This window comes from Acinonyx jubatus, chromosome A1 (assembly GCF_027475565.1).
Source record: "Acinonyx jubatus isolate Ajub_Pintada_27869175 chromosome A1, VMU_Ajub_asm_v1.0, whole genome shotgun sequence".
NCBI lineage: Eukaryota > Metazoa > Chordata > Mammalia > Carnivora > Felidae > Acinonyx > Acinonyx jubatus.
The window spans coordinates 88,803,474-88,867,368 of record NC_069380.1 but is presented as its reverse complement, the minus strand read 5'-3'; the positions used below and the strand labels follow the sequence as shown (position 1 = coordinate 88,867,368).

The 63,895-nt window shown below is 50.4% G+C and overlaps 1 protein-coding gene across 6 annotated transcripts; it reads right to left on the bottom strand.

Moving 5' to 3' along the window:
• Window positions 1–3,510: 3,510 nt before the first annotated feature.
• FLT4 (fms related receptor tyrosine kinase 4) lies at window positions 3,511–46,935 on the bottom strand. Of its 6 annotated transcripts, XM_053219265.1 has the most exons (31): window positions 46,704–46,935; window positions 31,806–31,902; window positions 30,967–31,211; window positions 30,658–30,770; window positions 30,377–30,539; window positions 30,021–30,160; window positions 29,543–29,711; window positions 29,147–29,264; window positions 26,393–26,547; window positions 26,065–26,227; window positions 24,529–24,655; window positions 23,348–23,456; window positions 22,002–22,364; window positions 21,574–21,720; window positions 21,340–21,471; window positions 21,071–21,177; window positions 20,640–20,775; window positions 20,083–20,187; window positions 19,612–19,725; window positions 19,347–19,435; window positions 19,067–19,214; window positions 18,466–18,560; window positions 17,761–17,883; window positions 16,531–16,642; window positions 14,606–14,705; window positions 14,192–14,297; window positions 13,538–13,683; window positions 12,165–12,285; window positions 10,967–11,052; window positions 6,921–6,978; window positions 5,312–5,435 (listed from the first exon to the last, which is right to left on the bottom strand). In XM_053219265.1, exons 1-30 carry the CDS (start codon window positions 46,918–46,920, stop codon window positions 6,966–6,968), a joined length of 4,059 nt encoding a protein of 1,352 aa, XP_053075240.1. In that variant the 5' UTR covers window positions 46,921–46,935; the 3' UTR covers window positions 5,312–5,435; window positions 6,921–6,965. The 6 variants fall into 6 exon arrangements, with proteins under 6 accessions (XP_026932758.2, XP_026932759.2, XP_053075222.1 ...); XM_027076957.2 differs by lacking the exon at window positions 6,921–6,978 and having other exon boundaries at window positions 3,511–5,435; XM_027076958.2 differs by lacking the exon at window positions 6,921–6,978 and having other exon boundaries at window positions 3,511–5,432.
• Between the last annotated feature and the right edge of the window lie 16,960 nt (window positions 46,936–63,895).

The following is a 63,895-nucleotide window of genomic DNA, read 5'->3' as shown; positions in this document are numbered from 1 at the left end:
AAACATGTTTCTTCTTCAAGGAGATTTATAAAAAGGACTTTGGGGACAAATACAGGTATTTGACATCTTTAAGATTAATACTAAAATGGGTAAGAATTTCCAGAACTAAAAAGTTGCATTCAAATTGAACAAGAATTAGGAACATGGGATTAAATGAACTGAGGAAGATTATAGTTTGTGATTCTGGTTGAAAATATTTCTGGTTCTCTAATGTTTGCTCTTCCAGATTAAGGAAACTTTCTCTTAAGATATCTATGATATACAGAAATGTCATAAAGTATTCATGTGTAAACTGAAGCATTTACCTTTTCTCTCTACGTAACTTACCTGAAATTCAAAAACCCTCGGTGAGTATTCTTTCTTTCATGGCAATTACAATTGTTTGTATAAGTTCAATAAGAATCTGTTCATCTTGTAACCGGTCACCATTGGAAATACTGGTTATTTTACCAAGGCTTTGAGTGGAATGTCATATTTGAGAGTGACATTCATAGACTCAGATATGACCAGACAGCTTTAAGGAACTAAGGTTGGCTTTGTAAAATATGGAGCCATAAAGCCCCTTGGAAATGTTGGCCTGATACCTTGCTTACAGAGTTCCCAGCAGCCTTACCAGGTGAGTAAAGAAGGTCACTTCCTGGCAGGTGCAGGAACCTCAGGATATCTTGGGGACCTCATGAAGAGGAATTCGCCCAATTCTGCAGGTATTGCAGGCCTGTCTGATGGCAAGTATTTAGCTTGGCTTCTGGCCTGGAGAGGCTACTAAATGTTCAACCCGGAGATTCCTTATAAAAGGTTCCAGCAAAGCAAACTTTAAAAGATCCTCATGATTAATCGCTATTCTTACTGAGCTTATGTAAATAATTAGACCAGATTTGTTAAGACTGGATTTGTTCTACAAATGCATTGGTCTCAATGTGGCTATCTCTGGAAAGGGGGGTTTTAGAGAGAAAAACTATATTTCAACAGTGCACTGTTATGGATGTTAAATTCTATTCTGATTGTCTTTAAATGTTTGTTGTTTGCCTAAACTAGATAACTTGAGGTAAACTCCAGAAAAATTGTCACAGTATTTCATGTATAGACAATCTTTGTGCTTGTTATTCTATGGGGATAATAATAAGACTCCATGGGCATAAGATTATTTAAACAACTGGAAAACAGGATGGATCTCTAAATATGCAAACCATATCTTCCCTAAATCTGATCTGACAGTTACCAGAAACCCGCCCCTTTTGAAGACTTGGAGGTAGACTTTACAGATATACAACCAAATAGAGGATTTAGTTTCAGGTATCACCCCAAGGGTCCATCGCTCCAGAGCTGAGAAGGCCAACTCAGATGAACCCTCAACCTGGTGAAGTGATCCAGATCCAGTCAACCCGCTTAAACTGACCCTCAAAAAGACACTGCCCCTGAGATCTCCAGCCCTGCTCCAGCCACACCCTGGAAGCTGGCTGGCCTGCTCACGGCAGAAGCTTGAGGAATCAACGTGTGGACCAAGCCCAGGGGTTCAGATGCAACTCTGCCAGCCCTTGCCCCTTACTGGTGTCATTGCCTTGATCTTGCTTATTGCTGTCAGGCTAATAGAGACTGACATGCCATCATGTTGACTGCCATCAACAAACTGGACATGGACTGGATGGCAGACTCCCTGGGAACCTGACAAAGCCAAATAAACTCCCTGGCAGCAGTGTCCCTCCAAAATAGGCCAGCTCTCTACCTCCTCACTTCAGAAAAAGGAGGGACTTGTATCTTTCTGGGGGAGGAATGCTGCTATTTTGTAAAACAATCAGGAATAGTCAGGACTAAGGTTAAGGACCTCAAGGAAAGAATTCAACGTAGACAATGGGAAAGTATCGGTCAATGGAGAGGATGGGATCTCACACACTGGGCATCCTGGCTCCCTGCCCTGGCAGGGCCCCTGCTTTCCATAATTTTACTTGTGACCATCGGTCCCTCTATACTAACTATCCTGGTACGTTTTATTGAAAACACTGTTGCTTGTCAAACTGCAGCACGTATCTTAGCCCTCTGAGGGTACCAACTCCTAAAAAGAGCTAAAAAGTGATGTCTAATAAAGATTTTAAAAAAGGCATCAAAGGGGGGAATGTTGGGGAAAATGAATAAACTTTTACACCATAAGATGGCCAATGGGACTAAAACAAGCTCTGGTCTCTAGCTTAGAGACCCCTCTTCTGGGTTCTTCTTGCCCTGTTTGCCACGCGGGTGAAAACCTGACACAGATATGGAAGTTGACAAATATAAATTACCCTTCCCCCCTTCATTCGGAGCTCAGATCTTTGGAGAAACGGTCTCCTCTGAGCCTGCCCGTGTTAAATAAATCTCTGATCCAAGATCTCCGAGTGTTGCTTGGTTTTTCTGCCAGCGTTCCAGCCTGGTTCCGTAACACAACCAATTACATTATAAAGTTAAAATGTCCAAACCCAATGGGGAAGGGGACAGTGTGGGTCTCTTCTGTAGTCACATTCAGATTAGATTTATTATAGAAGCAAAAACCACAACAAGCCCATCATTACCAACTGCCTTTGTGGGGAGGGGATCTTCCCACCAGAGTTGAAAATGAGGCCAGGACAGTGGGCATCACAGCCCAAGGAGGGGATTAGGGAACCAGAAGTCTCCCCAGCATGGGAGAGGCCTGGACAAGCAGGCATAGGACCTGGCCACAGGATAGCCTCCTCACCTTTGCTGGGCTCCTTCCTATCTGCTCCCCTGGGTGAGGTGTCCCCTGCCTGTCCCCCACATACCTGGCCCTAGCCCAAAACCAGGTTTAGGGGTCATCGCTTGCTCTCCCTCCCGAACCCCTGAGGCTAATGCTGGGCCACATTCATAAGGCCAGCGTTACACCTCAATCCACAGATACCTCTATGCCAGCTGCTCACCCGGGAAGGGAAATCACACAAACATGGCAGGGGAGGGCTGTGGAGGGCCCTGCCACACATCCCTGGCTGGAGCACATCTATCTGGGGGTGATTGAAGCTGGAGTCTCAGCTCAGACCTTCCTGATCTCAGAGTCCAGATACACACTTACACCAGGGAGGTGACCTAAGTGTGCACTGCACCCCTCTGGGCCTGCCCCACTGTGTGTGATGGGGGTGGTCAAAGGCACCTGCTAGTCCCAGTGAAACTAGGGGACTTGTGGCAGCCTGGGTCGGCCTGAAGCAGCGTTTGGCCGTAGTAGTCGGGGACAGAGAGTTGTGTCACTTTACCCATAAAGCAGATATTACCACGTGTTTATAGGACGCCAGGCTGGGTGCTTCCTGGATTGGGGAGAGCAGCCAGGCTTCCTGGTGGTTCCCAAGCGCCCTCTGCTGGTGGCTTTGGGGAACTGCACAGCTGGGGAGGGGATGGGGCACAGCTGCCTCTGGTGCCTGTTCCTCTGGGTGGCCTGTCCTGTGGTCTCATGGGGCTAATGACTCCATGAGAAGAAGGCTGGAGTCACATCTTCATAGACAGCTGGGACTTAGCTGAGAACCAATTCATTGTAACTCAAAGACTGGCATCAAATTTATTATTATCTTTTGTTAAATACTTTAGATCTTTTCAGGACACATGGTCTATAAGGGCATGGTAGGTTGTCTTCCCAGTTTTGCGTGTACAGTTATGTGACAGGAGGAGAGGTGACATAATCAGGTGATATGCACGTAGGGAGGGTACTGGGGGGCTGCCCCTGCACCTGCATCGTGAGCCTTGCCCCTCTGAGAATGGCCTCTGGACTTCCACCAGGTAAACCTGGGACTTACATCTCCTAGTCAGGTGACAGCTTAGGAGGAGGGCCGTTGGGGACAGTGAGGATTACAGTCATACGTGCATTCGATATATTTTAAAAGAACAATACACAATGGGCAGTGGGGGAGGTGTTCTGCCGGGCAAGCCCCTGCTCGCTGCACGGCCGCCTGTCCTGCAAGCGTCTCGTGGGGTGGGGGTGGGATGTCAATCTCCATGGTGCTAATTGAAGAAGGGTCTCTCTCCTGCCGGAGGTAGGGGTGACTGGGCAGTGGGTGCTGGAATGGGGAGCGGGGGCCCGGGCAGAGCAGCTCCAGCCTCCAGAGGGTCCTGGTCACTTCCCTGTGAAGGCTTGACCTGCCTGAGCACCGACATCGGGCACACACCAGGGGAAGAACACAGGATTGTCCCCGGGGCCACAAGAAAGTCTGTTGATAGCCTCCCGGCATAGCACAATGCTGCTGGGTCCTCTGGGCCAGCACCAAAGACCTTCCTCAGTGGGTCCCACGGTGTTGGCTTCTCATAAGGCCATTCACAGCTTGGAAGGTGCCTTGGGTGGCAGATGGAGGATCCAGAGGGAAGAACCAGGCATTTCTCAAGCTGGACAGCTCTGGACTATCACCTGGTTCTTCCACTTTTGGGCCAGGCAGGTGGGGCTGGAGCCCTCCTCCAGCAAAAGGTGGCCATGGTGGCCTGTGCTATGTTGGTGTGGCACCTGACTAGGGGTCAGAGACAAGAGTCGTCTAGATTCAGAAAGACCTTCCCTGGGCTCCCCTGGGACTAAAGATTTGAAAAGTAAATTCTTCACAGCAGCGCAAATAGTCTGAAGTTCTAACAAAAAAGTTCTGTTGGGTAGTTCTCAACACCCAGGGGAAGGTACCCTGTGACCCTGACACTTGGTGCTGCAGAGACCCCTGTCCCTGGAAGGGCGAGCTGTTCAGCCAGCTCAGGAGAGGACACCCCACCCCCCAATTCCTCATTTGTTGTTTGAGATGGAAGTACAAAGCTCTGTCTTCAGCCTTGGAGAGGCAAGAAAGCCATTCTCATGGGACTAGGTGCAGGGGACGGTGGGGCGGGACCTGGGAGACCACAGTACAAGTCTGGCTCCACCTCTGTCCCTGTGACTCTCAGACCTACGGAGTCCTTGTCAGAAATTGGGGACCATGCCACCACCCAGCATGGTGGGCAGGGCAATCAGGGCTGGCCCCATGGGTGTTGGGCTACATGGAATCTGAGTCTGAAGGGAAGAAGGCCCCGGGAGATCCAAAGGGTGGCCTAGGGCAGGCGTGGTGATGGAGTTTGGGGAGCCTTGGAGCCTGGGTTTTATTCTTCCTAACCAGGGAGGAGGAAATGCCTCCTGGCCCAAGCTGAAGAAGAGGAGTTCCCAGCCTGGGCCCCCTACCCTTTGCTCGCCATCCAGACATGTCCCTCCACCCGTGCCAAGGGTCAGAGCCCAGGGTCTTGGGGCCTTGCCTGGGGGCCTCCCTCAGTAACAGTCGTCTGCAAAGAAGGGTGCACGGGCAGACGGTGGGCAGTCCCCCACATTGTGTGGACCCACCAGCTCCCCATATTCGCTGTTGTAGAACACCTGGCCTCCCCGCGCCCCGCGGTCCGGCCTCCGCCGCCGCCCTTGGGTGTCAGGGTGCGCCCTGGTCGCGTCCACATTCCGGCCAGGTCCTTTACAGCTGCTGAGACAGGGAAGGTGATGGTCAGTAAGACAAGAAGACAAGAGGGACAGGACCCTAGTAGGGGGTCTGGTTGGAATCACCAGAGACATGACCAGAGCATCAAGCAAGTCCAGAGCCATCAGGAACACAGGCTTGACGCACACAGCAAAGCAGGCTGACGTGAGTGTTGGCAAACACTGGAGCTTTCTCTGTCCCAAGCCTGGGTGTGGGATGATGGAGAATGCCTGTTCCATGCCTCCAGACCTATTTCTCTCCTAGACCTGCCCATCTCTGTGAACGCACCAATGCTGACTCAGTGGTTCAAGCCCCTGGGTGACATCCTTTCCTGAGCCCCTCACATCCAATCCACCCAGACGCCTGTACGTTTTAACTGCAGAATGCATCCATGCCCCTCTCTGCATGCCCTGTCCTGCTCCAGAGTCAGTGGCCACCTCAGATGCTCTACACTAACCTGGCACACCTCTCCTCTCCCAACCCTGCCTCCCTAGGGCCTTGTCTTCAGGGATCCTTCCAGCTGGAGAATGTCCTTCTCCTGACAGACCCTCCAATGGCGTTTTGTCACTCTCAGGATGAACACCAAGCTCCTCTCTCCCTGGCCTGGGAGGCCTTGAAGGTGCCAGCCCCAACCCCTGCGTCCTCACTGATGGTCAGATGACACTCCCCACTAAGCTCTCACTTTCTTTGAGAGTTTGCAAATGTTGCTTCATTGCTTCTGATTTTAATTTTGCTTTGCATGGTGCTAAGCCTGATGGCAGCCTGACTTTTTTTTCCTTCATAAATGACTCTGCCTGGGGCACCTGGGTGGCTCAGTCAGTTGAGTGGCTGACTTCATGATCTCAAGGTTCATGAGTTTGAGCCCCACATCGGGCTCGCTGCTGTCAGCACAGATCCTCTGTCCTCCTCTCTCTGCCCCTCCCGGCTTGCATTCTCCGAAAAATAAATAAATATTAAAAATAAATAAATAAATGACTCAGCCTTTTTGCCTGAATTTCCAGAATGTTTACCTTGAAAGTCTAACAGTTCAACTAAGCTTTGCGTCCAAGCCTACTGTTCTGGGTCAGTTTTCCTAGTCCATCTTTGGAGATGTAGATTTAGTTATTCTTTTCTAAGAGGGTCATCTTGAATTCCTATTTTGTTAAATTTTTTTTTAACGTGTATTTATTTTTGAGACAGAGAGACACAGAGCATGAACGGGGGAGGGTCAGAGAGAGAGGGAGACACAGAATCTGAAACAGGTTCCAGGCTCTGAGCTGTCAGCACAAAGCCCGACGCGGGGCTCGAACTCACGGACCGCGAGATCATGACCTGAGCCGAAGTTGGACGCTTAACTGACTGAGCCACGCAGGCGCCCCTTGAATTCCAAGTTTAAAATACTAGGTCTGTTTTACTGTCAGCATAGGCTTCCTCGGAGACTCCAATTTTACATAGATTGGATCTTTTCTACTCAACTACTACACCACCAACTTTCTTTCTCATCTTTTTTACCTCTTTGTTTTGGTTTTATTTTCTTTTGTCTTTTCATGTCCATCTTCAGCGTCTTTCTCTGCAAGGAAGAATTGATCATATCTACTGATCCTTGGGCACCACCTCTCCAGTCTTCATTTTTGAGGGGATTTCTCTTTTATTTCAATTTCTTTCCTGAAATGTAGTCAACCACCATTTAATACTGTCACACTACCCATTTCCATCTGAGTGAGTTTCTGATTCCTGGTGTGGCTCCTTTGTTTAATTATGTTTTGAATACACTGGAGTATGTATCAGCTTTTCCTTGCTTCTTTTTTTCTTGTTTTGTTTTGAGTATTTACATCTACATTCTAATTGTTTTATTCTTGTAATAATTCTGTATGGATAGTGATTATTTTTTTCTGTTCATGATTATTCATGCTGGGATTTCCTCAGCTAGAAGTATCTGGTTATCCTATGGAATATCCTATGGAATAGGGGAATGCTTGGGATATGGGTGGCTTCTGATGTTGTTTAATTTAAGAGTGCTGCACTAGACCTGTGTCTGTGGTGTCACATTGAATTCCTTCAACTGCATCCTCTGCAAAGGCTCCATTCTTGTCCTGCATTGTATTGTCACCCGGAACCAACCAGTCACTTTGCTGGGAGTCCTGGGCCCCCTTGTGGTTGCTGCCACACAGCCATGCTGACCTACCACAAGCCCAGGGCTTCCATATCTTCCTCTTGCCTACACACTTGGATGAAATGCCACGCTTCAGGGGGTGGATCTGTCATCCTAAGTGGCCCCTCTAAAGGCCGGGTGAGTGACCTGGAAGTGAGGACGCTATGTGGTGTGATTGGTGGTTCACAGGAGACAGGAAAGGACCGGACAGGTAAGCTCCCTCTTTCTCCCTGCAGAGAGCCCTTCAAGGTGCATTCTATCTTTGCACCTGTTTGGAGAATGTTCCATGTACCAAGTGAATGCACCCACCAGGTGACCTGCTGTACCTCTCGGTGGCTGGTCATGCTGTGCTTCCCAGGGAACCCCATGAGAAGAATAGTGCTGTCACTTCTATTGTGAGGTGCAGTTCTGTAATAAATGGTTTCCTTGGGTGTGTATCTGTCTTCTGGATTCTTGCTTCTGGAGGACTCTTATCTTCTGCAACTTTCTTCCTCCTTCACTACGAAACACTCCCTTTCACAAGAAGCTCCTTCCCAAGACGGCTGCTCCTGGTGCTTCAGACTTGCCCTGGAGCCCTGCTCTCCTCCACCAGACCTCTGGCTCCTCCATTATCTCCCCAGTTTGTTTGTCTGGAGGACCTTATCACACTCCTCTCTCACGGGACAGTCCCTATTTACTCTCCCTCCACCAAGACTCAGGTTTGGCTCTGCTGGCCCTAGTGCTGAGTTCCCTACTCACAGGTAAACTTGAGTCTGTTTCTCTTGGTTACATCATAGGTATGGGCTCTGAGTGGCCTTATTTTGGGTGTTGTTTTTACGAAGATATGTGGAGATTAGAATTTAACAATCACCCTATGACTCACCCTCTTACTGAATTATCTTTTTTTGAGATAGAAAATACTGTTTGGTAAAGGGACATTAGCCAAAAACTATTTACAACAATGCAATTAGCATTAATTTTCCGAAACTAGGTTACCAATAGAGATCACCTGATGGAATCAAGAAAAACAAAAAAAGAGGCCAAGATGCATGGTATAGATGCAAGTAGTCATGGCTGGGTGTGTGATCCCACAACCACCAGCATTCAGAGTGCTGCAAACACACCCTTTGCAGGCTGCTGGGAAAATATCTAATAGTTGGTTGAGTTGTAGATGTCATAAATACACCTACCAGAAAGGTGAACAATAGCATCAACTACCCTAACGTCATACAAATAAATACTTGTGGTTTAGTGTAAAATATTCAGTGACAACCTCATTTAGTGATTAAAAAACAGCAGAGACAGAAGCCATGGTTTGTTCTGGAAAATTGTGTCAGATGACCTAAAAAGGGACTCCTGAGACAGACACAGACATCAAAGGTAGAAGTGAGTGGTCTGAAGAAAGTGGAAAAGGGCAATGTCTTACAGTATTGTAGTTCCTGTCATCTATTCATCCATTCATTCATTTGTTCATTCGTTCATTTCAATGTGGGGTTTGAACTTGCGACCCCAAGATCAAAAGTTGCACGCTCCAAAAAATGAACTATTGGGACCTCATTAAAATAAAAAGCTTTTGCACAGCGAAGGAAACAATCAGCAAAATGAAAAGGCAACCAACGGAATGGGAGAAGATATTTGCAACGACATATCAGATAAAGGGTTAGTATCCAAAATCTATAAATAACTTATCAAACTCAACACCCAAAAAACAAATAATCCAGTGAAGAGATGGGCAAAAGACATGAACAGACACTTCTCCAAAGAAGACACATGAAAAAAGGCTCCACATCACTCATCATCAGGGAAATACAAATCAAAACCACAATGAGATACCACCTTATACTTGTCAGAATGGCTAACATTAACAACTTAGGCAACAACAGATGTTGACGAGGATGTGGAGAGACAGGATCTCTTTTGCACTGCTAGTGGGAATGCAAACTGGTGCAGCCACTATGGAAAACAGTATGGAGGTTCCTCAAAAAACTAAAAATAGAACTACCCTATGACCCAGCAATAGCACTGCTAGGTATTTATCCAAAGGGTATGCTGTTTCGAAGGGGCACATGCACCCCAATGTTTCTAGCAGCACTATCAACAACAGCCGAAGTATGGAAAAAGCCAAAATGTTCATCGATGGATGAATGGATAAAGAAGATGTGGTATACATATACAATGGAGTATTACTTGGCAATCAAAAAGAATGAAATCTTGCCATTTGCAACTACATGGATGGAACTGGAGGGTATTATGCTAAGTGAAATTAGTCAGAGAAAGACAAATATCATATGACCTCACTCATATGAGGACTTTAAGATACGAAACTGTTGAACACAGGGGAAGGGAAGCAAAAATAATATAAAAACAAGGAGGGGGACAAAACATAAGAGACTTTTAAATATGGAGAACAACCAGAGGGTTACTGGAGGGGTTGTGGGAGGGGGGATGGGCTGAATGAGTAAGGGGCATTAAGGAATCTACTCCTGAAATCGCTGTTGCACTGTATGCTCACTAACTTGGATGCAAATTAAAAAAAAAAAAGAGTTGCACGCTCCACCAACTGAGCCAGGTAGGCACCCCCAAGTCCTGTCATTTAAACAGCTATGTACAGGGCACCTGGGTGGCTCAGTTGGTTAAGCATCTGACTCTTGGTTTCAGTTCAGGTCATAATCTCTCGATTTCATGAATTGGATCCCTGAGTCAGGCTCTGGGCTGGCATCGTGGAGCCTGCTTGGGATTCTCTCTCTCCCCCCCCCCCCACCCTGTGTCCCTCCCCTAGTTGTGCTGCCTCTGTCTCTCTCAAAATAAATAAATGAACTTAAATAAACCCAGTAATGTACAAGTCAACTAGGAGAATGAATAGGTAGACATGTAACTATTTCATCTATACTCTTAAAAGATTAAACATTCAAGTTTTTTTGGGGGGGTGGGTAGGGTGCTATCACCTTGGACAAAGGGAGGTCATCTATCTGGGTCACTTTCTGTGCAGGCACACAAGGATTTCTCTGTAATGGTATTCTTATCAAAATAGGACAGCAGCCAGCTCCAAGTCACATGATCTGTCTGTCTCCTGCTGCCACTGAGCTTAAATACTGGGGTCCTGGGATGGTGGTGGAGTCCCCTGGCTACGGGTGCGTATGTACAGTGGGCATGGTGGCTCATACTCGATTCAGCAAAAGCATCCGTCATATGGAAGGAAGGTGTAGGGGACCAGCACCAGGTATGCTGAACCAGGATGGTGATGGGGGTGGGGGCTATTTTGGGAGGACTGGTGGCCAAAGGCTTTGAGTTCCAGAGTAGTTTGCTTTGAACACACAAAAAGGCAATAAGCAACCATGAAAGGTTTCAGGTAAGACAGTGATGGGCATACCCAGGCCCAGCTTCCCTTCCTGGCCCTTTGCAGGGAAAGAGGTTCCAGAAGCCCTACCTGAGCCCGCTTTCTTGTCTGTACCTGCTCTCCAGCTGCTCAAACTCCTCAGAGGCTAGCACCATCCCACTGTCCGTTTGGTTATCCTGTGTGCAGAGAACAAGCCGAGGCTGTAGGCCCCCCTGAAGCCCATCTGCAGGCAGCTGCCCCCCCGGCCAGAACAGCGTGGCACAGACCTGCACTGCTGCAGACCTAACACCTGTCCTGTGAAAAGTGAGCAGAAAACAGGTGTCCGCCCCTCACTGGAGCATGCGGGGGAGGGTCATATGTCCCTGCCATGGAGGGAGAAACTGAGGCCCAGAGGGGCCGTGCTTGGCCGGCACTCAGGAGTTGGCAAAGCCGGGATACTGCATGCTGGGGGGTCCTACAGAATGGCCATGCAAGCGCTCAGGGTGCAGGGAGAGCAGGAACACAAGGAGAAACCGGGAGAACATTGAAAGAATCTGGCAGCTCGTAGTGGATAAAAATGGTCTTCACGGAGACACATCCCAGATTTGGCGGGGTTCTGTCACCCTTAGATGGGGCGTGACTTTCGTTTTGAATTGCATGGAGGGGAATAGCACTCTCGTCAGAGCTGGGGCCCCTCCAACATCTTCACCTGGCCCCAGGCGACATGAGCACTCACTGACCAGGCCCATCCGGAGCGAGGCTGGAATGGGAAGGTTCCTGGCTATGTGTCTTGGAAATAGGCTAAGAGGGTGAGTTTGTGCTTTTACAAAGTGGACACGTGGGCTCCGGCTTAGTGGCATGGTGGGTCCACTCTGCTTGACTGAATCCGAGGACACAGCTATGTCCTGTGCCCTCTTCCCAGGCCTCCTTCTCTGGGGACACCATCCCCTTCTCTCTGGCCACATGGCTGGGGGGCCACCAAAGGGAAGCCCTGACTCAGGCTAATCCAATAATAACCATCTGGGAGGAGAAGCTATCTTTCCACTGGGTTTCTATGCTGTGCGGAAGGAGACCCTGTGTGAGTGATGAGGGCACAGTGGGGAGCGGCTGAGGGATGGTGGCATCACAGAGGCACACAGACCCCAACATGCCTGAGGTGCAATAGAGGACTTGACATTTCAAGGGACAGTCGGCACCCTTTCCTCAGCGACTTTCCCCTGCCAGCCTCAGGAGTTCCCGGCACCTTCTCCCAGCAGACAGAGACCAGCCACCCTGATCTGGGGTGCCCGGGCCCACTGGCCCAACTTACCACGGAGGCCTTGTAGGTTGTTGGGGTCATGGGAAATTCTTCGAATGTTTTCATCCTGGAGGAGCCCTGGGTCTGAGTCCCTCTGGCTAGGCACCCAGGAAAGGACACACAGTTGTAGTATCTGTGGGGAGAAAGCAGGGAGTGCTGAAGAAATGTGCCCCAGAAAGCTCTCTCCACCTCTCCATCTGCCCCATGTCTCCCCAGGAGGACCCAGTTCTGGGATGAGAGTATGGGCCCTGGGTGCGGTGCTGGGCTGGGTCTCCCTCGGGTGCCCCCTGCAGCCATCTACCACGCGGCCCCCCTCCCCATGCTGAGCGGTGTCTCCTCTCCTGTGTGTGCAGGAGAAAACCTCCTGAGGCCACTGCTGGGAAGGGCATAGGATGTGAGTGCAGAGCGCCCAGCCCCGGGGGGCAGAGGCGGGTGGTTGGCATGGAGCTGGCGAGAGATGTAGAGAGGTCTTCACCCCAGAACGGGCCTCTCTGTGCAAGGCAAGCAGTCTGGTGCAGCAAGCTGCCACCTGGCCTGTGTGTGTGGGTGTGTGTACACATGTGTGCCCATGTGCATGTCCGTGTGTGCGTGGGGATGACTGGTGGAAGGAGCCTCGTGGGCACCAGCTGGCTGTTCCTGTCTCCCAGGCCTGACCCTGCTCTATGCTGGGGCGCAGGGGGTGGTGGGTTTCAGAGAAACATAAAAAGCCTTCCTGGAGTATAAACAGCCATTGGCAAGAGACATCTGATCCAGAACTCTGGGAACTTAGGCTACCGTCTGAATCCTGAATACAGATTAGTGACAGGCCTACTCTGCTCCCAGGACCCCAAATTTCAGACTAAGGGGAAGTGCCTTTAGGGGCTATGAATGCCAGAAGCAGAGGAGGTTGGAGGGTAGAGAGAAGGACTGAAGGGGTGCAGAGAAAAGCAAAGTGGCAGTCTATATGCCCTTGGAGGGGCCCCAAAGCTAACCAGGCCCTCCAGGGAGCCACAGCCCCCAGTACTGTCCTTTAAAATCACTGTGCTCTTGGGGCGCCTGGGTGGCTCAGTTGGTTAAGCATCCAACTCTTGATTTTGGCTCAGGTCATGATCTCACAGGTCGTGGGATCAAGCCCCGCATTGGGTTCCAGGCTGACGGTGCAGAGCCTGCTTGGGATTCTGTCTCCCTCTCTCCTCTGCCCCTCCTCTTTTCGCTCTTTCTCTCTCAAAATAAACAAGCAAACATTACAAAAAATTATAAAAATAAAATCACTGTGCTCTCTGAGTTGGTCTCTCAAGTCCTTGTAGTTTGCTTTTTCTTGATGACTAACGAGAATAAAATATACCATGTCGTAACTGCTTTCTCCCTGCCCAGGGGATCCCTGGACCTGAGGCAGTGTGGCTGACCTGGCTGCCAGGCTGTGCCGGTGCAGGCTTGGCGGGCTGTCCTCGGTGTCGGCCTCGGCGATGTGCAGGGCCGTGGTGGACGCCTGCAAGAAACTGCCTTCCTCCAAGCTCTGAGAGCTGCAGGGAGCCATGCAGTCCTCCTCCTCCTGGTGGGAATGGCAGAGCCCACCAGGGTCAGACATCACTGTGTCCCCTCAGCCCCCACCTTCGCGCTCAGGACTGCTGGGGCTCCTGACCGGTGAAGTTCTGTGCAGCAAGGTGCTCTGAGGTTTAAGTGAGCCTGCCTAGCGAATTCTCCCAACAGCCTTCCCAGGTACCCCACTTATAAGGAGGAAGACACAGCACGGGCAATCTCAACCCAGGGTCCCCTCCTTTGGGGCACAGTTGGTACTGTGGGCACAGCCCTTGCTCACGCCTCTGGACCCCAGAGCACTAGGGTGGGCTTGAGCTGGCTTTGCTCTCTGCACCCCCAGGCACATTGTGGGAGGGAGACAGAAGTGAAATGTGGGTGCAGGGGGCAGGGCTTGCATACCCCCTGAAGGCCAGTCGAGGGCTCCGCATGGCCAAAGATGGGCTCTGACCATCTGCCCGATGGTCCTGGGGTTGGGGGTCAGAGGTTGCTACAGCAGGACAGGGTGGACAGAGAAGACTTACCTGTTGGCCCCTGCCCTGGAGCAGGTCCCCCAGGATCTCCACCAGCTCCGAGAACGCAGGCCTCTCTTTGGGGTCTCCTGACCAGCAGCTCAGCATGACGCCGCGTCTGTGGGTAAAGCTGGCTGCTGGCCTGTGGCCTGAGTGCACCCACACCATCCACCAGCAGACTTCCCAGCTCCCCTAACCTTGGCCCCTCACACCCTCACTGCCTACCCTGTCTTTTCTGCCTGGGGCGGGTGGGGGAGAGCTGTCCAGGGGCCAGTGGGTGGATCAGGGGTAGAGCAATGAACTCCATCTGCAGGCCTCTACCCCAGCCTCAGGCCTGCGCCACCTCCCCAGTTCTGCTCCTTTTGCATGCAACACCCCCAACCCCACCAACCCCCCAACACCTGCAGAGTCAGTGGGGAAACTCACATGGCGGGAGTGGCCAGCTCTGGGGCTCTCATCCGCGTGCCCTCTTTTAGCCGCTGACAGAACTCCTCATTGATCTGCACCCCAGGGTAGGGGGAGGCCCCTGATGGCAGGAACAGGGTGAGGCAGGGGGTGGGTGGGGAGCAGGCAGCCGGTGCTCAGTCCAGCCCCCTCAGATTGGCTTTGTCCTGGCCCTTTATGGCAGAGGGCTCATCCTGCTGCTTCCAGGCCTGGGGTGGGGGTGGGGGCTGGCCAGCACTCCTGTCCTCCTATTATAGTTCTTCATTAGGTTAAAAAAGAATGATGGATGAAAACACGGTTGCGGGGATCCCCAGGGTCAGGAAGCCACACTGAGCCAATTAAGCCAGGTTTGGCACAGTGACCCCTCTTCAGAGACACCCTCCCCAGGCATCCAATGCAATCCCTTCCTAAATCCTGTGGCTTTGCCTGCATGCAGTACCTCGCCTCTCCTGACCACAGAAAAGATGGCCCTAAAGAGCCTCTTGGCCTCCCTCTGCCCCTGAGGGCAAGCCACACAACAGCAGGGCGATCCTTTTTATTTTTTTATTTTTTTAATGTTTATTTATTTTTGAGAGAGAGAGAGAGAGCGAGAGACTGAGTGCAAGTGGGGGAGGGGCAAAGGAGAGGGAGACACAGAATCCAAAGCAGGCTCCAGGCTCCAAGTTGTCAACACAGAGCCCTTCACGGGGCTTGAACTCACGAACTGAGATCATGACCTTAGCTGAAGTTGGACGCTCAACCCACTGAGCCACCCAGGAGCCCCAGTAGGGCAATCCTTTAAACTTTTTTTTTTCATTTATATTTGAGGGAGAGAGAGAGAGAGAGAGCATGCACGCGCATGTGTGCCTGCATGCGAGCGGGGGAAGGGCAGAGAGAGGACAACAGAAGATCCGAAGCAGGCTCTGAGCTGGTAGCAGAGGCTCGAACTCAAGGATCGTGAGATCATGATCTGAGCCAAAGTCAGATGCTTTACTGACTGAGACATGCAGGCGCCCCAGGAGTGATTCTTTTAAGACAAAACCCAGACTGCTCTCTCCCTTGCTCAAAGCTCTGAATGGCTTCCATGAGACTTAAATTCCAGGTCCTCACCCTGGTCAGCTCGTGCAGGGCATGGACCACCTCTCCTACCTCTTGCTGCATTTCCTGACGCCCCTTCCTCATCCCCTGCCATCATCCGACACTCCGGGATGATGGGCCTGGTTGTCCCCTAGTCCTGGACTGCTGTTTCCCAGGCCTGCCTGCCCTCCTCCAGCCCCTTCATCAGCCAGGCCCTCCTCTCCAGCTCACACACAGCCCCTGTCTGTCCTCCTGTGCTCTCCAGGCCCTTGGATTTTTAGTAATAGTATTCATGGTAGTTGCTCTTTAGTTCTTTTACTTCTCCATTTGTTCACTGCCCAGCTCCACCCTAGTGTGTGTGGGGGGGGGTTCATCTTGGTCCCAGGGGGCCCACCCAGGGACCCACGTGGAACTCTCCTAAGTAGGTACAATCCTTGAGTCAGCACCCAGTCTCCTCCAGGACACACCCCGGCCCTTGAAGGCAGGAGCGGCATCCCCAGTGACAGGTGAGGAAGGGGCTCATCCAGGGAGGGGACGATCTGGGGGGACCTGTGAGGCCTCTCCTCTGGGACCTGCGGTAACCCCAGGGACTGCCTAGTAAACACAGGCTCTGTGCTCGCAGAGACCAGAGCACACCACCCTCCACCCGCGAGAGCTGGTGCCAGGGTGGCCCACACTGGAGGCAGAGGGGAGAGGTGGAGGGCTCTTAAGCCACTCGCCATAGAGTGACTGCTTGCTCCAGGTGCACACATCTGAGCCGCCCAGCCCCCTGCTTCACAAGGGCTAGGGTGATGTGACCTGGAGCCTACCATCCTGCCTCTCCCCTCCCCCACACCCTGCCGTGCACTTACCCAGGGAGAAGATCTCCCAGAGCAGCACCCCAAAGGACCACACGTCACTCTGCGTGGTGTACACTTTGTCAAAGATGCTCTCAGGGGCCATCCACTTCAGAGGCAGCCGGGCCTGGGGGAGGCGGGAGGAAGCTTGTCCTCATGGAGGGAGGGAAGAGAGGAAGAAAGCCAAACACTTGGGCAGCCCCTCTCTCACCCCCAGTCTCCCCAGAATTCTGGAGCCACACCCCAAGGAAGGCCTTTGGCCCTTCCCACCCCTTCTGTGTTCAGAAGACTCTCACACCCTATAGGTGCCTAGTGTCTTCCTTGAAGTCTTCTGCCCTGCTGCTGTTCTCCCAGGTCTGTCTGGGCCCCTTTCTGCCCCTGAGCACTCTTAGGGGGGCACTTGGAACTCCTCCTCCTCTGGACCCCAGACCCAGCCTCTAGCGGAACCGGGACCCTGCACCCCCTCACCATCCCCACCTCATCTCCTCATCTGCTCACTGGGTAGCCACTGGATGCCTGGCATCACCCCTGACCACTCTTCTTGTAGCTCCTGATGTGCCTTCCCCATCATCTGTCTCTCTAACCTCTTGTGGCCTCTACCTGGGAGCCCTGAGGGCCACAGCTCCTTCTGACTGACCTCTGCCTTCACCTCAGCACCTCTGCTCCCCTTTCCTCACGGCCTGCAGAGGGGGCTTCTGGAAGGCACACTGGACTCTCCCCTCCAGCCCCCTCTACTCACCCGTGAGTGAGAATGAAGGGCAAAAGCTTTCTGCATGGTGGCTATGCTATCAGGGTGGCCCATCACAGCCTAGACCCATCTCGCCCACTGGTCCCTCTCCAAGCATCTTCCTTTCTCCTCCGGGGGACAAACCCCTAAATTAGTGCCTGCCTGGCTGCCTCTGAGTGCCACCAATGAGACACACACTGCACCCAGCACACACAAACTTTTCTGTGACCACCCTGCACCATTCAGGGTCCACCTCTGCAGGGCAAGCATGTGGAGTCAGTCAGTGTCCACCTACTGGACAAGGACATGGGGCCAAACACAAGCTCTAGTTGCAACACCACGGTCCCTGCTCTTCAGCTCCTGTCTCTACTCCCCTGCCCCATGTGCCCTGGTGGGGCCTCTAAGGTCCCTATAGGTTCTCAGGCCTGCCATGTAGATGGCTGTGAGTTCCCCACCTGGCTCCTGGATAGGAGCTCCATGCCCCCATTGCCTGCCCTCCCTCTGTGGCCTGCACTCACGCTGCCCTTGCGCACGTAGTCAGGGTCTTTGTAGATGTCGCGGGCCAGGCCGAAGTCACAGATCTTCACCACATCACTTTCTGACAGCAAGATGTTCCGAGCAGCCAGGTCTCTGTGAATACACTAGGGGCACGAGGAGGTGTGAGGGGGGGTGGTCAGCACAGGTCCCCGGGGCCCACCCATGCCCGAGTCCTGCTCTTTCTTTTTTTTTAATCTTTCAAATTTTATTTATTTATCTTGAGAGAGAGAGAAGGGAGAGAGAGAGAGGGACGGGGCAGAAAGAGAGGAGAGAGCAAGAATCCCAAGCAGCCTCCTTGCCAGTGCAGAGCCTGATGTGGGGCTCGAACCCACAAACCATGAGATCATGACCTGAGCTGAAGTCAGATGTTTAACCAGCTGAACCATTCAGGTACCCCTTGGGGATAGATTTCTTGCTCCCCTGAGACTCTCCAGGGGCTCATGGAACTTTGGGGGCAGCAGAAGAGGCTGTGGAGTGGGACAGATTCCACATCCAGTTCCGCTGCTGATAGCTAGAGATCTTGGGAAATCACTCTCACACTCTGGTGTCAGTTTCCTCCTCTGCAAAGTGGGAGAAACATCCCCTGACCATAGCATCACTGTGGGGTGAGCTAGGACAGTGTGTGTCTTGGTGTGCTGGTAGGTCTGCACCTTTCTCCCTTCTGAGGGGCCTGCTGGGACAGTCACCTTGCGTGAAGCGAGGAACTCCATCCCTCGGGCCACCTGGAAGCTGTAGCAGACAAGGTCTTCCATGGTCAGCGGGCTCAGCCACAGGTCCCGGGCTGCACAATGGAGTGAGGCGGGCTCATGAGGGGCCCCTTCCACAACTCCTATCTTCCACCGCTCCCCAAAGGGAGCATTTGTTCACCAACCCTGGCTGTATCCCTCCTGGCTGGGCCCCTGAAGCCCCTGGCACTAGCTCACTGGCGTGTGGGCCCCTTCTCCTGCCCCTCAGCATCCACTATCTCTGTGGCACCCACTATCTACTCCCAGAGCGGTGAATGTTGTTGCATCACAGGCCTTTGCACCTGCTACTTCTTCCTGTTTGTTCCCACTCTTGTCTGGAAGGCAAATGTCTGTACATCCAATGATGCACGAATCAAATGTCAAGCCTCTGGAAACTGCCCCTGTGGTGTCTTCCCTTCCAAAGGAAAAGCCCATTACACACTCTCCCATGTAAGCCCCTTCAGGAGGGCCCAAGTGAGGCCAGCTTATCTCACAGTCCCCTGATCATGGGTATCATCATGCCAGTCAGACTTCTCTGGGCAAGGGGAAGCCAGGCTCTTACGTTCTTGGACCGGAGGGGCCCGTCCTGCCCCGCCCTTGCCGATCAGGAGCCTGGAGAGGAGGGCCCTGTCGCTGCTTCCTGGCCTCCGGTCAGCCTTGGCGCCTTCCACCATGGCTCGGAAGCGCCTTCGCTGCTCAGGGGACTTCTCCTAGGTATGAACAAAGTGGGTCTCGGGGGGGCTCCGCCACCCGCGGCAGTGGCGCTCCCCCACCCTCTAGCCCACCTTGGCATCCTTCGGGTACCCGGCAGAGCTCGGGCCACTGGTAGGGCGCCCACTTACAGCATAGGGGTTGAAGGCCTCCCGCTTGGCACGCAAGAAGTTGGAGAGATTGCCGTACTTGCAGAACTCCACGATAACCATGAGGGGGCCTAGAGCAGGGCGAGAGCGCGGCGCTCGGGGACCGACGGCAAGGTGGAGGGCGGGCACCACAGCAATGCCTCACTCTTCAGTCCTCCTGCCCCGCCCCGGACCGGCCCCGCCCATACCAAGCCCAGCAGGCCCCTCCTCTCAGGGGAAGGGGAGGGGTGGGGCACGAGCTCCTCACCATTTGGCTTGGTGCACGCCCCCAGGAGGTTGACCACGTTGAGGTGGTTGCCAATGTGGATTAGGATCTTGAGCTCCGACATCAAGGCTCGGTGCTCGCTAGCTGTGGCGCCCTCTGGAGGGGATATGGGGGCTTCGTGGGGTGTCCGGCCTGCCGCCTCCCTCCCCGGACCCGGCCCCTAGTCCGTGCGCGTCCCTCTTCCCCACCACCGGCTTAGCTAAAGTGCAGCTAGAGCTCTCGCGCGTGAGGGCGTAGAGTCCCCAGCTCGTCCTGCTCGCCTCTTTGAGGCTGGAGTTTCGGGTGGGATTGGGAAGCATGACTCGGATCCAAGCCTCAGGCCTCCATGAAGAACCCTGGGTCAGGCTCTGGCTCTGAACCTCAGTTTCCCCTTCTGCACCACAGCTCTGCCAGCCCACCCAGAGCTGCTGCCCCTCACCGTTCCCACCACCTCCTGACCCGCAGACTCCACACCTTTCAGCATTTTCACTGCCACAGTGTCACAGCTGCTGCCCTTGTTGATTCCAAAAGCCGAGGCTTCCACCACCTTCCCGAAGGCCCCATGGCCGAGAACTCTCCCTGTGGGGGCAGGGAGCCGGCTCCAGGTGAGCTGTATGAGGGCGAGGGTGAAGAGGGATGGGCAGCAGGGGCAACCCTTGTGAGGGGCCAGGAAGGAAGGAAGGCCCAGGAGGGGGAGGAGAGGGCGCCTCTCTGCCAAACAGGAAGAGCACTGAGACCAGGAGCGGGAAGAGAGGGAGAGGAGAAGCTGACAGGAAGGCCCTGCATCCTCTCCCAGCAGGTGCGATGGGCCCACCCAGCTCAGAGCTGCAGGAAGTGACCCCGGGGGGCCTGAGAACTGAGAGCCCTGGCCAAAGTTCTTGGGATGCACGCCCAGATGGTCAGGTTGGGCCAGGTGGGGGCCAGGCATGACTTTCTGGCCTGAGAATGGAGGGATTTCAGCACTTCAGAGGCTGAAGCCCATCTGTGCAGGCAGGATAGCGTGGGTGGGGCAGGCTGGGCGATCGCCTCACCGAGGTGCAGCCGCTCCCGGGGGAACTCCCATTGGCTGGCATCATAGGACAGGTATTCACACTGCTCCTCCAGAGGCACCTCCCCAGGGTCCATGATGATGGACAGGTAGCCTGTCTTGATGTCTGCATGGGCTGGCTGGGGTGGGGGTGGGGACGACTCACTGATTTGGCCACACCACGGTCTTGGGTAAAACTTTCCCCAGGACAGACGGGATCTCCTTTGGGACTCTCAGGCAAGGAGGGGACAGACTGACAACCTCTGGTGGTGTAAGAGCCCAGCATGGAGGGGTCTGAGAGGCTTCCTAGGAGGTGAGGCTTCCAGGTGAGCCAGGACGGATGAGGATTTTATTTCTTATCTTACACGCGGTGCATGGTGTAGAGAGACCCCACAAGGAGCGGTGGAGAGGCTCAGTTGGGGGAGAAACGCTCACCCTCCTCATGTTACAGAAGATGAGGAGGAGGAGGACCCAGAAGAAGACAGCGATGACCCCGGTGCCGACAAGGATCACGATCTCCATGCTGCCTTTATCTTCGGAGCCTGAGTGGGCAGAAAGGGGCTACTCTGTGTGTGTGTTTTGGGAGGGGGATGCACCCTGCGAGAAGCGCCCTGACTGGCGGGCACAACTTGAGGGAGGTGACTATGAGAAGGCGTCAAGTGCGGGTGGCAGGTGGGCGGGAGGGTGCAATGGGGAGGTTGGACCTTCCACGGCCACGCTGGCGGAGGAATTGACGCAGCCCTTGGCGTTGCACACGCTGCACAGATAGCGTCCCGCGTCTTCCTCACGCACGCGCTGTATGCTCAGTTTCTGGTTGGAGTCTGCCAGGTAGATTCCTGTATGGGGTGGGGTGGAGGTTCGAGTTCATTTTGGGTCTGGGCCCTTGACCTGGATAGCCTCTCTCTGCACCCTGCCCTTCGCCTGGATCCACCGCTTACCGGACTCTTCCTCCAGTAGCCTCTCGTCTTTGTACCACAAGATGCTGGGCACGTGTGCCCCTGCCACAGGGCACCGCATCTCCAGAGAGTCGCTCACATTCACCAGGAGATCGGTCAAGTTCTGTGTGAGCCGCGGGGCTTCCAGGGCTGAGGGTGGGGGTCGAGAGCGAGCTAAGTGACGCTGCAGAAAGCCTCAGGGCATTCCGGGAAAGGGTCTCGCAGGGCTGGGAGCAGAGAGTGGGGACGGATTGTGCGAAGCTCAAGGAAGGATCGGGTTTGAGCGCAGAGTGGGAGGGCTGTGGACCTCCACAGCAGGGGGGTGGGGTGGGGAGGAGGAACCTCAGTGGCGGCTCAGGCGCGTTCTGGGAGGGGAGAAAGGCTCTTGGGGAAACACCGCCAGCCCTCTCCTGCAGCCTTGCCCGCCTCACCCTGCACTGACAGGTACTTCTTGTGGCAGTGCTTGTCGTGGCTGCGACGGTCTTGCACCTCGCATACGTAGTCGCCTTCGTGCTCTGGAGCCACGCGGGGGATGGTCAGGCTGAGTGTGGCGTGGCGCGCCCCTGGCTCCGCCTCTTCCAGGCTGGCTGCCAGCGGCGTAGCGAAGAGGTGCACGTTCTTGCAGTCGAGCAGCAGTGGGTTCCCGTGCGCATCGTGCAGCGTGGACAGGTTGAGGCGGTACCAACGCAGATTCTCGTAGGTGTAGTTGTCCGCCCGGCAGCTCAGGCGCACGTCTTGGCCCTCTAGGGGTTCTTCGGATGGCTCGGATACTATGCTGAAGCCGTCAGGGATGTCTGGGGAGGGAGGAGGAACCTCTGTGACACTGCACCCAGAGTTGGCGCACCTACCTGCCTGTCCCGGTGCTCGCTCTCCCTTTCCCAGCTCTCTTTGGACTCAGCTCTCGACAAAGAGGGTGCATCACGTGTATTTGGGCCGGGTGCACCACCAGGGAGAGCCCCCTTCATGCCCCTTCTCCCTAACACTGACCAGTGGGACTGGCTCCCTGAAGTCAGCCCCACCATTTCCTGCCTGTCATCATTCTAGCTCTCTATTGGATAAACCCCAGCCCCACTGCTGTCCCTACTGCTCCTGGGAGCCCGGACCATCAGTGGGGTCCTTGTCTGCACGCTTGGTGCCGTCCTGTCCCATCCTCCCTCGCTGCTGATCACACTCCACCACTATCCCCTCCTTGAAACAATCTCATTGTTTCATTAGCTTGTGGCGATGCCTCACTCCTGATTTCCTTTTGTCCCTTGGTCACACTCCTTGTCAGGCTCCTGTGGGCTCCTCTCCCCCCTCCCTCCCGCAGGGTGTCCTCTCTGGCCCCATCTCTCTTCGAGGTGCCCTTATCTACATGCCTGGGCACAGTGACTGTCTTTTAATAGGCTTCTGAGCATAACTGGGGCACTAAAACATCTGAAAATCTGAGGAAACTACACATCTTTTTCCCCCAGGAAACATGTACATGTGAGTCAGCTGCAGTGTGGGAAGGGGGTGGGAGGAGCACCAGTGGGGAGGTGCCACCAGGGTTGGGGGCAAAGGGTGCCACTCCATCCCAGTGGACCGGCACCCCAGTTCATATGCTGATGACCTCCAAATCTATCCCTCCCACCCAGACCCAGGGGCCCACTGGGCCCCTGATGTCTCTCCCGGGTGCCTGACATCATCAGAAACTCAATGGGCCCAACTTGGGCTCCTTATCCTCTTCCAGGCCTTCTCTCCTTCCTCCTGTGCCCGCTGGTTCCTGACTCCACCCAGGCCTGTGCAAGTCACTCACTGGTCACGTAGAAGTAGATGAGCCGCTCGTCCTGGCCCACTTTGTTGAAGACCATGCACTTGTACATGGCAGACACGTTGGCATCCTGGATCACCAGCTTGCTCACCGTCTAAGCAGAACACAAGCATTTCCTGCCCAAGTTCATCCCACCCTGACCTTCCTCCCTTTCTGCAAGGAGGCAGCTGTGCCCAGCACAGTAGTGGGGATCACTGAGGCCTGGAGCTGGAGGGGACCAAGCTCAGAGACAGGACCAGGTGGGGAGCAGAAGGTGAAGCCTTTGCACAGCAGAAGTGGCTCTCTGGAAAAGTCAAGGACGAAGCTATGAACAGCATCAGCTGTGGCTGAGGTCAGAGGGCAGCATTAGGCAGGGCTACAGAGACCTCTGGGTGTAGATAGGCTGAGGCTGTGGCCATGTTGAGGAGGAGGGGACAGACCCAGTCTAGCACTGGGGCGGTCCAAGCCAGGGCTAGGATTCATGGTGTGGAGCAAGGCCAGCAGCTGGTCACTGTGTGGGACCCTTGCGATGTGTCACATTCACCCCAGGGCTGCTCACAGCACCTCTCTCTGGGCCCTGGATGGTGGCAAGGGGAGGGAATGGGTCCCAGGTCTGGAATAGGACTGGCCTGAAGGACTCTGGCCTGGGGAATAGGAAGCTTGGAGGCTGGGGGAGGAGAGGGCCATAGGCCCTGCCTACCATCCAAACACCACCACCCCCCATTCCAAGCTGGGCACTTCCTGGCCAGGCCTGGAACAGGAAGAGGCTCTGGAGGTGTGTAGGAAAACAGGAAGTGACCGTAGGAAGTGGGTGCCTTTGTTCAGTCCCTTCCCCCGCCTGGCCTCTTCTAGGCATTGCCCCCAGGCTGGGCCAGAGGCTCAGTTGCCTTCGGTGGAGACCTAGCTGACTCCAGGCCTAACCCTCCTAGCCTTGGAGCCTGTGGGTGGCTGGGGCCCAGGGCCTGGAAGGGCTGCCTTGAATCTAAGCTTCTCTGTCTAGGAAGAAGCTGGAAGTCCCCCCCCCCACCCCGATCCACGTGCAGGAAGGGGAGCTGAAGCCCAGAGACACTGCAGAAAGACCACCAACTGTCAGAGCTCGGCAGGCCTAGGGGAAATGGAGGAGGCCAGGAGAGGGCTCCTCTCTGCCTGCCTTCTCCTCCCCTATCAGTGGCATGGCTGACGCATACCTTATTCTTCCCCTCTACAAATTCGGTCCAGGTGTCCAGACTTTCAATGGGGTTCACCGCATCCTGTGTGGTCACCTCTCTCCAGTCACGGCACTGTGGCATGTGGTCTCTCTGCTGCCGCCGGCTTCTGGGAGCAAGAGGGGGCCAGGTCAGGTCAGGATATGGGCAGGGAAGGCCCCACAGAGGGTGGGGGTCGAGACTTTGTCATACTCAGGGTCATCTGCTCACACGTGTGGGGATTGGGGCTTTGTTTCTGGAACACTATCTTCCACTCTTTATGCTTATGGTCCCGTAACAACCTATCCTGTGAAGGCTGCCAGACACAGCCTTCCCCAAAGGCCGAGGCCTGCTGCCTGCGGAGCAGCACATACCTGTGGCCTCATGGCCCCCTCTATCCTGCTGTGCCCACCACCCCCTACTCAAGATGTGTCCCTTCCTGCATCCCATTCCTAGATCTCCCAGGGGCAGCAGAGTCAACACTTTTGTTCTAAGAAGCCCCTTCCTCCTTCCAGAGCTGTGGCCCCTCCCTGGGCTGGGTGTGACCCCAGCACCTTTAGTCCCTTGTTGGGATATGGGTCTGGGGTCCCAAGGGAGGCTCTTGTCTACCCCCAGCAGAGCAGAGTGGGACCCTAGGGTTCTGTCAGTTGGCCTAGAGCAAAAAGGTAGAAGCATCAGAGGGAAGCAAATTTGGAAGGGCCTCGTGGTCTAGAAGAATCTCTTATGAGCCTTGGATGCAGCCGGCCACCCCTACCGAGCCTCCACCATTGATGGTCCTGTCGCTATAGTGATGGTCCTGTCACTTCCTTGGGTTCCCAGCCTCCATCCTTCCCCAGCCTGTGCCCTTCCACCCTGCCCACAAGGATCTCTTGCTCAATGGCAAATGTGACCTGTGAGCCCCCCCACTCCGTGCCCTTCACTGCTCCCTAGTGCCTTCCAGACCGCTGGCTACCTTGGCACCCTCTTCTCCCATCCCCTGCTTGTCCAATTTGTCCCTGCTCTCAGCAAACTCCTTGGTCTGTCTGTCCTCCTGGTACCCAGCTCCCGTGTAGGGGCGCATGGCTCCTCAGTCGGGCGGGCAGGCTCTGCTGCTTACAGCCGTGACCTTGGGAAAGTCAGGGCCCTTCTCTGATCCTCAGTTTCTTCCTCTATAAGGGGTCATCATGAACACTGCTCAGAAAAAGTTAACTGGGCATGATTGGTGTGCCCCAGTGCTCAATACAAGTCTCATAAAACTAGCTCACATCTGCCCACTTGGTGCCCAGTTCCCTTTGTCCTCCTGGATGATGCAGTTATGTGTCTTGGGGGCTTTCATTTCAAGGCGGTGGGTGGCAGCTGCACCATCCCATGTGCAGCCCAGCCTGATGGATACTAAGGAGGCTCTGAGCCTTGCTCAGGTGAGGTAAGGTCAGGGAATGGCGGTAGGGTTCGAGTTTAGAGCAGGACTCTGGGGAGGAGTGCGGGCCGTGAGTGGGGGACCCAGCCGAGGTTGAGGATGGGGCTGGGAAGCAGGGAAGGACAGGCTGGAGCCACACTCACAGGCTGCGCTGGGTGAAGGTCTTGCAGGGGGTCCATGGCCTCCAGTGCCACTGGACGCTGAGAGGAGGGGGCACCCCATAGGCAGTGCAGGTGAGGGCCGGGCGGCTGTGGCGGGAGTAGGTGCTGGGGGAGGAGGCCTCCTTCTCGTGGATGTGGGGGGGCACTGGGGACACAAGCAGACAGCTGGTCAGCAGGCCCCTGCCGTGCCCACCATTCTCTACTCAAGATGTGCCCCTTCCTGTAGAGTCCACCCAGGGACAGCAGAGTCCCCTGTCTTGTTCTAGGAAGCCCACCCTGCACCGTCCCTTCTCCCGTCCCGCCCCTGTACCGTTCACCACCAGCTCCAGGCTGATGTTGCACCGCAGGCCGGCCGCAGAGTTCCACAGGGTGAGGGTGTAGATGCCTGCACTGGCCTCCGTCACCTCCTTGAGCACCAGGGCATGCGGACTATGGCGCCCGGACACTGACTTTCTGTCCTTGTACCTGGCCCGAGAAGGGAGTTCAGGGGCTCACGTGGACCAACGCCTGCCCTGTCCTAGCATCCCTTACCTGCCACAGCCAGGCCCCTACAGGATAACTGCAGTAGACTGTCAGGGGAGGCAGGAAGAGGCTGGTGCCAGAGTCCTGACGGGCCAGGCTGGAGTGAGAGACCCCTCCTGGACCAGACCAGGAGGCTGCTGGGAAGGGCGGCAGGGCTTCAGGCTGGGGCAGCTGCTGACTCTGCATGGAGAGCAGGTGACCTGGAGGCTATGGGGATGGTCTCCAGGCCACACTGTCTCTCACAGACTTCAATGGTATGTACTGGGAACGACCGGAAGTGCAGTCCTCCAGTAGCACAGACCAGACCCTTACGCATGGGGGCTCTGCCTCACTCTGACCCCAGCTCTGCCCTTCCTGGAGCTTTTCAGATGCTGGGTCTTCTTGCTGCCCCCACACTCCCACCTGGGGCCTTTGTATTTGCTGTCCTTCTCCTTGCTTGGATGCTCGGTCCCCTAGACACCTGTATGGCTCCCTCTCTCCTACATTCAAATACTTATTAGACAAAACTTTGCCTACTGTCCTATGAACCAGCTCCTGCCCTCTGCCCTGCTTCTCCCTGCCTGCTTCTCCTCACACTGTCCCCTTTACTGCTATGTCCCTACACTTAGAGAAATACACATCGGTGTTCAGTGTATATGCAAATAGATGTGGTTCCTCCCCAGGCCTGACCTGGGAGTGCTGCTGGCAGCTGCCTCTGCAACCCACACTCTACCTGGAAATGGTCCTCCCTCACGCAGGTGGCTTCCCCTGGTATTCAGCCAGAGTGGTGCGGGAGAGGCACACCCTTGGTCAGAGACCAACAGTGAGGGGGGATGTAGGGGAGGAGCATGAGTCATCCAGGGTCACACAGCAGGACAGGGCAGGGCAGACCTGAGGCCATGTGGCCTGCCAGGCTCTGGTGCAAAATTCTGAGTCTGCCTCCTGCTGTGTCTGTGATCTTCGGCAACCCCCTTCATGGCCCCAAGCCCCCAATGTCATCATCTGAAAACCGGGGAAACAAAATGCACTTTTTTGCAGGGGTCATGAGGTTGAACTGAGTTACAGCCTGTGGTGTCAGCACTGTGCTGGACACAAAGGGTGCTTCAGGAGCTGAGGGTCAGCCTGTCTGTCCACTAGATCTCTATCCATTCACTTACTCATAGCCATCACATGACAGCCTAGAAGAGTAGACCCTTGTGGGGCTGTGGTGGCTACTGTGCCTGGGGGCAGGTGTCTCAATGGACAATGGGCCCAGCTGAGCACTTCTTAGAGGCAGGTGTTGGTCAGGTGAGAGGAGAAAAACTAGATGTAGTGGGAATGATGAGAGGCAGCCAGCTGCCTGAGCCCCAGGTCTGGGCCAGACCCTGGATGGGTCAGTCTTGCTGGCCTTGGAGAGCAGGGGACAGAGCCCCAGGTATCTCCAGGAGGCTGATATGTAAGGGAGGCTCCAGGCTGCATCAGTGCCTTTTAAGACCCTGTCCTCTACCAGGTACTGCTAATGGACCACAAAGCCTATGGCCTTAGAGGTAGGGTTATACAAGGCCCAGGCCCACAGCATCCTGAGGCCCTCCCAGGAGAAGCCTGCTTCCAGCCTGGGACAGCCAGCACAGTGACATCCCAGCTGAGAATGTCTGGGGCCCCTGCTTGCCCAGCTCCAGGCTTTCAGAAAAGGTGATCCTGCCTGGAGGGAGGTGCCCTGGTCTGGGAAGGGCAGGGTTTCTCTGGCCAGCTGGGAAAGGATGAAGCAGAGTTCTCCCAGGAGGCTTAGTGCTCAGGTAGGAATGCCCTTCCCCTTCCCCCACCTCTGTTTCCATGTGTACAATGGGGGTCAGGCTAGAGTGTGACATCCCAGGGTTGGACTGCACTGATTGCTCAGATGACCCAATGGTGTGTGTGTGGAGGGGGATGCTGTGACAACCTGAGCTCCTAGGGAGCTCTCTGGGAGCACATAGCAAGGGCAGAGCCACCACTGAGGGACCCTCCCCCTCACTGACCCTTAATACATCCTGAAGGGGAGGCCTTCTCGGGTCACAGACCAGAGCTGGGGCTCTGGAGTCTGTGGGCCTCCTGGAAACTCTTGCTTTCTGCCACACAGCTCAGGCCCAGCCCAGAGCCTGGCCCTACAACAGTCTGTGGAAACTGTGTGGCATCTCTGAACTCATGGATAGGAGGGTCCTGGCGGTGGTAACCTGTTCAGAGGGAGGCCTAAGAAACCCAAAGCCACTGCTGTAGGGCAGGCCCAAGCTCTGTGACATCCTTCAGCTGGCAGGGCCCTCAGGGACACTGAGCAGTTGCAGGAATCAGTTGGATAAAGCCCTACATTGTGCCCACCACACCCACTGATAACAGGAGGCTGGTGTTTGCAAGCTTTCGTAGCTTAGAAGCAACCAGAGATAACTTTCCCTCTGGCTTAAATATTGTCTTAGGTGCATGTTCCTTAGAGTGTCTTCAGAGGAGAGTCCCCATAGGGGTCTCAGGGCACAGACCCTTGATGGGGAGGATGCTGCCCTTCCCGCCTTGTTGGACCTGGTGGGTAGCAAGAGGCAGGGGCCAGGGCTGGTACCATTGGAACTCCGGCGGGGGGTACGCTGCTAGCTTCACAGGCAGCTTCACCAACTCATCTCCTGCGGTGGCCTCCAGGACAGGACCCTTGAGCCACTCGACGCTGATGAAGGGCTTTTCTGCCAGATAGGAGGCATCAGTGTAAAGCCGGGGCCTGGAGTCACTGACCCAGCCCTGCCCAGGGACTCCCAGCTGTGGTCTGGCACCCCCCAGAGGACAGATGCCTGCAGACTGGGGCTCGCCCTGCCCTCTGGGGTCCACTCATTACCCTCCCTTCCCTCTGGCTGGACTCTACACTGCTCAGGTGCACCCTGACCTCTGACCTCCACCCACACTGCACATGGACCCTTGTTCCTCAGGCTTGATGACTGACACCCGACTCAGCCCCACGCCATACCATGCACAATGACCTCAGTGCTCTCTCGGAATCGCTGGATGCCGTTGTTGGCCTCACACACATACGGGCCCAGGTCATGCTGGCTGACGTTGTGGATGGTCAGGATGCTGGAGAGCTCTGTGTGAGTCTGCTGGGAGCGCCGCTCTGGCACCCACTTACCCCGCTCTGCCTGCCCACGCCCAGGGGAAGCCCAGGGTCAGAGCAGGTGGGTTCTGGCAGAACTGAGCACCAAAGGCACATACCCCAGCCTAGCAGGGACTCTGGAAGCCTTGGACCCAGACCCAGAGTTTTCCTTGGGGTAGGAAAACTTTGCTATCAGACAGGGGCTCTTGGGGCAGGACCCTCTATTCAGAGGCCAGTGTGCACCAGGCCAGGGTGGGGGTGGGCAGTGATGGACACTCCTGGGGACAGTGTGGGCAGTGAATGGGGACTCCGGGGGATGGTTCCAGTATGGCCCTGGCCGGGCTGCTGGCTTCACCTGCTTCCCTGGATAGTCCCAGTCAAAGGTGACACCCGAGTTGAACTCGGCCCACACAGTGCAGTTCAGGACCAGCTTCTCCCCAACCAGCAGCTCCAGCGACTTCTTGGGGAACAGCTGGATGTCATAGAGCTCGTTGCCTGGTGGAGACATGCACAGTGACCCCCACACCCTTCACAGGATGGCACATACAGGGTGTAGGGCACAGGGTGCCCGATGAGACCAGCTGTGGCACCTATAGCCCCATTAGCAGGAATTGGGGGATCCCCCATCCTCTTCCTGCAGTCCCCCCAGGACATGGGCAGGGGTTCCCAGGTGGGGCAGGAGGAGGACCTGCAGCGCAGGGCAGCCCCTACCTGTGATGTGCACAAGGAACGGGTTGGACAGGAAGGCCTGGCCACCCCAGGTGGTCTCACACTGCAGGTACAGGGCGTCGCGCAGCAGTGGTGTGGGCACCCGCATACCCCGGCGGTCGTCCCACACCACCTCCTGCCCATCAGGCCGCAGTGCTGAGTTTTGCTGCAGAGACATGGTGGCTGTCAGCTCACTTCCTCCTGGCCAGACCGGGGAACTCTTTTTCCAGTGACAGAGACAGGAGGGCCAGATCCTGGGGTGGGGTTGGGGATGGGGGCTGTACCGATCGCAGCGTGACGTTGAGGCCAGGGATGGACACCAGGCAGGGCACCCACATGGAATCCTTCCTGTTGACTAGAAGCGTGTCTGGCTTGTTGATGAACGGCTGCTCCAAGTCTGAGGAGAGGGGGCAGGTTGTGGGCGGGGAAGGCAGGGCTTAGGGGTTTTCTACCCAGGCAAGGGGCCCTGGGTGGCGCCCAAAGGGTGCGCAGGTTGGGGCTGGGGGTGCAGCTGCTGGATGCCTCTCCAGGATCCAGCACCCTGCCCGTGCCTCCTGGGCAGCCGCGGGGCCAGCTGCTCTGGGTGCCCTCACCTCTCACGAACACATAGGTGCTGGCCGCGGTGGTACCCTCTATGCGGGCTTTGATGTACTTGTAGTAGCAACGGTAGCTGCCCGTGTTGTTGGCGTGGGCCTCGGGCAGCAGCAGCACCTTGCAGTAGGGCCTGGTGTCCGTGCCCTCGCAGTCTCGAACAACCCCTGTGTCCTCACTGTCCTTCTCCCCCGTGGCTGGTGTCTCGTGAGCCCCTGGCCAAGCCCACTCGAGGGGGTGCTGTCCCCTGACAGAGGACACGAAAGGACAAGGGGGTTCCTGCTGCAACTCTAGGGCACAATCCCTGCGGAGCCTTCCCAGAAGTCAAGCCTTGCCTATAGCTTGTCTCACCCCGACGTTGGAACAGCCCATGGACCCAGCCCGGGGCAGGGTGCTCCTCAAGGCCCTGGGGGCCTTTGCATGGCTCCTGGGCCCACATATTGCAGGCTGGCTTGCAAAGAAGCCTGCAAGTCATTCCTAGGGCTGCAGGGAGGATAGGAGGCCTGGAGCCAATGGAGGGTGGCTGGGGGTGGGTGTAGGGAACCTGGGGTCCATGCAGGGTAACTTGGGGCATGAAGTGGCCTGGGGTCAGTGAGGAGTGACCCAAGGGTGGGTGCAGGGTAATCGATCTGTGGTGGGAGCAGATGTAGCATGTCTGCAGGGCAGGGGATGGTCTATGCCTCCAGGAACCCACACCCAGGCAACCAGGGAGCCCCACGAAGCCTTGAGGTCCCTTTGCCCTTGGGAGGGACTGCCTTCCAGGTTCTCCTCTACCATCTCCTGCCTTGGCCTTCTGTAGGAGGGACCCGGGCCCCTGATCCCTTGGCTGAGGTATGAGTACCTGCAAGAGATCGATAGGCTGTCACTGGAGTCAATGATGTATGTCTCTTCCGTGATGTTTAGGGTTGGGGGGGTCATGGAGTAGCCACTTGCCAGACCTGGGGTGGGAGACAGGGTTAGTATGGCGCTGGATCATGAGTTCACATGGTGATGTCAGTCTGGGACTGATGGGCCTTCCCTGCCCACAAGAGCATACCCCTCTCTACGGCAGGGCTGCCTCAGCTCTTGGCCCCGGGCAGCACCTTCCAGGCCCCAAGACAACCAGGGATCTCTACCTCAGGCTGCCCCTTGCCCTTGTCCCTGGCAACAGACTGGGCCCAGCCCCCAGTGAGCTGTGATCTGACTGAATCCCAGTCTCTGGCCCCATAAGCTCACATAAGCTGGGCTGCCGACATGAAGTTGATGGGAGAGACCACAGGCCTTACTCTAAATTGGGGGAGGCCTGGAGTGTGTCACCTTGGCATGGTGACCCCCACATGACTATATGAAGGGCTTTCCCTCCTAAACCCCAGACACACAGCCACTGCTTGTAAGGGGGTCCTTACATGCACAGTGTAGACCCTTCCCAAATGCCCAGAACCAAGGGCCTCCACTGCCCCTGCTGCAAACTCTGCCCATGACCTCACCCTCTCCCAGGTCCCATGGAGTTTGCCTCCTATGTCCTTGGCTCTATCTGCTTCTGTCCACCCTCGCAGCCCCCTCTGGCTGCCCCAGCATCCCCCCACACCCCTTGCCTCATTCCTCCATCCTTCCCACAGGGCTTGACCCCAAACACACAAATAACTCTGCTTTGAAAACGCTCCTGCTGCCCTGCTGCTCATGCAGCTTCTTGCCCCCATTCTCCTTTCAGCAGGACAGCATGTGCCTATGTGTGCACATGCCCATAGGTGTGGGTCTGTGTGTGTGTGTGTATCTGGGGCGTGGATCTGCGTGTTTGTGAGGCTGGTGTGTAAGTGGTGTGTGTGGCTTTGTGTGTGGATGTGTATGTGTGTGTCTGACATGTCCATGTGTGCATGCCCATGGGCGTGTGTGAGTGTGTGTGTGAGATCCCGGTAGGGGTGGGAACAGGCCTTGGGGGAGGTCTGGACCTGGAACTCTGGCAGATGCATCCTGCCAGGACCATCGTGAGACAACAGGAAGAGAGGACTGCGTGGCTGGAGGCCCAGGGCTGTGTCCTGTCCCCCCTCCCCCCAACCCACCGTGTCCCATGTCCCTGTCCTTCTGAGGGGCACAGCTCACTACTGACCCACAGGTCCAGCTCCTCTGTCCTTCCCTGCCCACCTCCCTGATACCAGGTGTCCCGCCCTGGCAGCTTATTGTGGGATGCAGATCCTAGAGGACCCCCACTATAGTTGGCTCTACACCACCCTGAACCCTTGACCCCCGACCCACCCTAGGGTGTAGGACAGCACACTCTGTACACTCAGATTTCATTTAAGCCTCATGTGGACAAGAAGGCCACTAGCCAGAGCCTGGCTCTCCCCTTCCCTTCCGTGCCTCCTGTTGGCCAAAACCTTCTAGGCACCACACCACAGTGGGGCAGAAGCAGAAGGCCCTTACTGAGCATCTAGTCTCATTGTACTGACAGGGAAACTGAGGACCTCCAGTTGGACTGCACCATTGCTCTCAGAAAGCAACTCCCGGTCTGGCCACTTTGACCACTGCAAAGTCCCTCCTTAGCCTGAAGGTGTACCCCCTCCTGACACTCAGACCAGTGGGCTCTGCCACCAGTTCCACCCTCCCCAGGGCAAGTGTTAGCACTCCCTGCACACCAGCCCCCATTGCACACCTCCAGGGCTGGTGTGGGAAGAGGGTGTCCTGCAGAAGGGAGCCTCCCCTCAGGTGGTTAGGGGCTAGGAAGAAATCCCAGGAGAGGTGGGTGTTGAAGGAGAAATGGGATTTTCCAGGTAGTGGAAAGTGAATAAAGCCACACCAAGCAGATGGCTGGCCTCTGAGCTACAGTAGAGGGAGGTCAGTGGGCTTGGGTTTGGACCTGTGAGGGAAGAAAGGATGGGCCCTCCCAGTGGATCAGTTAGGGGTGAGGCCTGAGGCTGGTGTGTGGGCACCAGAGGAGAAGTATGGTAGCCAGCACTCACCTGCCCCAGGCTTGCGCATGCCCTGTGGTGAGGCCTGCAGCATTGCCTTGGGACCCCCAGGGTCCCATTTTCTGGGGTACACATCCAGGGCACACCCCTGGCACCCCTGGCTAGGAGCTGTGGCAGATGTCAGCCCAGCTTCTTTGGCAGCAAGCTTTTGCTTCTAAGATAAAGTAGGGGCATGCCAGGACTTTCTGCCCAGTGCCCTTCTCTCCAGCTTCATCTCCTGACACATCTCTGAGAGGCACAGAGTGCTCACCATTGTCGCAAAGGGCCGGGCTTTTCATATCCTGAAGTCTTTGCTTTCACCTGTCTTTTCACCCTGGACATTTGTACTTCCTTCCCTTCTGCAGAGCCCCCTCTTCAGGGCCTAGTTCACATGTCCCTTCCCTATGGTGGGGCAATCATCATTACTCAGGCAGCTTCTGCCTCCTGGGCTCCTGCTGTTAGAACGTTTATCAGACTGATTTGTGGTTTTCTGGTCACATCTGAAGAGAAGCTGTATTTTATTGATCTTCCTAGGCTCAGTTCAGAGGAGATGTACACCGAAGATTGAGGGGATTGATTCAAGAATGGTAAGATGGATGATGAATGATCAGGTGAATAAATGGATGGGTGTGGGTGGATAGATGGGAGGGTGGATGGGTGGCTGAATAGTTGGATGGATTGATGGTGGGTAGATGGATAGTGGATGGATGGAATGATGAATGAGTGGTGGGTGGATTGATGGATGGAGGGTGGATTGGTGAATGGGGCATGGTTGAGAGGTAGATGGGTAGATGGGTGGGTGGATTGTGGGTGGATGGGTGGATGGGTGGATAGGAGTGGATGGGTGGATGAATGGGTGGGGGTTGATGGGTGGATGTGGAATGGATGGGTGGACTGTGGGAGGATGAATGGACGAGAGGGTTGGTGAATGGAGGGTGGATGGGTGGATATGGGTGGATAGGTAGATGGGAGTAGATGAGTAGATTGGGGGGTAGATGAGTCGATGGGTGGGTAGATTGTGGGTGGAAAGGTGGATGTTGGAGTGCATTGATGGATGGGGAATGAGGCCTGTAGGATCTTCCTCCATAGAGGGCACCGTACCACCAAAGGAAGCATCCATATCACTGTACTGAACAGACAGACCATCCATTTTCCTTGCCAACCCTTTTATCATCTGTGCAAGCCTCTCCTTTGTCTCCAGTGCCCCTGTCTTCACTCACTTCCACCAGGCTCTGCATGCTCAGCAGACTTTGCTGTAGACCTCACCATCCTCAACCTTAACTGAAATCTGACTTTCTGAAGCCACCCCTCTCATTGGGACAGTACTGCTCTCCACTGCACATACCTGGCAATGAAGGACTCCTTGTGGTCACCTCTGTTCTCTTATGGTACCACCTACTCCCCACTAAAGCTGTCATCAGCTGCTGTCGTGGTGACTTCCCTTCATTCTCTGCTCCTAGCTTTCCAGCTCCTGCAACCACAACTCACACCATTCCCCATGACTTCAGAATCCATGTGGATGACTCACCAGCATCCTGGCCTTTGAGGTCTTCATCCCTACTGTCCTTCCTCCTCCTCTCAGCCACTCACTTCCTGGGCACACCCTGGATCTGGTCCTCATGAGAACTACACCATTACCAAGTGCCTGCCTTGCCCTGCTCTCCCCATCTCCTCTTGCTAGGTGCCCTTATGCCACCTCTGCTAAGTCCTTCAGCCTCATGAAAACTCCCAGTCCAGGGACCCCTCCCCATAGGCAAGGCCCCCCAAGGCACCCCCCCAAGGCCCCTCCCTGGCCTTGCCCTTGTCTACTGGCATAGTGCGGCCTTCAGCCCATCATCCTGATCCTTTCCTTGCCTCTCACCTTCCACCCCATCCCTGCAGCACCACCATGGCCCTCAGTGGCTCAGCACACAGTGCAAAGCCAAAGCCCTGTGCTATTGCCCCACCCCCTTCTTTTCCTGTAGATGGATCCTAAATGAGCCCTCAGACTGAAGTTCAAGGCGTTCTTTCCTCCCTCACTCTCAGCATTAATGAAGTAAAACCATCATATGGAGATCATCTTTCCCCATCCAAACTCTACACCCCCTACCTGGGCCCTGGAACCCCCCTGACACTTGCACTCCCAAGGCCAAGACCTCCATCTCCCATCCTATAAACAAGTCTTGCCCCACCCGCCACCACCCATTCCTTGATCCTCTATTCGCTTCCTGTGCCTGTCCCCTTTCCCCTTTCCTATTCTCCTTCACCGCAAAAGCTCTGCTTGCTGCCTTCTCCTCTCAAGTTCATCCATCTTTCCTCTGGGGTGCAGATCTCCTTCTCCTCCAACCCCCTGCTTCATGGAGCCATTGGTCAAGGCATCCCATGACCTCCATGTTATAGGACCAGTGGGTGCTCCAGGCAGAGAGCAGGGCTGCTTCCTCTTCTGCCACCTGCTGTGAGCTCACTGTACTCTTATCTTCCTCCTTCCCCTCTGCCCAGCACCACATGTACTCCCTCTCACTCTCTTCTCTGTATGTCTCTTCCCTAAGTGTCTGGATACTTCCAGAGTCTCTACCTCCTGTCCTTCTCTCAACTCCAGCCTGAAGTATCCAGCTGCTGCTGCACTTAGCCACCTTACAGACACCCCAAGTCCGACATTTCTGATACTGAACTCCAGACTCACACCCTCTTCACCTCTGCCCAAGGTTTCTCCTTGATAGTTCCCACCTCTCCATATGGGAGCAGCTGTGGACACGCTTCTCCTCACCCTGGCCAATCACCGACCACCAAAGCATCTCAGAGCCAGCCCCTGCTGTCTCATTGGGGCCTGCCCAACTGCACTTTTCCCCAAAGTGGGCTTCTGGGCCTATTCTTGCCCTCCTTCAGTCCCCCACATAGTTGTAAGTGATACATAGGGAACAGAAAGGGGCCATATCATGCTCATGGTTAAATCCCTTCAGTGATTTCCCCTGCATTTTCAGGAAAATCCAAACTCCATGGCTAGACCCCTGATCCCTTTCCATTCCCTCTTGGGCCACCCTCACCTTGTGTTCATGTTCTCCAGCCATCATGCCCTTCGGGCTCTTCCATAATGTGCATGCTCCTTCCTGTCCCGGGGCTTTGAACACACTCCTCCTGATTTGCATCCTCTCACATGCCCTGCACAGGCTGGCTTCTTCTCACCTTAAAGCCTTAGCTTAGCCATGACCTTCTAACCCCTTCTAAAACCTAAATCCTCCTTTAATATTCATCTTAACTTTCTGGTTGCTTCCTTAATCCTTCTTGTCACAATTTGTAATTATCTTATTTACTTATTTGTTTAAGTTACGTTTTTCCATTTCCTCTACTAGACAGTAAATTTCAATGGGGTAAGAACCAGTACAGTTTCCTTTTCTACCCCACCCCATGTCTAGCACAGCATTTGGCACAGAATCAAGACTCCATAAATACTTGTTGAATGAATAAATGGATGACCGGATAGACTGATGGATGAATGAGTGAATGGATGGAAATATGGGTGGATGGATGAATGAAAGAAAAGATGGCTAGCTGGACTGTCAGATGGACAGACAGATGAATAGAAGGATGGATGGATAAATAGAAGTACAAATAGATGGAAAAAAAGATGGGTAAATGGATGGATGAAAGGAAGTATGGCTATGTGGAAGGACAGATGTACAGACAAATGGATAGAAGGACGGACAGATGGATGGATGGATGGATGGATGGATGGATGGATGGAAGGGTGGATGAATGGAAGGATAGGTGGATGGAAAGATGGATGAAAGGATGGAAGGGAGGATGGCTAGTTAGGAAGATAAATGGACAGATAGTGGATAGAAGGATGGATAGATGGAAGGATGGGTGGATGGATGGATGGATGGATGGGTGATGGGTGATGGATGAAAGGGTGGAAGGAGGGATGGCTAAATAGAAGGATAGATGGACAGATGGATAGAAGGATGGATAGATGAAAGAATGGGTGGATGGACGGAAGGAAGCAAGGATGGATGAATGGATGGGTGGATGGAAGGAAGGAAGCAAGGATGGGTGGTTGCATGGATGGATGGGTGGATAGAAGGATAGGTGGATGGCTTACTGGCTGGCTAAACAAACCTCAGGTTTTCCTTTAGGTTGGAACTATGTCAGACCCTGTCATTCCTCTGGAAAATGTTTCCAATTTTAAAGACCAAGCTCCCTGGTGACCATGTTTACCCCAGAATGCTCAGTAGCTAAGGCAGATTTGGTCCAATGACTGCCTTGCCCAGAGGCTCCATGCTGCCCAACCCCCACCTGCAACCCCAAAGAAGATGCATCCTTCCTGCCTGGTTGTTGTCTGTCCCCACTGTCCTTCCCTTCCCGCAGCAGGAAGCGCTGTCATCCTGGCCTCTGCTGCACTCCCCCTGCCTTCCTGTTCCTGGCCCAGGAACTGGCTTCTTCCTTCCCCTGGCTGGCGTCCCTGGCCCCCCAGCTTGCAACAGAGCAGTCAGGGCAGGCGCTGGGCCGAGGTCAGGGAGGCCAGAGTGCACACCTCCTCTTCTGTGTGCTGTCAGCAGCCTTGGGCAGTGGGGACCCTGGAGTCAGCCACAGGCAGCCGGCTGTGGGAGCAGCACACTGGGATCCTGGGTGAGGGGCGAGTCACAGGGGGCGGGGGTGTGGGAAATCCTGTGCATTAGGCACTGGCCATGACCTTGTAGTCACTGCCTCATTTGATCCTCACACAGCCTGGGAGGAAGGGAAGAATCATGAATCTAGTCGGCAATGAGGAAACTGAGTCTCCCAGCCCCATAGCAGCAGCAGGCTAACAGCTGTGCAGGAGCCCAGGTCTGGAAAAGTCCAGGCCCATCCCTGCCCAGTCCTAGCCCTCACATCTCTCGGTCCCCTTCTCTCCCACCACTAACCTGAGTGCTGGCCTCTCCTCCTCCCTGCTCCCCAGCAGCCTCCTTTTTGGCCTCCAATCTGTACCTAAGCCCAGAGGGGTGTCGTGACCTGAGGAAACCTGCACTGGACCCTCAAGGCCCTCTGGAGCTGTGCATACCCTTGGCCTGGCCTCCAGGGTGATGCCCATCCTAACAGGCCCTGCCCTCCTTGCTGGCTTCACCTCCCAATGCTCCTGCCACAGCCAGCAGCTACTAGGTCCTTGCCCACCTCCCTGCTTGCCTCAGGTTGTACACTTTCTCCTTCCCTGCTCTCTGTGGCTGGAGAATCACTGCTCCTGCTCCAAGACACTAGGCTGAGCACATTGTCCTTACCCTGGCCCTGATCCTCTACATGGGGAGGATTTGTATCATCAGGCAGCTCCTGGGGGTCATGGCTCTGTCCTCAAGTCCAGTATGGCCAACCTGGGGATGACGTCAGGATTGTCTGTGAGCTCAGGGGTGCCCCCACACACTGCCAGAATATAGTGGTAGTGGTTATTGCATTTGATAATTTCTTCCTGCAGACACTGTCATGGTCACCCTGTGGGTGATGGAGACTATATGGCAGTAATGCCAGTCTGATCCACACACTCCTTAGCAGCTATGACCAGACGGACAGAGGCAGCTATGGCTGCAAACTGGAGGCAAGCTGAGGGACAAACATGGGAGACACCCGGCCAGTTGAGGCTGGGTTTGGGGTCTCTATGCATCTGTCCTAGAGTTGAGTAGATCTGGGGAGACCTGCTCCAGGTCTCTCTCTTTCACTCTTGGCCAGAAGGCACAGGGGTGTTCAGTCCTAGAGTCCCCCCACACCTGGCCGGTACCCTCCAGAGGTCAAGGGTAGGGTCAAGAGGCCACAGTTCCCTGACCATACAGGGCTGAGATGGCTGGGATGAGAGGGGCTGTTCCCAGAACGTGCTTGGAGCCCCTTGAGCCTGGCTGTGTGCTCCACAATGCCACCCTCTGGCTGTATGGCCTTGGGTAAGTCCCTTGCTCTTTCCAAGCCCCAGTTTTCCTACTTGAGAAATGAGAATTGTTCCCAGGATTACAGGGAACCACAAATAACAATACCACATAAGAACCATAGCAAGAACAAACTGTTGCTGGCTCATGCACACTGAGCCCTTGGCTGTCACTGTCTGCTGAGTGCTTTGTATGTCACAGTTGTGGTGGTGGTGGGGGGTGTCAGAGAAAGCCATGCTGGCAGGAGGGGGTGAGCTGAAATGGGCTTTGTAGACTGAGTAGGAGTTTGTTCCAGGAGAACACACATGGCAGAGGGAATGTGCAAGGCCTGAGTATGGCTGACCTTGGATTGTCACATAGACAGAACTGATGTGGGTCAATGAGGCCACAGAAAAGGGTCCCAGGTCACAGGTCAGCCTCAGACTTTTGGCCTTGCTCCCTGGGGTGCTGCCTTCTGGTGATGGCAGGGCTCTGAGCCCACCTTTGAGCTCCCCCACTCTCCCTGGCAGCTCTCTTGAGCTCCAGCCCTGGTTGGGGGTGGGGCTTGCTTCCAAGATGTCTCTGGCAGGGCACCCCCCAGCCCTCCTACCAAACCACACTCACCACTGGGCAGGATAGCTGGAGCCACAGGGCACACAGCTGTGGATGAGCAAGTGTCTAAAGGATAGAGAATTCCCAGTGTTGGCAAGGATGTGGGCACACAAGCACTCATCGTAATAAAAGAATATTCATGTGCTTTGACCCCCAAATTCTGCTTACCCCATACATACTATTTAGGATAATAGTAGCAAACATGGATTTAACACTTTTCTGTGTGCCTGCCCAGGCCTATGCACACCACACCCCTCTAACGCCCCACTGAGGTGGGTACTATTCTTGGCATTTCGCGGGTGAGAAAACTAAGGCACAGAAGTTAACTTGTTGCTCAGAGATGATCTCTGGGGGACAGGATTATGGGAAGTTACCACTTACTCTATACAGGATCGCATTATTTGCATTTCTGCAGTTTACGAAATGTAAAGGCCTTCAGCTGATCTGACCATCTTCCTTCCTTCAGCCCTGGAAGCATTGCTCTCCCTTCCACTAGGTTTGCCATCCTAGGGACGGTCACCTGTCAGGCATTCCTGACTCTGCCCACCCCCCACAGCCCATTAGTCATGAAGTCTGTCCATTCTCAGAGGCAGCACCAAAGGCAGGGTGGCTGGGAGCTCTGGGCCTGTCCTTCTTCTCTCCCTGCCCCCCTGGCAGAGGGCTTTGCACTTCCAGCATGCAGACATCTAGCAGTGGATGCCTTCTGCCCGGATAGCCACACCTTGGGACTGCCCTCCTCCAGTCCCCAGCTGTCTAGCCCTCCAGTCCTCTACTGTCTGGTGTGGCTCACCACACCAGTGTCTTCCCACTGGTCCAGATCTTACCCAGTGGTTAGATTATTTTTCTAGAACACAAGTTGCTTTCCTGCCTAAAACCATTCCGCTGCTTGGCGGCAGAAGCTGAGCTCTTTGCATGGCCTTATCTAGTGCCCACTCCCTAGAGGTACATGTTGAGGCCCCTCCCCCCTCACCGGGGACCCCATTGCATGTTTCTGCAGCTCCATGCAGTGGTCAGCTCATTACATTTGACAGTTGCTTTGTGCAAGGATGAGGAAGCTAATGCTCGCCTTTAATGGTGGCATCCCCAGTATGAGACTTGGCCTAGGATTGCTGCCCACTCCCCTGAGGATCTAGGGGGCAAAGGGGCAGCACACAGTGTGTGGGCAGCTGTGGAGGTGAGGGATGGACATGGAGATGTCCTGTCTTGAGGTAGGCACGTTGGCCAGGGGCAGACTTGGGGGAAAGGCAATGTGTCTGTGGGGCATGTGGCTTTTGAAAGGTCTCTGGGACAATCAAGGTAAAAATGTCCAGAGGTGGTCAGAAATTTAGTTTCCCCCATGGTCCCCCCTCTAGATCCTTCCTTGGGGAACGTGGACAACCACCTGCCCCTTCTAACCCCTTGGCCCTATGCCATCTGAGACCAGATACTCTAGCACTTGACACTCTAGCACCTTGTGAGCCATTTCACCCCTCTGGCCTTAATTTCCTCATCTCCAAAATGGGCACAATAAGCCTATGACACAAAGCTAAAACTTTTACCCTAGGGTAAAGCAATTTGATTTACCATTTTATACTGAGGTGAGGCCCCGCTGCTGGACACTCCAAATGTGCATGTGTGTGTGTGCGTGCCTGTGTGCTGCTTAATGCAGAGGAATCTCCATTTGGTAGAATTTAGGGTGGCTTTGAGAATGGGGCTTTAGGTTGGGTGACGATAAGAGCTCCCCCTGGAACTGCCTGAAAGCCTGCATTCGTGCCTCTGAGTCACACAGCGAGTGGGAATGAAGCCCCCTCCCACCCACCCACTTGGAACAACACCATCCTCCCTCCACCAGCCTAGAGCTCCTGGCCACCTCCCAAAGGCTGGGTGAAAGACAAGGTGTATCTAGAGTAGGAGAAAGGTCATATGCTGAGAGCTGGGGTGTGTTGTGGGTGTGGGCTAGGCAGACATAGGGTTAGGGATGCCCTTGGGACCCCAGTGGGAAGGGTCAAGAAGTTGGTGCTTATCATCAGCAGTGCCACTGAAAGGTCAGATCAGATCTGTTTTCTAGAGGTCCCACGGGGGCAGCATGGAGGTGATTTCAGGGAGGGCGGGCTGCCTGAGTCCCGCTGAGGGTGATATGGGGGGAGGGGCACGCTGGCAGATGCTGGGCTCCTGGTGCAGGGCAGCTGTGCCAGGCAGTTGCCTGGCCTGCCTGGGGTCAGGGCTCTGCTCCCTGGTGGCAGGACGGGCGGTGTTATCGGACAGCCCAGCTGGCTCAGAGGTGGCCCCCCAGCACTTCTAAATCGGGGCCGTGGGCTCCTGCCACAGGAAGAGGGAAACGCAGGCAGGATGTCCTCTCCTGTGGCCGACAAGTCCTTTCCCATGAACCCCTGCTGACCTCGCTGGACACGTGGCAGGGCTCCCCCACTCGCCACCCAGACCTGCGCCTACTCGTGGGGCCACCCCCACCCTGGCCTGGCCTGGTGGGAGGGTGGAGGTGGCCTGAGGCTCGGGGTCCCCGCCGGGGCGTGCCTGCTGCTGCCCCACCCAGGCCCAGCCCCTGCCAGCACTGAATGCCCGCACCTTCCTGCTCCCAGACTTCTCCCTTTGGCGTGACCGGAAAACTGAGATCCCAGAGGAAGCCAGTGTCTGAAAAGGATCGAAACTCAGGAATCCCTGGCTCCAGCTGGACACGTCGGCTGCCTCTGGCTCTGAAGTCAGTGCAGGGAGTGTGAGGGACTCTCCGGACCCCTCCCTCTGCCCACCTCCCTCTCTGAGAGGCATCTCAGAGAGCCATGGGGGCCAGGCCAGGACCTAGGGGGGTTGAAATCTGCCATATGGAGGAAAACACCCAAATGACAGCAGTAGGAGTATAAGCTAGATGCAGAGAAGAACTTCCCACTTAATTTCCCTGGGTTCCCTGACTCCTCTGCCCTTTTACACTCAAGCGCTCCCAAATTTCCTCCTTCCTTATCTGGCCTGGTTGCATCAACTGGGGTCTCCCAGGAAGTCCCGCTGAGCACCTCCACCTGGAGGACCTGCCTCCCAGGGCAGCACTTCCTCTTTCCCTACATGCGCCCCTCCTCCCATCTGGTCAACAGTCTTCACGACCCACTCTGTGGCTTAAGCCAAAGACTAGCATACATCCCTCTCACCCCACCATCTCCTGCTGTCTCCTCCTCTGGTGTATTGTCCTTGCCATGGGCTCCCATCTTGTTTTGCTCCTCTGGCAATGCTTTCAGGGAACCTGACTAGGTGGCTCTCTGTCCAGAACGTCCCCTTTCCAGGTGTGCTGCCGGCTCCTGCCACCTCCAACAGCCTCACCTCCCCCACCCCACCCAAGACTAGTGTCATCTGACTACCCCTGAGTCCCCATACGCCATCTGCACTTTCCTGCCTCTGAACCTTTCAGGGGTTCTTTGCCCTACTTGGAATTCCCTTCCCTGGAGTCTGCAGACCCTTTCAAGAAGCCCTGAGCTGGAAATGATGCCACCTTCCTGAGCAGCCCACAGCTCCCAGCTGGACCTCATGGGGGTCACTGAGCACCTGTATCCCTATGATACAGATACAACGCCTGTGTTCCTGCCAGTCTGGCACTCAGGAAACCCCTGCAGGATGGGGCCGGTCCAAATCCTCCCTGAGCTACCCTGAGCAGGCACCCTAGCTTGCGACGTGCACAGAACTGCAGTCTCCTTCCCTGGATCAGGGTTCCACTGCCTGGGGCAGGGTGGGGAGCTGGCCAGATCATCCTCTTGTTATGCCTCATTCTCAGTGCGGTGCCTGGTAGTGTGGGCACTGTGCTCTGTGGAGGAAGAGAGCCCTTCAGCCACAGTGACTGAGCCGGGGCCAGTGGTCCACAGGACTGAGTAAGGTGGCCCAGCCCCCACATCCTGCCTGCGCTGACTTGCATCCCCCATCCCACCCCCACACCTTTGTCCAGACTTGGGTCTGGCTCAGGGCTGAGTAACAGGGACAGCAGAGAGCTGATTGGCTGGCAGGGGCCACTGTCCTTAGGCCAAGGCAGTCCTGAGCAGTCACTTGCTTCCCCTACCTGTCCCTGAGCTGATTTCCTACTGTCCAATGGCACAAACAGCCTTTCTCTAGAGGGACTCTCCTCCCTCCTGGGCCCATCTTCTGCCACTTGCCCTCTCCACAGGGACACTGCCAAGGCAAAGCTTTTTGGAACTGGACTGGGATCCCAAGCCATAAAGTCGGGCCCAAGCACAGCCCTCAAGTGCTTGCCCACTGCACTGCTATGCATGGGGAAACTGAGGTGCAGGGAGAGGAAGATAGAAGAGTCCCAGGCCACAAAGCCAGGAATTTAGGGGCAGAGCTGGGACAAAAATCTGGTTCTAGGACTAACTGCACACCTTTGAGGGGTCAGCTTCAGGGTTCCCAAGATTCTCACCTACCAGTACTTGGCCACCCACTCTGGGTGCCCTGACACTTGGTTACATTTAAGTGTTTATGCGTCTCCTCCAGCATCACCTACCAGGCTGGGAGTTCCTCAGGGCAAATGCAGGGCTCATTTCCTACCAGCCATGCCCTGATCCAGCCTGGGCTATCTTGCTCCGCGGGCCCCTTCAGCTAACATCCTCTCTCCTCTTCACTGCCTGACTTTGGTAAGAGCCACCCACACTCCCTGTAGGACTGGCCTCATCTGTCTTCAGTCTTCCACCCCCTGGGTACCCTACACCAGGCTCTCCCAGTTCTTACACCTTGTGGTATGTTCCCTGTCTCCCAGGAAGCCTCTTCCTCTTCTAGCTTCCTCCCTGGGGTGGGGAAATCCATCCTGGAACCTTTGCTCTGCTCCCACTCCAGCTCCCCAGCCCAGCCTCTCTCTTGAGCCTCAGACACTACATGCAACTGCCTCAAGGTGGGGCCTCCCATTATCAGCCTGACCACCTTCACTTCTCTCCATGTTCATTCAGTCACTCAACAAGCTCACCAAATATCTGTGGGAGCCTGACCTCAGCTGGATGCAGGAGAGCAAGGAAGGACTAAAGGGCAGCCCCTCTTCTCTGACCTGCCCCAACTCAGATGTCCTCCTCCAACCTGCCTCTAGATTCATCCACACCTACTTCATCTCCCCTGTCCTCTGCCCTTCACCTTGCCAAGGCATAGAGAAGAGGGCTTTGTCATCCTATAGATCTGGGTTGACCATTTCCCTTACTGCTGACCTCTGGGAACCTTGAAGAAGTTACATATGTCTTTTTTCTGTGCCCCCCATCTATAAAATGGGTCTAACACTTCCTTGTGAGTTAAAACAGTTAAAACATGTAAAGCCAGTACTCAATATGGGCAGTGTTCAAAAATAGTAAGCCCCCCATCCCCTTCTCCAGCCGTTCCAGCACTTTGCTCCCAACCACTGGGGACCCGTGACCCTCCTTCCACCCTCTGATTCCCTGGGTCACTAGATCATGCGTGGACTTCTAGCACATCATCACCAAACCCCTGAGGGGTTATCCCTGACATCTCGATCCAAACATACCCCTCTGTTCCCTCCCTCATCTTCCACACTCCCTTTTCTCCAACCCCACAGGGGCAACTTCTGGTTGTATTCCTTTCACAGACCGGACCCTGTCTGTCTTGCGCTTAAGATCCTTCCGTGGCTGCTGCTGCCTTATATATAGTCCAGGCTCTTGAATTTGGCCTTCAAGGCTCCTGACCCATTAAATACAGGGAGCGCTGGAATCCTGCCTCTTGCCACGCTGATCGCTCCTGAATTGCCAACTCAAGACTCCCCTCAAGTTCCCACGTGCACCTGCGCCCAATCTGCCTGACGGCTTCTGTCTCTGGCGGTCCCCGAACTGCTGCCCCGGCAATCTCTGGCCTGGGGAAGGTGGACACCGGCCCGGAGCGCCCTCTGGGGGACCGACCTCGAGCGCAGCTAGGAAGAGTCGGGAAGTGCGCACCCAGGTCTGCGGCCCCGCGGGGATTGCCGCCTTGGTCACCGGGGTACTGTCCCCGTTGCGCGAGGGTCTGAGGGCAGAGCCGTGCAGCGCCGGGACTCCGCCGGGGAGCTAGTAAGCAAGCGAAGGATCCTATCTGCGAATGCCGTGCGATGGGGCCGGGCTCCAAGGGAGCTGAGCCACAGACAGTGGAAGGTGGTCGAGGACCCCGAGCACAGTCCCTCCGCTGCGGTGCAGACGGTGCCCTGTCCCTGACCCGACTGCAGTCTCCGCCCGCCCTTTCCTGATCCCGGAGGGCCCAGGCCCTAACTGCCGTGCTCCATCGGCGTCCGTATCCCCGGGCTCCCAGCCCCGTCTCCCCTGCTGCCCCAGGCTCCCGGGGGTCCAGTGCCCCCCCACCCCATCCCTCGTCGCCCCGGGTAAGTATCCCCCCTCGCGGCCAGCCGCGCACTCGGGCGGGCGGCGGGCTCACCGCGTTCGCCGTCGAGCAGTCCGAGGCAGAGCCACAGGCGCAGGCACAGCGCGGCTTCCCGCTGCATCTCCGGCCGCTGCGGCGCGGGTCCGACCTGCGCGGCCGCCGCTTCGGGCTCTGTGTGTGAGCGCGCGGCCAGGGCGCGGGCGGGGCTGGGGCCAGGCCGCGGGCGGGGCGGGGTCCCGGCGGACCCCCCAGGGGGTGGGGCCAGGCCCATCGGACCGCCCCTCGCACCTATCAGTCCCGCCCCCTGGCCGGGTGGAGCTTGCCCGCTAGATCCGAGGTACCCGTGTGGCTCAGCGGCTTGGAGGCTGGTTAGTGTCCTCCTTCGGAGTCCGTGGCCGCCCTACAGCCCCCCGGGACCCCTGCGGGCGGACAGAGAATGCAAGTAATGCATCGGTCCTTCACTGCGCGCTGCAAAGGGAATGAACCCCGCAGCGGTCAAGGTTAGACAAAATGTAACGGGGTGTAAAATTTTTCTGTAATTTCCTTTAATCAGTAAATACAGTGTTTAAAGTAATAAAAATACAAAGCAATGAATACAGTATGTCAAATCTTCGAGAACATTCGGTAAGCTTTGTGTGGATGGAGGCTGCACCCTTGGGCGAGACATCCAGTGTTAACAAACCTCCGCCCTGCAGGCACCGCCTCCTCTTTAGATCTTCCCCAAATAGTTTTACTCTGAGCTCATTCATAAGTCCTTGTATCAGGTGACGCTTTACTCTCTGACTTGGCAACCCTCTCACAGACTTCCTTTCTCTTTTCAGTTCTGTCTCTAGAATTTTCCTATTTAAAAATAAATCCCATGATGATGACTATCGCAGCCTCCCTCCCCCGCTTTTATTCACACTTCAGTCCCCCCGCCCCCACGCAAAAGTCCATTCATCCTGGCCAAAAACCAAGACCAGATTGTTGATAACAACCATAACCAACTCTCAACTGAGAGTAAGAATTAAATGTTAGAAATTTGTGATAATTCAGATGATTTAAAAAATTATGTTGGAGGAACCCCGCAACCAAATAAATGAAGTTAGACTTTTTCTCAACTGTATATTGATTTTATTCCAATATTTTTAGTTTGAAAATAAAAACTTGTTGTAAGATATAGCACACATAAAAAGTATATATTAGTATATTATAAGTGTTAATTTAAAATCTGCCTACACCACCCGGATCAGAGCATATAGAATGGCAGGAGCATTCCAGAAGTCCCCACCCTTTCCCATCACAAACCCCTCCCATCTATCCTCCGTGACCCACCAGTCCTGGCCTTATCATTTCCCTGCTTCTGTTTATCTTGTTATTACCCAAAAACATGTTTTGGCTGTTTTAAAACTTTATTTAAATTGATTCATCCCGTATATTCTTTTGTTCAGCATCTTTTGTGTGATACATGTACCACAATGATGACCTCGGCTTCACTCATTTTCATAGCTGTGGTGATAACCACAATTAATCTGTCCCTTTACTGTTGAGTTGAGTTGTTACCAGTTCCCAATTTTGTTGCTAGGAACATACTTGTGTATGTTTCTTGGTGTACATGTGCCTGTTCTCTAAACATGTGGCTAGGAGTGAAACTGCTAGGTCAGAGAGTATATATCTTCAACTTTGCTGGACAGTAACAGCTATTTTTTTGCAATAGTTTACCTCCATTCTCCTCTCTCAGCTTTGATGCAATTGTTGTCATTCATTTTACTTGCTCCTATCATAAGCCCCACAACACCTGATCATTCCTTTTGTCTAGTCACTTATCTTTCAAAGACATTTAAATAATAAGAAAAAATGTTGTATATTTATCATTTCTGATCTGTCAACATTAGGTATCATTTTCTTTCTACCCATAGGACCTATTTTTTTTTTTAACATTTCTTTCAGTGTGAGTCTGCTAGTGATGAATTCTCTCGGGTTTTGTAGGTCTGAAAAGTCTTTATTACTTCTATCTTCTTCTGGGACTCTAATTACAAGAATACCAGATCATTTGATATTGTCCCATAGTTTTCCAAGACTTATTTTTTAGCCTTTTTACTTAAAAAAATTTTTTTAACGTTTATTTATTTTTGAAACAGAGAGAGACAGAGCATGAACGGGGGAGGGGCAGAGAGAGAGGGAGACACAGAATCGGAAGCAGCCTCCAGGCTCTGAGCCATCAGCCCAGAGCCCGACGCGGGGCTCGAACTCACGGACCTCGAGATCGTGACCTGAGCTGAAGTCGGACGCTCAACCGACTGAGCCACCCAGGCGACCCTAGCCTTTTTATTTTTAAAAAATTGGGGTAAAATGCACATAACAGAAACTTTACTATCTTAACTATTTTTAAGTCCAGCAGCATTAACACTCACATTGTTGTGCCATCATCCCCATTGTCCATAAACAATAACTCCCCTCTCATCTTCCCCTCAACCTCTGGAAACCATCACAGATGTATTTTCCATCTGTATAAATTTGATGACTCTAGGTACTTCTTATAATTGGAATCATACAGTATTTGTCCTTTTGTAACTTATTTGTCCTTATTTCACTCAGCATAATTTTCTCAATGTTCATCTATGTTGTTTGTAGCATGTGTCAGAATTTCATTCCTTCCTAAGGCTGAATATCATTCTATTGTGTGTATACAACATTTTGCTTATCCATTCATCTGTTGATGTACACATGGGTTGCTTCTACCTTTTGGCTATTGTGAATAATGCTGTTATGAATGAGTGTGAAAATACCTTTTTGAGTCCCTGATTTATGTACATTGCTTTGGGTATACACCTAAGGGAATTACCGGCTCATATGATAACTTTATTTTTAATTTTTTAAGGAACTTCCATACTGTTTTACAGCAGCTACATCATTTTAGTTTCCTATCAACAGTACACACAGATTCCAATTTCTCCACATTCTCACCAACACTTGTGATTTTCTGTGTTTTTCCTTCGGTAGTAGCCATCTAATGGTTGTGAGGTGGTATCTTATTATGATTTTAATTTGTATTTTCCTATTAGTTAATGGTGTTGAGCATCTTTTCATGTCTTTATTGGCCATTTGTACATCTTCTTTGGAGGAATGTCTATTTAAGTCCTTTGCCATTAAAATTTTTTTTCTTTTAGCCTATTTTTCTAGTGTATTTCAGTTTGATGGTTTTTACTGATTTTTCAAGTTCCCTGGTTTCTTTTTTCTGCTAATCTTCTATTAGGTATTTTCATTTCTTTTTTTTTATATATATATATTAACTTGTTTTATTTTTTATTTTTTTAAATTTACATACAAATTAGTTAGCATATAGTGCAACAATGATTTCAGGAGTAGATTCCTTACTGCCCCTTACCCATTTAGCCCATCCCCCTCCCACACACCCCCCCCCCCACCAGTAACCCTCAGTTTGTTCTCCATATTTATGATTCTCTTCTGTTTTGTCCCCCTCCCTGTTTTTATATTATTTTTGCTTCCCTTCCCTTATGTTCATCTGTTTTGTCTCTTAAAGTCCTCATGAGTGAAGCCATATGATTTTGTCTTTCTCTGACTAACTTCACTTAGCATAATACCCTCCAGTTCCATCCATGTAGTTGCAAATGGCAAGATTTCATTCTTTTTGATTGCTGAGAAATACTCCATTATGTGTGTGTATATATATATATATATATATATATATATATATATATGTGTGTGTGTGTGTGTGTGTGTATATATATATATATATATATATATATATATATATATATACCAACCTTCTTTATCCATTCATCCATCAATGGACATTTGGGCTCTTTCCATACTTTGGCTATTGTTGATAGTGTTGCTATAAACATGGGGATGCATGTTATACAGCACACCTGTATCCCATAGATAAATGCCTAGTAGTGCAATTGCTGGGTCGTAGGGTATTTCTATTTTTAGTTTTTTGAGGAACCTCCATACTGTTTTCCAGAGTGGCTGCACCAGCTTGCATTCCCACCAAAAATGCAAAAGAGATCCTCTTTTTCCTCATCCTCACCAACATCTGTTGTTGGCTGAGTTGTTAATGTTAGCCATTCTGACAGGTGTAAGGTGGTATCTCATTGTGGTTTTGATTTGTATTTCCCTGATGATGAGTGATGTTGAACATTTTTTCATGTGTTGGTTGGCCATCTGGATGTCTTCCTTGGAGAAGTGTCTATTCATGTCTTTTGCCCATCTCTTCACTGGATTATTTGTTTTTTGGGTGTTGAGTTTGATAAGTTCTTTATAGATTTTGGATACTAACCCTTTATCTGATATGTCGTTTGCAAATATCTTCTCCCATTCTGTTGGTTGCCTTTTAGTTTTGCTGATTGTTTCTTTCGCTGTGCAGAAGACTTTATTTTTATGAGGTCCCAGTAGTTCATTTTTGCTTTTGTTTCCCTTGCTTCCAGAGGCGTGTTGACTAAGAAGTTGCTGTGGCCAAGGTCAAAGAGGCTTTTGCCTGCTTTCTCCTTGAGGATTTGATGGCTTTCTGTCTTACATTGAGGTCTTTCATCCATTTTGAGTTTATTTTTGTGTATGGTGTAAGAAAGTGGTCCAGGTTCATTTTTCTGCAGGTTGCTGTCCAGTTTTCCCAGCACCAGTTGCTGAAGAGACTGTCTTTATTCCATTGGATATTCTTTCCTGCTTTGTCGAAGATTAGTTGGCCATACGTTTGTCGGTCCATTTCTGGGTTCTCTATTCTGTTCCGTTGATCTGAGTGTCTGTTCTTGTGCCAGTACCATACTGTCTTGATGATTACAGCTTTGTAGTATAGCTTGAAGTCTGGGGTTGTGATGCCTCCTGAATAGCCAAAGCAATCTTGAAAAAAAATTTTTTTAATGTTTATTTATTTTTGAGACAGAGAGAGACAGAGTGTGAGTTGGGGAGGGGCAGAGAGAGAGGGAGACACAGAATCTGAAACAGGCTTCAGGTTCTGAGCTGTCAGCACAGAGCTTGATGCAGGGCTCGAACCCATGCACCGTGAGATCATGACCTGAGGCAAAGTCAGACACTCAACCAACTGAGCCACCCAGGCGCTCCAAAGAGAAAAATCTTTAAAGCAGCCAGAGAAAAATGAATCATCACCTACAGGAATTCCCTGTAAGATTAACAGTTGACTTCTCAGCAGAAACAATGGATGCCAGAGGACACTCAGATGACATATTCAAAGTGTTCAAAGAAAAAAACCCTGTCAACCAAGAATCCCATAGATAATATAACTCTCTTTCAAAAATGAAGACATAATAAAGACATTCCTGATAAATAAAATCTGAGAGAATTTGCTGCCAGAAAATCCACCTTACAAAAAATACTGCAGAATTTCTCCAGGCTGGAAGTGAGTGATCACAGATAATAATTCCATTTCATGTGAAAAAACAAAGAACACCAATAACAGTAATTATAAAAGACAGTTCAAATGAATATTTCCTTTCCTTTCTACTCCTAACAGATTTAAAAACAATTATATAAAATAATATGTATGTAATTACTTGTTGATCCTTTAAAATATAGAAATGTAACATATTTGCAATAATAACATAAGGGAGGAGAGTGTGAGCAAAGCTGTACTGAGTTGAAGACATAACTCTGGGTAGTAAGTTGAAGCCACAGTAACATATAAAGAAATCCAGAAATGGTAAACAAAAAGGCTAAAGTGACAGAAGCTATAACTGTATACTTGATCCCCTTTTTTATCTCAGCTTCTTTATTTTTTTTAAAAGTTTATTTTGAGAGAGAGAGGGAGAGAGCACATGTGAGCAAGCAGTGGTGGGGAAGGGGCATAGAGAGAGGGGAAGAGAGAATCCCAAGCAGACTCTATGCTGTCAGTGAAGAACCTGATGTGGGCTTGATCCCATGAACTATGAAATCACAACCTAAGCAGAAATCAAGAGTTGGATGCTTAGCTGACTAAGCCACCCAGGTGCCCCTCAGCTTCTTTAAAAGATAAAATTAACAAGAAGATGTGGCATATATACACAATGGAATATATTCAACCATAAAAAGAATCAAAAAAGAATGAAATCTTGCCTTTTGAAACAACATGGATAGAGCCAGAGGGCAAAATGCTAAGTGAAATATGCCAAGCAGAGAAAAACAAATACCATATGATTTCACTCATATGTGGACTTTAAGAAAGAAAACAAATGAACAAAGGACAAAAAAGGAGAGAGACAAACCAAGAGACAGACTCTTAAAGAGCAAACTGATGGTTACTAGAGGGGATGTGGGTGGGGGGATGAGTGAAATAGGTGATGGGGATTAAAGAATACACTTATCATAATGAGCACTGAGTAATGTATAGAGTTGTTGAATCGCTAGATTGTCCACCTGAAACTAACATAATATGTTAGTTGTATGTTAGCCATACTGGAACTAAAATAAACATTTAATTAAAAAATTAAATTAAAGACATAAAATTTTGTAAAGTTCTAATTAAAACCTTAAATTTTTAACAGTGTATTCTATTTGTAACAGGGATGGAATATGTCTAACTATAATACCACAAAAAAAAGGGTATATCCTATATCTTACTGGGATTGAGTCAGTACAAATATGAGTAGATTCTGATTGGTTAAGATGTATGTGTAAGCCCAAGAGCAATCACTAAGGAAATAACAACAACAAAAAAGTTTAAAAAATCATTAAATAAATTAAAGTTACATAAGAAGATATTATTGCAAAAGAGAATAGAATAGCAATAGAAGAAGAAAATAGAAGAACAAAAAATACATGAGACATAGAAAACAGGAAAAATGAGATGGTAAACAAACCCATCTATATCAATAATAATAAATGTGAATGGATTGAATAATCTATTCAAAAGATAGAGATGATCAGACTGTACAAAAATAAGACCCAACAATATGCTGTCTATAGGATACACACTTTAGATTCAAAGATATAAATGGATTGAATGTAAAAGGCTAGAAAAAGATACATCATGCAAACAGCAGCCATACAAAACCTGGTGTGGCTGGGCTAATATCAGTCAAAATAATCGTTAAAACAAATGATGTTACTAGAGATAAACAGGAACATTTTATTATGGTAAAAGGGTCAATCCATCATGAAGATATAGTAATTATAAAAAAATTTGCACCTAACAACAGAGCATTAAAATATATGAATCAAAACCTGACACAATAAAGGAAGAAATAGTCTATTAACTGCAGGGTTGGATACTTTAAACCCTACTTTTAATAATGGATAGAACAACTAGACACAAGATCGACAAGGAAATCAAAGACTTGAATGACACTAAAACCAGTTGGATCCATAGGATCTATAGAACACTCAAACTTTCAATAGCAGAAACATACATTCTTCTCAAGTGCACAAGTGAGAGTCCCCGAGGAAGCCATATGCTAGGCTATAAAGCAAATTTCAATAAATGTAAAAGAATTGAAATTAGACAAAGTATGCTAACTACAATAGATTGAAATGAAAAATCAACCACAGAGAGAAATTTGGGAAACACACACATGTGGAAATTAAACAACACATTTCTAAATACCCAATGGTCCAAGAAGAAATCAAAAAGGAAATTAGCAAATACTTTGAGGTCAATGACATAAAGACACAACATACAAAACGTATGGGATGCAGCTAAGGTAATAGCTGTAAATGCCTATATTAGAAAAGAACAAAGATCTCACTAGTAACCTAACCTTCTGCCCTAAGACCCTAGAAAAAGAAGAACACACTAAGCCTTATGAAAGAAGATGAAAGGAAATAATAAGATCCAGGGGGAAATTAATGAAATTGAGAATAGAAAAACAATATAGAAAATTAATGAAGCAAAAAGTTAATTTTATGAAGAAAATTGACAATACTGACAAACCTTTAGCTAGATTGACTAAGAGAAAAGGAGACAATGCAAATTAGTAGAATAAAAAAATGAAATATGAGACATTACCAGTGACCTTACAAGAAGAAAAAGGAGTATGAAGGAATAGTATGAACAACTGTATGCCAGTAAATTACATAACTGAAGTGAAATGTACAAATTCCTAGAAATATACAAACTACCAAAATTGACTTCAAGAAAGAATAGATAATCTGAATATACCTGGAGTAAGTAAAGAGATTGAATTAGGAACCAAATAAACTACCCACAAGGAAAATACCTAGGCCCAGATAGCTTCAGTGGTATATTCAATGAAACATTTAAAGAATTAATACCAATTGTTCACAAACCCTGCTAAGACACATCCTAACTCATTCTATGAAGCCATTATTACCTTGATACCAAAACAAAACAAAACAAAAACATCATAAGGAAAGAAAACCACACCTTAATATTTTCTATGAATATAGATGCAATAATCCTCAACAAAATACTAACAACTAATATCTATCAACATGTAAAAGTAACTATACATTATGACCAAGAGGGATTCATTCCAGTATTGCAAGGTTAGTTTAACATTTGACAATCAATTAGTGCACATTTCAAGAGGCTAAAAAAATAATCCACAACATTATATCAATTGATGCAGAAAATGCATTTGACAAAATTCAGTACCTTTTTGTGATAAAAGCACTAAAAGAATAGGAATAGGTTCACCTGAACCACACATGTGACCATTTGAAAATGAAATTAAGAAAACAATTGTATGTACATATAAACAAAATGCTTAGGAATAAATTTAACAAAAGAAGTTAAAAAATTATACTCTGAAAACTACAAGATATTACTGAAACTTTAAAGATTTAAATAAATGGAATGATAGTTCATGTTTTAGGATTGGAATTGTGAAGATGACATTAATATTAATTAATATTGTGAAAATAACAATACTTCTCAGACTGACCTGTAGATTCAAGGTAATTCCCATAAAATTCCTTTTTACAGATGTTGATAGGCTGGTTCTAAAACCCAAGGTACCCAGAATTGCAAACAATCTTGAAAAAGAAAAAAAAAGATGGAGGACTCACGACTTTTTGTCTTCAAAATTTTCCATAAAGCAACAATAATCCAGACAGCATAGCAGTGGCATAATGTAGACATAAAGATCAATAGGGTAGAATTAAAAGTCTAGCAATAAACTTATTTGTATATGGTCAATTGATTTTTGAGAGGGACCCACTGATTTTTGGCATGGGTGCCAAGATCATTCCATGGGAAAGGAATAGTCTCTTCAGCAAACAGTGCTCAGATAATTGGACAGCTACATGCAAAAGAATGAAGTTGGACCTTTTCCTTACACCATATACAAAAATTAACTCAAAGTGTATCAAGACCTAAATGCGAGAACCAGAACTGTAAAATTCTTGAAAGAAAACATAGGGGTAAATCTTTGTGACTTTTGATTTGGTAAATGATTCTTAGATCTGACACCAAATGCACAAGCAACAGAAGAAAAACATGGATAAACTGGGATTTATTAAAATTAAGAAATTTTGTACACCAAAAGGCATGAGCAAAAGCATGAAAAACAGATTATAGAATGGGAGAAAATATTTTCAAATCATATACCTGATAAGGCACTTGTATCTAGAATCTATAAAGAACTCTTTGGGGCATCTGAGTGCCTCATTCAGTTAAACATCCAATCTTGATTTTGGCTCAGGTCATACTCTCATGGGTTCATTGGTTTGAGCCCCGTATTGAGCTCTGTGCTTACAGTGTGGAGCCTGCTTGGGATTCTCTGCCTCCCTCTCTCTCTCCATCCCACCCACCCCACTCATGCTCTCTCTCTCTCTCTCTCAAAAAATAATTCTTACAGCTCAGTAATAACAAGACAATTCAATTAAACATAGGCAAAAGATCTAAATAGACACTTCTCCAAAGAAGAGCTACAAGTGGCCAATAATAACACGAAAGATGCTCAACATCATTAGTCATCAAGGTAATGCAAATCAAAACCACCATGAGAAGCTACTTCACACCTACTAGGATGGCCATGATCAAAACAATGAACAATAACAAGTTTTGGTGAGGAAGGGAAGAAACTGGAATTCCCACATACTTCTGGTGGGAACTACTTTGGAAACTATTCAGCAGTTCCTCAAAAAGTTAAACACAGTTACCATATGACCCAAGAATTTCACTGGTGTGTATATATTCAAGAGAAATGAAAACATATGTCCAAAAAATATGTAAACAAATGTTCATAGCAGCATTATTCAGAATAACCCAAAGGTGAAACAACTCATTTCTACCAACTGATGAATGGGGAAGTTAAATGGGGTTATATCCATACAGTGGAATATTGTTCTGCTATGAAAAGGAATGAAGTAATGATACATACTACAATATGATAGTAGTTGCTTAAGGCTGGTGCAAGGGAGCATAGGAGAATGATAGTGAAAGAGTATTAGTTTTCTTGTTTTTTTAATGTTTATTGATTTTTTAGAGAGAGAGATAGAGCACGAGTGGGGGAGGGGTCAGAGAGAGAGGGGGACACAGAATCTAAAGCAGGCTCCAGGCTTTGAGCCTGTCAGCACAGAACCTGACCTGGGACTTGAACCAATGAACCATGAGATCATGACCTGAGCTGAAGTTGGATGCTTAACTAACTGGGCCACCCAGGCACTCCCTACTAGTTTTTTTTTTTTTTTTTTGTAAATAATTTATTTATTTTTTTAATTTACATCCAAGTTAGTTACTATATAGTGCAACAATGATTTCAGGAGTAGATTCCTTAATGCCCCTTACCCATTTGGCCTATTCCCCCTCCAGCAACCCTCTGTTTGTTCTCTATATTTAAGAGTCTCTTAAGTTTTGTCCCCCTCCCTGTTTTTATATTAAAGTTGCTTCCCTTCCCTTAGGTGCATCTGTTGTGTATCTTAAAGTCTTCATATGAGTGAAGTGATATGATATTTGTCTTTCTCTGACTGACTAATTTCACTTAACCTAATACCCTCTAGTTCCATCCACATAATTGCAAATGGCCAGATTTCATTCTTTTTGGTTGCCAAGCAATACTCCATTGTATATATCTATATCTATATCTCTATCTATCTATCTCTATAGTTATATATATATATATATATATATATATATCACATCTTCTTTATCAATTCGTCCATCGATGGACATTTGGGCTCTTTCCATACTTTGGCTATTGTTGATAGTGCTACTATAAACATTGGGGTGCATGTGCCCCTTTGAAACAGCATACCTGTATTCCCTACTAGGTTTCTTTTTAATGTTATAAAACCTAAAATTGATTCTGGTGATGGATGCACAACTGTCTGAATATGCAAAGAGGCATTGAATTATATACTTTAAATGGATGAATTGTATAGTATGTGAATTAGTAGCACAGTTTTATACACATTAGGTGGTTAAGGAGTAGATAAATACTTCAGTAAATATGGCATTTTACCCTGAATAAAATTCAAAGTTGCTTGTGGAAATGGTTGTTGGAAGCGTTGCAGTTTGAGTCGGTGTGAAGTGATGGAAGGGAGATTATCTGAAATCAGATGGAATTGGAAGTTGTTACACCACATATGAATGGATATGGCTCATAAAACACATGGTGAGATAAAGTGGCTGCTAGGTGTTGGAGGTATGTTTCTTTGTGCTTTTATGCACTTCTATATGGCTGAGTCAGCTGGGAGTGGGTACATTTTCTAAATTTACTAATATTTCTTGAAAATGAAATCACACAAAAGCAAATGCAAAATGTGCGCTATGGTCAAATTGTTTCCTAATATATCAATTGTGTTGAATAAAATTCAAATATTCAAAATAAGTCTTTTATAGCATAACTGACTGTAACTATTCCCTTATGTTTAAAATATTTGATAAACACCATTTAGTTGACTTAAAAAAGAAACTAGGCTGACAACCTGACATTAGTGCCTTTACATTTAATGTAATGAGTAAGATATTTGGGTTTATGTCTATCATCTTGCCATTCATTTCCTATTTGTCCTATCTTTTTGTTGTTAATTTATTTCTTCTTTCTTATTTTTTATGGACCAATTGAATGCTTTAAATAGATTTTATTTTTTAGAGTAATTTTAGGTTCGTAGCAAAATTGAGCAGAAGCTCCAGAGATTTCCCATATACTCCCTGCTTCCACACATGTGTAGCCTTTCCCATTATCAACATCCTTCACCAGGTCAGTACATTTGTTACAATTGGTGAACATACATTGACATATTGTCACCCAAAGTGACAATAGTTGTTACTAGGGTTTAACGATTTGTACATTCTATGGGTTTAGACAAATATCCACTATGACAGATTAGTTTGCCCTACAAATCCTCTGTGCTCTGCCTGTTCAACCTTCCCTACCCCCTAACCTCTGGCAACAACTGATCTTTGCATTGTCTCAATAGTTTTACCTTTTCCAGAATGTCACATAGTTAGAATCATACAGTGTGTAGCCTTTTCAGATTGGGTTCTTTCACTTAGTGATATGCATTTAAGATTTCTCTGTATCTTTTAATGGCTTGATAGCTCATTTCTTTTTAGTGCTGAATAATATTCCATTGTCTGAAAGTACCACAGTTTATTTATCCATTCACCTGCTGAAGGACATCTTGGTTGCTTTTGGGTTTGGGCAATGATGAATAAAACTGCTATAAACATATGTGTGCAAGTTTTTGTGTGGGCATAAGTTTTCAACTCCTTGTTGAATCATGTGGTAAGTGTATGTTTATTTTGAAAAAACCCACCAAACTTCCTTTCAAAATTGGCTATACTATCTTGCATTCCCATCAACAATCAATGAGAGTTCCTATTGTTCCATGTCATCCCCAGCATTTGGTGTTATCAGTATTCTGAATTTTGGCCATTCTGATAGGTGTGTAGGTATTTCATTGTTGTTTTAATTTGCAATTCCTTGATGACATACAATGTGGATCATCTTTTCATGTGTTTACTTGCCATCCATATATCTGTTCAAGTTTTTGGCTCCTTTTTAAATTTGGTTGTTTTTATTATTGAGCTTTAAGTGTTCTTTTTATATTTTGGTTGACAGTTCTTTATCAGATGTGTCTTTTGCAAATATTTTCTGCCAGTCTGTGACTTGTCTTACTGTTCTCTTCACAATTGCCTTTCACAAAGCAGAAAATTTTAAGTTTAATGAAATCTGATTTTTTCCTTTATGGACCATGCTTTTGGTGTTGCATCTAAAAAGTAACCACCATTCCCGGGGCCATCTAGGTTCTCCTATGTTATCTTCTAGTAGTTTTATAGTTTTGCATTTTACATTTAGGCCAATGCTCCATTTTGAGTTAATTTTTGTGAAGAGTGTAAGGTCTATGTTTGGATTTATTTTTATGCATGTGGATGCCTAATTGTTCCAACACCTTTTGTTGAAAAGACTCTTTTCCATTGTACTGCCTTGGCTCCTTTGTCAAAGATCAGTTGACTCTATTTAGGTTCCATGGCTCTATTTATCTATTCTTTTGCTAATACACACTGTCTGGATTACTGTAGCTTTATAATAAGTCTTGAAGTTAGGTAATGTCAGATATCTGGCTTTGTTCTTCTTCAAAATCCAGTTGGCTATTCTGGGTCTTTTGCCTCTCCACTTAAACTTTAACACCAGCTTATCCATATCCACAAAATAACTTGTTGGGAGTTTGAATTGGATTGCATTGAGTCATAGCTCAAGTTGGGTTAAGTGTTTTTTATTATTACATATTTTCTCTTCTATTAATGTGGCAGGTAGATTGCAAAGATGGCCACCATCCCTTACTTGTTCCTATGTCCATGCACTTTTGCTATGTGACTTTGAAGCTTCTTCCACCAAAAGTTGACGTTGATTTCTTATCTCCTTGATTCTCCTGTCTTATTTTAGCCAAGAGAATTTCTCTTTACACTCTTAGAACCTACCACCACTGTGGCATGTACATGTTAAGGATAGTCTGCTGGATTATAGAAAGCAGAGGAATCACCAAATAATAACTCTGGTCTGACTTTGAAATTAAGTGTTTTAAAGGTCAGAACAGAGGTAAGTGTTGGGGAAGATGGCAGAGTAGGAGAACGCTAAGCTCAACCTGTCCCATGTTTACAACTAGATATCCACATCCAAGTCAATAAGCCAGAGAGTGATCCAAAGACTGGCAGAACAAACTCCATAACTAAATATAGAGGAGAAGTGCAGGTGAAAGGTTAGGAAGATCAAGGGTACCTGGTTGGCTCAGTTGGTACAGCATATGATTCTTGATCTCAAGGTCATGAGTTCAAGTTCCATGTTGGACAGGAAGCCTACTAAAAAAAGAGAAAGGTTAGAGGAATGTCAGAGAGGCAAAGGGAGGCTGCCGACATCAGAGAGGGAGCTGCATGTGTGAAGAGGGCAGAGAAAAAGGCCCTTACACCCAGGAGCTCATATGGGGAAGACTAATCCCCATAATGTTTGGCCTTTAATACCAGAGGGGCTGAATTCTGTGAGTTTGTAAAACCAGTGGGACACCCAAAGCCTGGAGCTTTGAAAGTCAGACAACTGAGCACTCGTGGGTGAGGGAGGGTGAGTGACAGCTGGGTCGCTGCCCTTAAAGAGATAGCAGCCTGTGTGCAGAGGCAACATAAAAACAACAGTGTACATAATGCCAGGGCAAACTAGGACAGGTCTGTTCATACTGATTTTTCAGCATGTTGGGGGGACTTCTCTGAAAATGAAATAGCTGACAGGTGCCATTTTCCTTCCCTGACCTCCAGCACAAACACAGAACCACCTGCAGGAGGTGGGGTTGCACAGACACTTGTCTCAGCCCAGGGCTCAGGGCAAATTTTATTAAAGCTGCATGTGCACCCTGCCCAGCCATAACACAGTGCCCAACTACCATGCCCTCAGCCACTGTCGTAAGCTGCACCTACTTAGGCGTACAGTGGCAACTGCACACAGCACCCAGCTGCCCCACCACACCCAGACTTGTGTCCCCAACCACTCTGGCATGTAGCCCCCAGCCACTGCAGTGCTTCAGGGGATCTGGCATAAGACTAGTGGCCCAACACAAACTTTGTTAAACACTGCCACTCTGCACACATGTTCCCTAGTGCACACACCCCCTCAGACTTGGCTTGCATGGGTCCCACTAATATCACAGAGAGCAGACATAGCCCACAACAGGCAGAGATTCAGTGCAGATGGCTGCACTGAAAGGAAAAGTGACAGACACAACAACAGGGCATAAGCAACACAAATAGATTACTCTCCTGAAGTGCCAGGTTCTGGTGAACAGGGGACACTGCACTGCAGGGCACTCCAGGACCTCATCTGCATTAAAGTCACTACTCTGAGAGCAGAAAACATAGCTGACTTTCTTAAATATTTTTTAAGTGTACTTATTTATTTGAGGGAGAGAGAGAATGAGAAAGCTGGGGAGGGGCAGAGAGAGAGGGAGAGAGAATCCCAAGCAGGCTCCACACTGTCAGTGAAGAGCCCGATGTAGGACTTGAACTCACAAACCATGAGATCATGACCTGAGCTGATCTCAAGAGTTGGATGCTTAACTGACTGAGCCACCCAGGTGCCCCAATATAGCTTACTTTCCTAGCACAGAGAAACAGACACAGAGAGGCAGACAAAATGAAGAGACAGAGAAATTTATCTCAAATGAAAGAATAGGACAAGGACATAGCCAGAGATCTAAGTGACACAGACATAAATAACATGACTGATAGAGAATTTAAAGCAATAATAATAATAAGGATACTCACTGCACTTGAGAAAAGACTGAAAAACATGAGTGAGACCCTTAACACAAGAAATAAGGAATAACATAGCAGAAATAAAGCTCAATAAATGAAATGAGAAACATGATTCATGGATTGAACAACAGGCTGGAATAAGTAGAAGAACGAATTAATGACCTAAAAGACAGAGTAATGGAAAGTAATCAAGCTGAAAAAAAAAGAGAAAAAAGAATTACACAAAACAAGATTAGATTTAGGAAACTCAGTGACTCCATTAAATGTAATAACAGTTGTATTATAGCAGTCTCAGAAGAAGAAGAGAGAGAAAAGGGAGTAGAAAATTTATTTGAAGAAATTCTATCTGAAAACTTCCCTAATCTGGGGAAGGAAGCGGACATCAAGTTCCAGGAGGCACAGAGAATGCCATCAAAATCAAGAGAAGCAGACCCACAACAAGACATATTGTAATTAAATTTGCAAAATATAAAGAAAAAATCTGTAAAAACAGAAAAAGTAGTCAGCAACTTACAAGGAAAAACCCATAAGGCTAGCAGGAGATTTTTGAACAGAAACTTTGCAAGCCAGAAAGGAGTGGCATGATATATTCGACATGCTGAATAGGAAAAATCTGCAGCCAAGAATACTTTATTTAGCAAGCCTACCATTCAGAATAGAAGAAAAGATAAAGATTTACCTAGACAAACAAAAACTAAAGGAGTCCATATCCACTAAACTAGCCCTGCAAGAAATATTAAAAGGGACTGTTTGAGTGGAAAGAGAGAACAAAAGTGACAGTATAAAGGCAGGAAACACAAAAACAGTAAAAACTAAAATTTCTGTAAAAAAATAGGTCAAGGAACTCACAAAAAAGGATATGAAGTATAATAACATATACCTAAAATGTGGGGGGGGGAGGGAGGAGAAAAGAATGGGTTCAAATTTAAATGACCATTCAACTTGATATAGACTGCTATGTGCAGAAGAGGTTATATACAAACCTAATGGTAACCGTATATCAAAAACCGCTAGTAGATATAAAAAGAATAAAGGGAAAGAATTCCAGATATATCAGTAAAGAAAATTAGCAAAATGTGAAAGAGAGAAAGAAAGGATCAGAGAAAATCTTCAAAAATAGCCACAAAACAAGTAATAAAATGGCAATAAATACATATCTATTGGTAAATACTTTGTAAATAGACTAAATGCTTCAATCAAAAGACATGGGGTAACAAAATGGATTAAAAAAACCACAAGACCTGTCTATATGCTGCCTATAAGAGACTCACTTCAAACCTAAAGACACCTGCAGATTGAAAATGATGGAGAAACATAGATCATGCATATGGATGTTAAAAGAAAGCTTGAGTGGCAGCATGTGAGACAAAATAGACTTTAAAACAAAGACTGTAACAAGAGACAAAGGAGGACACTATATAATAATAAAGGGGACAATCCAAAAAGAAAAAAATAACAATTGTAAATATTTATGCACCCAACATAAGGAACCCAAATACATGAAATAGTTAATAACAAACATAAAGGAACTAATGAATAATAATACAATAATAGTAGGAGACTTTAACACCCCACTTACATCAATGGACAGATAATCTAAACAGAAAAT

What these genes read in the sequence shown, in the direction of transcription:
- FLT4 (XM_027076957.2), bottom strand. Translation starts at nt 46,920, where the DNA reads ATGGGCCTGGCCCCACCCCCTGGGGGGTCCGCCGGGACCCCGCCCCGC. An exon ending in GCTACTGGAGGAAGAGTCCG is followed by an intron (nt 21,472 to 21,573) that starts GTAAGCGGTGGA and finishes CACCCCATACAG; the next exon opens with GAATCTACCTGGCAGACTCC. An exon ending in CCGGGAGCGGCTGCACCTCG is followed by an intron (nt 20,188 to 20,639) that starts GTGAGGCGATCG and finishes CTGCCCCCACAG; the next exon opens with GGAGAGTTCTCGGCCATGGG.